The 61,943-nt window shown below is 35.2% G+C and overlaps 3 protein-coding genes across 3 annotated transcripts in view; 2 read left to right on the forward strand and 1 right to left on the reverse strand.

Moving 5' to 3' along the window:
• Positions 1 to 15,566, reverse strand: part of LOC108782438 (virus-induced RNA 1) — a 36,058-nt gene extending 20,492 nt beyond the window's left edge. The window contains exon 1 of the mRNA XM_018550718.1: positions 15,411 to 15,566. Coding sequence (XP_018406220.1) covers positions 15,411 to 15,477 — 67 coding nt within the window. The 5' untranslated portion in view covers positions 15,478 to 15,566. The remainder of the gene's footprint in view (positions 1 to 15,410) is intronic.
• Positions 15,567 to 24,084: 8,518 nt separating this feature from the next.
• Positions 24,085 to 55,924, forward strand: iav (transient receptor potential cation channel subfamily V iav). Its single transcript, XM_018550735.1, has 13 exons — positions 24,085 to 24,909; positions 25,488 to 25,713; positions 32,835 to 32,950; positions 35,461 to 35,697; positions 39,442 to 39,593; positions 48,389 to 48,605; positions 49,402 to 49,563; positions 51,260 to 51,457; positions 51,921 to 52,030; positions 53,218 to 53,567; positions 53,973 to 54,224; positions 54,324 to 54,639; positions 55,548 to 55,924. Exons 1-13 carry the CDS (start codon positions 24,085 to 24,087, stop codon positions 55,720 to 55,722), a joined length of 3,336 nt encoding a protein of 1,111 aa, XP_018406237.1. The 3' UTR covers positions 55,723 to 55,924.
• Positions 55,925 to 59,020: 3,096 nt separating this feature from the next.
• Positions 59,021 to 60,718, forward strand: LOC108782423 (venom allergen 5). Its single transcript, XM_018550701.1, has 3 exons — positions 59,021 to 59,092; positions 60,363 to 60,533; positions 60,626 to 60,718. Exons 1-3 carry the CDS (start codon positions 59,021 to 59,023, stop codon positions 60,716 to 60,718), a joined length of 336 nt encoding a protein of 111 aa, XP_018406203.1.
• The last annotated feature ends 1,225 nt before the right edge of the window (positions 60,719 to 61,943 follow it).

Consider the following 61,943-nt stretch of genomic DNA (forward strand, 5'->3'; position numbering starts at 1 on the left):
ATTAGTTTCACGACCAACACTCAGCAATCTGTGCCGGTTAATTAAGTTTACAATCGGGTATCAAGTTAGCGATTCTTTTTATGCTTTATTGGAAGTAATAAACTGCATTCCGAACAAGAATACAGGGATAGAGATTTGGGATGTGCAGTCGTCGTCAACCGATCGGAATGCTTAATTGGAATGCTTGTCGACTCGATCGATCCACCATGCAGCATTTCGGTATAAGACAATTACAGTAATTGCGACAAAGTATTAATAGTTTCATGGACAATATAATATATGTACATGACACATTATATGGCAAAACACTCTAATTAGCACTTAAACGTGGAAAGCCCGTCCCGAAAACTTCAATTTTCGGCAAAATTTGACAGCAGACACATTAAATGGAAAGCGAACTCTCCCTTTCCCTCTTTTCGTTCACGATGTTCAAAACGCGTCATCTTACTCGTTAAAAGTAAACGTAGTTTACTGAAGACGATCTGTATAGCAGCAATTACCGCAGAAGATAATGAAGCCGTCAATCAAACGGGGTATTAATCCAATTCATCGAAATTGACGTGAATAGATGATGATTTCTATTGTTATTGCGTCCCCTCTCTCTCTCTCTCTCTCTCTCTCTCTCTCTCTCTATCCATCTCTATTTCTATCTCTTTACATCTCGTATCTCTACTATTACAGATATTATTCGTCCAGAAAAGTTTCGTAACAAGCGCTTAATATACGCGATAAAACCACCGTGAAAAATGCTCGCTACCGACGACGACGATGCATCAAATTAACAACTTAACAAGTTCGCATCGAACGATAGTTAGAAATACCTGCGGATTATAAGCGATTACGGAGAACGAGGAGCACAGTAAAATTTTGAACCATTTCGCGCAGATTCCGCGGAAATTGCCTTTGTTTACAGCGTAATATCATATTAATGGAGCGCTTAATTAACTGGGAAGTTCGAGTATTATGCCCGCGTTATTTATAACGAAGATACCGCGACGTTCGCCTATTTTGCGCGAAAACCTCTTCGTTTTCGAATAGTGCAAATTTACCCGGAAGGCAAAATATTTCATTTAATTGTTTAAAGATATATTCTGCATTTCCTTTCCGTTTCCAAGATTATCTCGTTCAAATAGATCTGAAACTGACATCTAAAGGAAAAATTAGAATTTTGTTTCGCGTCGTTATACAATATATACATGCAACTAGATGAAATACTTTCGCCCTTTCGGGTCAAGTAAATTTTGCACTGTTGTTTCCGTTAATCTAGATTTGTTTTACTTCGACGAATACTGTCTTTGCTTCGCTGGTAGCGAAACAGGGTGATTCTTTCGTATTTTACATCGCTTTCGCCCGAAAAACATTTCTCGAACGAGACACAGGTACAGTAGACCGGTCGCTCGATTGTTGGCGGACCAGCCTCATAGTTTATTTTAGTCTGTTTACCGGAAGGGATGTAAAACTGCATGAAAAAAATGCATACCCTGTTGGGCGAGAAATTACAGGTCCGACACCGCTGCTGTCGCGACGTTTTGTAAAATATGCTTCTCTCTTCACTCCATCGTCGCGCGAGACGCGTGTATTTTACCGTGGACTCACCCGCCATCACGTGGATCGGATAAATATTTGTTAAAGATATTACGATCGCACGACGCTACACTTTTTAGAACGGTTGCTTAAGTCGTACGGTAACTCCGGCCGGCGTTTTATTAAAATTCCTTCAACGTTAGCAACGCGAGACTTTTACGTTTATTTAAGTTTCCAAGAAGCTCTTAGGCTTGCTGTAGATGTGTTCTAACGGGAAAAATACTGAGTGAGAAGAAAGAGACGGAAAGAATGATCGTCGACGATGAAACGTGTATACGCATGCATCATGTGAGTGACAAAATGTCACGGGGCGATGCGTAATTTTTTCTCAAATTATTCCGATTACATATCGAAGCTTCATACTCGTTATATATTTTTTACGATAACAACGCGTGCATAATTTGAGTGACTTTTTGTATACGTATTTTATAATGTCTCGTCGAAGTTATTTCTCATTATCTGAACGTCTCAAGCGACTTGATTGCGCTGAAAATGAATCTGCCGATGCGAGAATATTTCCGATGCAAAGAGGTATGCGAAAAAATCGATAGCAAACATGAACCGATAAAAAGCCGAGGGAAAAAAAGATAATACCTCGTAGCGCGCGTGCATGTTGTTAATAAAAAAGAAAACGCTCAAATCTCCGAGGAAACGTCTCATTGCGCCATGCATTGCTCACTGATGTCTTCTAATACATACAACTGCAAGTGCATCGAATTCATTTTCACAAATTTTTTGTAAGAATTTATTTATTCAGTAGAGTGTCTTTTTTTTGTTCTGTCAGAATGTCATGTATACCTACATATGCACTTGTTGTAATTGTATCGAAATTTATATTCATTCTTATTATCATTATATTATTATGTAGCGAAAAGTTAAATAGATTTACTTTTACATAGAGTTTTGTTGAAGTATCTATACAAATTTATATATAACTAGACACAGAGATCTGAAAACAATTTTGTTGGATTATCAAAATAACTATGTAAAACGCTGAAACTGGTTGTTAAAATAAACCTTGCATTACATTGCTCATCGTGTTTGCATTTCCTATAACATAATTATTTTAATGGTCCAATCATTTAAAAATCTGTATCTATACCTACATTTTTAAATATTTCAGCAAATTTCGAGTGTGTATATACATACAGAAAAACTAAACTTATCAAACGATAGAATCCTAGTACAATTCAATTTTTTAACATATGTAAACTATAATTCTCTATATGGAATTATATAATTTTCAATTATCAATTACTTATAAAAAAGAAATTAGATAAAACAGATACAATACGAATTAAGCGTGTGAAAAGGTCACGGTAAAAGAAAATAGTTTAAAAAAGGAACGTTACAAGAGAGCTTGGAATTTAATTTTACTGCAGACGGGGTGAAATGAATTACGTAGCGGAGACCCCATATTATTTTGCAATGATCCGCATCTCTGCAGGGGCGACACGCTGGGCTTTCGCCGGTATCAAAGTTGTAGTTTCAACTGATGGGTTATAGTAGGGATAGACAGGGGCACCTATATACCAATCGAGGTGGATGAAACGGGAAGTGGTGTTGCTAGTTTACAGAGCCCCGACATTATGAAACTTGGAATCGAAATAGCGCGTACCGCACGAGTACATACTTGATGTCAAAGGCGTAATAACTTGGAAGTACTTGCGTCTCGTATAGTGCAGAGGTACGACTCGCTCGATGTACATGGCGCACGCATGTACGCATATACGTATACACGCGCAAGCGAATTCGTGTGTGAATATATATATATATATATATATTCGCTCGTACATCACTCGCGTTCGAAGCAAGGAGTTATTGCACGCTCAGTGGAGGTAAGTGCGTCAGATTGACACGCCGCTGCATATTACGCACTCTGTGTATTACGAGACTACTCCGTAGGTCCGATTTCGTAGAAATTGCGAATCCATTTTAACTCGGTAAGAATTTGAAAAAAGACTTATCGCTTGTATATTGAGTGTCAAGGACACACCGGTCTAAAGACATTGAAATAAACATGACTTAAGCACCTTCAGTATATTATATGTTAAATGCCAACATTGCGTAACATACTGGTCCCCAGGTGTATTAAACATGTTAATGAAGTCTTAAAATTATGACAGGCGTATTACACACGTAATCAGTCGCGCATTGACGCTATTTGTAGTATGTACCAACATATGTTAGTTTTTAATTATCGATTTTTCAGACTAATGTCTAAATTCTAAGCAAAATAGTACGGCTCGTAACATATTCTCATATAAGATTTATAAGAATTTTTAAGTGCTTATATCTTTATACGATATCTTTACATACAGCTTTTTAGTAGCCATAAGATTTACAAGAAGTCGTAGATATTTATTGACAATTGTACATTTTACGGTACATACGTATAAAATTAAAATACTAGTCATAAGTTCTTACAAATTTTACGAGAACAAATTATACGAATCTTATGATTCTGCTTAGAATTGACCTATAAATATATAATTTTCTTATTTTTGAATGTACTAAAAACAAATTCATGTACGATGAAAATAAAATATGAAGTAGCAAATTATATTCTCGGTGCTAAATCGATCTCAAGATACCGACTGTATTGTTTATAATATTGCAGTCAAAAATCGTTGTAAAGTTGATGATTTGCGCATCACGAGAAAATGTTCTCGTGTAATAATTGGGAACCATTCCGCTTTGTTCTGTTGCGGTAAATGTCACATCTCGTGATCTGTCATACCTTTTTTCTTCTACACCGGTGAAGTGCACTTTGACAAATGCACAGTTCAGAAGCTAAAATGCAATTGCATTACAGGAATGCTATTTCTATATGCGATAAGAGACGGTTTAATTATCGCAAATAAAAAATTCCGTTGTATCCAGATCATAGATCTAGATGCGTTAAAACATCAGATTTCATTCGCGAAACAAAATGGAAATTCTCGTGCGCAAACAAATTATACTATACAAGGATAAAAGGCATTCCGACACGGGATGCAGATGGTGTCCTGAATTTCCGCGCTATCCCGTATTATCGAAGACTACCGTGTTAATCCGATTCGCGTTAAGCCGAAAAGTTTTTTTTCGAACGAAAAATATGGGCGATCGTTGTGTTTCGTATACGTTTTCCACGCGATTTTATCGATCATACCACGGTGATTTTCGGAAATGCGATGATCACGCAAAGCGAGGATTACTGACACACGCGCGCGCGCGCGCGCGCGTACATCGCTTCGCGCTTAAATAAAGATCAATACAACGTCTCGACGATAAATTCCTTCACGTTCTAACGGCATTAAATACTTGAGACGCAACACGGATTATACGCCTTGGTTCACTGAATGTTGCGTGAGTAACGATTAGAAGGAGAAACGAGCTCGATGAAACGTGATGCGTTTAGGGATTTTGAGCATGATGTAGAGTAAATGTACCACTTACAAGGAGAGGCTACGCTCTGCTCTTCACCGATTTTGATCAAACTTGCAGCGATGTTAGAGGAGCCTATCAAATGAACACCTGTAAAGCCGTTCGCTCCAATGGGCCTTAGAAGCCGAGTAATGATCATTTAAAAATATACCAAAAATCTGGAAAACGGTCTAATATCTCGGAAAGTATACATTTTTGAGAAAGATGTCTTAAACAAAAGTGATAGGGTTTATTCAGATATATATACTAGTCTTATATAGGTTTGACCTTGGGCGGCACCGTCAAGGTCAAGTCAAAGTCACGGTGCCGCCCAAGGTTAAACCTATAAGACTAGTATATACATCTGAATAAACCCTATCACTTTTGTTTAAGACATCTTTCTCAAAAATGCATACTTTCCGAGATATTAGACCGTTTTCCAGATTTTTGGTATATTTTTAAATGATCATTACTCGGCTTCTAAGGCCCATTGGAGCGAACGGCTTTACAGGTGTTCATTTGATAGGCTCCTCTAACATCGCTGCAAGTTTGATCAAAATCGGTGAAGAGCAGAGCGTAGCCTCTCCTTGTTAGTAGACATGAACCAATTGTTGGACAAAGTGATGAAATATTTCGAATACTAAGCTTGTAATAATATGTACAATTCTAAATAAATGGGTTATTAAAATTTTATAAACAAATTTTAATTTAAATCGTGTACATATTATTAATAGCTTAATATTTAAACTTTTATATCACTTTATTCAATTTGTGAATTGCGTGTCCACTAACTGTCCACTAATTAATACATACATTCACCTTAAAATTACCACATGCACGTTCTAAGGCAAAAGTAGATATCTAAAGATATTAATAGGAATACACACACGCACACATATATATCTTTTCTATAAATTAAATCTGAAACACAGATATTTGTTCTTATATTTAAGCATGCAGAAAGAACGGTTTTGCTAAAATATTAAAAAATTTAGCTAGATATAGATTTGAAAATAATTCTGTCGGGGAGATAATCAAAATAATTAGGTAAAATAATAAAACTGTTAAAATATCAAAGTTTTTGCTCATCATGCTTGAATTTTCTATATATAATACAGAATTATTTCGATGGTCTAACAAATTATTTTTAAATTTGTAGTTATATTTCAGCAAAATGATTCTTTCGTTATCAATAAAAAATAGATATCTATTCGTAGATTTTCGATTTTATTTTACTTAAAAGTTAATAATATCAACCGAAAATAATATTTAAATTATTTAACATATAATTGAACGTAATAATTTTTAAATTATTACATGATTAAATATTAATTATCCATTATTCAGTAATTAATACTTCACAGATACGGCTCTTAATAATGCAACAGATAATATGCGTTATTTCCTATCACTCACAGAATATGTGTACGAGGACAAATGGGAAATATACAACCAAACGATAAATATTTTCTTACTTCAGTTGATATGCGTATCTCTTCCACGCCCGTCAGGAAACAAAGCCTTTATTGTGACTACGTACATACCATATATACGTTTTTCTGAACATCTTTACACAATTAGTTTATTGTGCTAATTAGTCATACCGTTATACCTATGCTGTTTCCATATGCAATAAACTTATTATCATGAGACTGTCGAGGTCACATAACCGGAAATATACTGACAGTCTTCGTTTTTTCGTGTCTGTCAAATGTGTCGTTTTTCGTGTAACTAATGTACGCGCAACATGACTCCAAAGGACATATATCAAAAAAAAGGAAAGGGAAAAAAGTTTTGCGCCATCCCTGTTATCTTGCGTATCCCTACATTGAGCTAGAAACTCCATTAATCTTCTCTTCTAGATGATTTATCTAACAAGTTGTTTTGTTCTTTACGAAATGTTAGTATCGTTCTGCCCACGCTTATTTTACGACTGATAATTACACACGAGTAATTTCGCAATCGTAACTTTATGTATCCTACTTTTAATTCTCACGCCACGCCGCGCCGCGCCGCGCCGCGCCGTAACCTTTGCAATACAGTTTCAAGATATTGCCAAGGCAAAAACCTTCTCCTTTATAATTGTCCATTCCGAAAATCGACAAAAGGAATCCATTTCTTCCATCTGTCGATCGAACACTGTATGTATCCCTCTCCCTTGAAATTATCCGTTCTTTCAGTAGTGGGGTCACGCTTGCCACGCTGAAAATCAATGGTGCATTGACTTTTGCTCCCGACAGATTCGCCGAGACGCGAGATTGGATTTCAATTTGTTTCGGAGGAATATTCGTTATTCTCGTTATTAGACTTTCGGAAAGGCGGCGATTACGGCGGCGGCGCGATATACGACAAAAAGCGAGCGAACGAGATGAGGCGAGGAAAGCGCTAATGATTGGTTTCAAACGAATTTCCACCTGGCAGATCCGATTTCGATGTCTGTGCGCGATATGCACTCACCTATTCATAATTACTCTACCATTCTCCGCCACCACCATCGCCAAGAGTCGCGGCAGTTTATGGCTTCGCGACTCGCGCGGGTAATTGGATTGTCTGCCGCCGACTGACCGAACGACCATCCCATAATTCTTTACGTCAACAAGAATGGCCACGGCACTGCGGCGCTTTCTGTGCTGCACGTTATTGTGTGTCTTCTGCGCTATTTCCCGATAATCGCGTATTTTTCTATTTGTATCTAAGTGTGCCGCTTTATCGGTTCGCGCTGGCAAGACTTACTTAAGCCAACTTCAGAATAACAGGTGATTACTATGTTTTATAATGTCGAAAAGATTTTTGAGAGTAAAATACTAAAAAAAAAATATTTAACATTGACTTTCAATTTATAATATTGATTCATTTATAAGAATTTCCATAAGCTGGAAAATTTATGACGTCAACTATGCAAATGTATTCGCGCATTATAATAATCATTATGACCAGCAGTTGCAAATATGATAACACGGCAAAGCTAAAGCTCGTAAATGTGTAGCCATATGATTACTAAATGCAAAACTCGATTTTATCGTTTCGTGAATATTGACGTGAACTCATCTTTTTCGTAATTGTTTGCCTGGGGCTGCTGTATTTCTTTTTCTTGCTTCTCGCGAGAGCGTTAATATGTAAAGTTTTGTATGGAGAAAAATTCGATTTTATTTAATTGTAAAGTTTTTATGTCTATTAGCTTCGAGTTTGTCGTTATTTCGGTAACTATATAAGAGCATTCTTGACTTTCACTGTATACTGAGAACAAAATGCTGTTGATTCAATTAAAACCTATATCACGGGCTGTCGCTAGCATAAGTAATTAATTCATGTATATTTTTATTGATACAAAGACCTTGATTATTAAAACAATAATTAAAACCTTTGTATCAATAAAAACATACATGAATTAATTACTTATGTTAGTGACAGCCCGTGATACAGATTTTAATTGAATCAACAGCATTTTTTTTCAGTGTAATAGAACGTTAGGTCATAAAAATAGTCTGAATCAAAATAGTTTTGATTACTGAAGTTGAAGAAAAATAGTAAAAATACATGCGAAAAATTGCTCCGAATAACAAATCAAGCGAATGTAAATTTAATGCGTCAGTGTAATGCGTTCCTCTCTTGACTTTTGTCTCTTGTACATTTTAAATGCGTATACAATTATGAATTTAGTACTTAAAAAAAATTCGTAATACTCTACTAAAATAAAATTAAAAAAAAGTTGTTTAAAATCTACGATAGTCGGAGATTTCCAAGATTAGCGGATTTCTCCTACATAAATTTTGTAGACAAAGTGCGTACACACACACAAACACACACATACGACGCCATGTTAAAGAATATTTTCTTCTTTAAAAGCAGATTGTGTTTCCTGTGTGAATGTGCAAGATGATTTGTTCGATTCGAGAATTACGCCCAAATACTGTTTTTATTATCTACCGCTTTATTGCTGCGCGTGTACAACAAATGACGATAAGCAAATTACCTGCCAGTAAAGACTTTTATGCGTGATGTTTAACGGCGTTCCTTTCACACATATGCACGATCGCGACAATATATGTTGCATTAAACGACGCCGTTAAATCAGTATAACAGCCATGGCATAGCAAGTGTTCGTGCTTTTAAGCAAGGTCCAATGTCGATATTATAATACCTAGCACGATGTGAATGACCAATAAATATATGTAAATCAGCCTTGACATGCAAATAATTTAAAACTAAATTAATTCCCCTCGCATTGCGTTCTATTTAACAATATTAAAATTTCCGTGACATCAGTGGCAGTACATAATTCGTTTTGTGGGGGAAAAATTAAAATTTCTTGGTGAACATTTCCATCCCCGCTTTCGTCTCACAAATTACTTAATATAAATCGCAATTATGCTTTAAGGATTACAGAAAGCAATGTATGGTGCGCTCTTATAAATGTTATTACAGCATGTTGCTTACACGAATTATGCAATGCGCGTGGTAAAATGCATTGTCAGGACAAAAGTCGTGTACGAGTTGAAGCTAAGGATGCGCTTTACTTTAATCCTGAAATGTATACTCGTTTCATCTTATGTCGTGTGTCTAGGAGATACCCTATCCTATGATATCCCATAACAAATTGCCTTGAAGAAGACTTTTGTACAAATAAAAAGATTATTTATGTAAAAGCTGATAAAATTTAACTTTATAAAAAAATACTCAACTTTACTATCATTAAAAAATTAAACATATCCGTGTAATGTTTTCTTGAAATAATTAGCAATATATTTAACGTATGTTATTACATTTATTCATAACGTAATTAATCTTGCATATTTATTTTAATATCACGTGGCATACTTTACTTTGATTTTTCTATATAATTTATTACAAAATATAGAAAATAAACATAATATGTTCTGTTATTGACTCTGGTTAAGGTACATTATACAACGATAAAACGAAATAAAAATATTATTGATGACATTTTCATGTGTAGTTTTACTGACCTATATATCGAACTTGTTTGTTTTACAGATATAAACAACATTGGAATACTGCATGTTTGATATGAAATTGTTAAATAAAAATACCTATAAATATTAACTTTATATATCCATTTACGGCTTCTACGCTAGCTTGAATTTACAGCATTTATTTTTATTGTGAGTGAGTGAGTCACAAATTATCGTAACTGTTAGATCATGCATTCACTGGGTAAGTTTTCCTCTGTGCAGCTAATTGCGCCGCAGAATCATTTGTAGTCAAGACATTGACCTCAGACGTCTAGGAGGAACAAAAAAAGATGCGCCGACACAAAAACGTTTGCGGCGCGACGTACTGCTTTTTTTCATTTAAATGGCCGGTAAGGCGGCGGCGGGATGCAGGCTGCATACTTAATGGAGGCATATTCTGCGGTGCTGCTGCCACTCAAGGCAAGCCCAACACTACGTCAACGGAGTCAGGCTGTTCGCGACAGGAAAATAATATGAGTTGATCATAATCCGCGGCAGCACTTCGCCTCCAGATACGGAGGTGCACAACAAACCAAGCTGCAAGGACACTTCACATATGGAGTCACGAGAAGTATAGCGAAATAATGATACTTGGTAGAAATGTCTTTTTCCGTTTCTTTCAAATCTTTCTGATTGTGAACGAAATATAAAATAAAAGTGCATATTTATAACATATATATTGTATGGATATGTCGTTTTTATCATTCCTCAGGTAGAACACAAATCAATGATACTATTGATACTTGAATGCGTCATTATGATTTCATTTATTACTTATATGAGAACTTACAAATAAGACTATTATGACAACCTGTATACTTATATAGTATCATTATGACTCTGTCTTTTATCTGAGGAGTAATAAAAATAATATATCTGTATAATTTAAAATGAACTTATAAATGATAAATAAAGATTGGATGAGATTGTTGTATTATGACAACCTGTATACTTATATAGTATCATTATGTTTTATCTGAGGAGTAATAAAAACAATATATCTGTATAATTTAAAATGAACTTATAAATGATAAATAAGGATTGGATGAGATGTTCTAAGATATCATTAGGATCTATGTTTTACTAGAAATTGATATATAAGAACGATATCTATTATAAAGTGAACTTATAAGTGACTGTCAGGTGAATAAGGTCATGATGACGTCCTTATAATATTATTATGACTTCTGTGTTCTACACATGTAAGTCACACGTGCAGCAACAGTAAATGATGTTTTGATGATATTGTTTAATGTTACAAAAAGTTGTACAAATCAAGAGAAAAGAGAATTTCTTAACACAACAAAAATAAGAGGCAAAAAGTTATTCGATCAAGAGTACATTATTGTTCTCTTTGCCCTGTAATCATTATGCTGCGCTATGATCGTGTACGTCATACATCCGCATTGTATGTGCACTATGAGTGGACAGTATGATATATGCACGTGCACCGACCGGTGCAATTGCACGTGTAAAGCGGGCGGGTGAAAGGGAGGCCGGTGACGGGAGGCTCGTCAAATGCGATGCGGAACATAGGAAGAAGAAATGACATTACCGGATTGTGCAATAGATATGCGACGCTACGTGAATCAACTACCTCGGAGACCGAACGAGGTGTCGGAAGTAATTAGTCACGACTTTTTTTCCCGCAGTAATTGGCGTCGTGCAGACTGAGTGATTTACGCGGCGCATTTTTACGCGAATGCGAATTAATTCGCGTATGTAATAGGATGATGACTCGTGCTATGGTACTGAATAAAAAAAAAAAACTTATTAATAGATACAATCGCGATTGATGTAACGAGATGAAAGGCATATTGGTACATCGGCATTATGAAAGCTTCGACCGTAACTTAAGTAAAATTGATGCGCATTAACTCTCTGATTAAAGCGGCTTCAGACGACATAAGCAATGTACGTCAACATTAGTAAATATTAAATACACACATATACACACATGACATGCATAATTATCCATATGAATGTAGATAATTATTTAGCGAATGTACGAGTACATAAAGTTAACGTACATTGCCCAAGCCGTCTTTTCTGGATACAAGGAAGTATCTAAGATATTCATAGATCGTTTTTATTTGACGACTGGGTTAAATAAGGTTTTAAAATGCTAATACGACTTTGTGATTAACTTATGACATCTCAAAAATGTACTTAATACGATTTTAAAATATGAAAACCAATTATAACCACTGGCTTAAGTCTATGTAATTTTGTGTGATAATGTTATAAAAGTTATAATATTATAAAAACACAAGATAATCAAACGTACAACGTATAATATTATACGCGTCTATCTTATATAATTCTTTTATATATAAATTGAATAGTAAGATAATTGATTAGCAAGCGTAAATATGTTTCTTTTTATACGCATTATGCATGGATGCATGTGTCCTGGCGGGACGGATCGTAAATTCAACTATTATTACGTTTCAGTTTGTGTATAAAATACAATTATTCGCACAAGTAAACCGCAGAGTGGAGCCAAGTACACCGCGCTCGCAATAGTGCTAAACGTCATGTTTGTTGCACGAAAGAGATTTACGATTGTAGATGATTACGCAGGTGATTTCGTCTTGGAGGCGACGCGCGATTACCAAGCAGCAAGATTACCCAGCAGCAATGATTATGTATTCTTAATAGGATGAAGCGCAATCTGCTTATACACCGCCGCGCCGCGCCGTGACAGAACAGACTCTCGCGCTGTTTGATGCTTACAAACTCGCCTATCCGGTCGCGGGACGAACGAAGCGGAGCTTCATCGCGATCGAAACTCACCGAAACTCGATTTTCGCAGCTTGTTGGCAAGTCGTCGTCCCGGGGAAGTCTCAAAAATTACATTATTATCCGGCTGTCACCCGACTGTCAGCGAGCGTAATGAGAGCAGACGTTCTCTCCTGCGGAGACCGCGCGTTGTAACGGCGAAATTCCGCGGCATGAAAACTGGCAGGTGCATCATGTTAAGAGAAACACCAGAGGCGTCATACTCCTCATCCAAGTAATAACAGACACGGCAACGTTCACCCATGACGAAAGAAATTTGATTGTACATCGCGCTGTTTGCGTTGCTACGACTACCGGCCGCTAATGATTCAACAATTACGAAAGTTCTCCTCTGAGGCTGAACTATCATCCGCGCGTATTTCACCTTTTGCAATAATAATGAACAATCTGTAAGCTTCGATTGTTGTTTCACCGCTCAAAGTTATTTAAAACATATACACTGTAATGACGTAATACGCGTGGCGTGTCACGATGCCTCTGGTTAAAATATTCGTATCATTTGGTGCTTCAACGAATATGCACAAAGTTCCGAGACTGTTTTACAAATGTTGCTCTCTGCAATAACGCGGCATGCATTTATGCATGTACAATTATTCGAATGCAAACTCGTTAATCTGTTTTAGACGCGGAGCCGCTCGCGTTGCAAAAATCATAAACGATATTTTTAAACAGATGCGAAAACGAACGTGCGTTCACATTCCTGAATGCACTGCACAAAAGTAACAAAGCCGTGACGAAAGTTTATTAATATTGTAGAAAAATTTTATAAAAATTAAAATACCATAAACAAAAGCAATATTTATTTCAATAATTTAAATATCTGTCGTTTATTTGAAAGATTGTTATATACTCAATATTCGAAAAATTATTATATTCGAAATTGCTAGTATATTTAAAAATCAATATATTTAAATCGATGTTTAAACCATTATAGTAATTGAATTTTCAATTCCAAGCAAAGCAGAATCTTGATAAATTAGCGACGAAATCGTAATTCGCAATTTGCCGGAAGTCAGGTCGACTTATTTTTGTGAAGATTTCCGCATGGTTGAGAACGTTTCAGACACACAAATGTCGGCCCGCGAGAGATAAAGTTACATTAAAATCAAGAGGAATAAATTGGAGTTCGACGGGAATTCGCTCGGACAATTATCTTGGGGACGAAGTAGCTCCAATTAAACGAGCTTCCTGCAGTTCCCGTCTCGCAAAAACGGGTCCGATGCTAATTAGCAAAGTCTATGCTGGAAGTGAATTTCATATCGAGTTGTAATCGAGTAAACAACGGCCTTAAGTAGTTCGAGCGTGCTATCTGCTTCCACGATTTCTTCGTGACCTGACATTCAATCGCGATATTCGCCCGTCGGGGGCACCCGTCTCGCCTTATAACGACGCATAAATGTCGTGAACTGAATGCAAATAATCCCGAAGAATCGCTCAATGCAACGAACGGAACCGCGATAAACGTCGGATATATGGAAAATAAGCGTGAAAATGCAGAGATTGCGTTTTATTACTTATTATTACGCTTACGATCGTAATTACAATCTAAAATGCGTGAAGATTCCAATTCTCTTTATTTATATCTTTATAACCGTCTCTCTCTCTTTTTTTTTTTAAAAGATTCAATAACTTATTCTTGTAAAAACGTTTAAATTAATTTAATATATGAAATTAGAATAGAATTTTCCGTACATGAAATATAAAATTAATTTAATTCTGAAATTGTTTGGCATATAATATACCAGGAGTACACTTATCTTATTTAGTTATTTAAAAAGGACAAGAAGTCAAATATAATAAATGTGTTTGCGCAATCTGAATCTGCAAGCGAACTGAAATATTTGCTTATTTGGTTTACTAACGAAATGCGCCTGGAAATATTCACTATTAATTCGCTATCCGACATTAAATTTAAATTCGTTTTTACCATATCGACTTTTATTGATTTAACATAGCATTTCGGGGCATAGCTGCGCATTTCGTCCATGGAATTGAAAGAGCCGATTATAGCACAATAGAATATTCCATTATCTAACTTCAATAATCCGGTTTATAGTTATAAATAAACTACCTTGAGAGGATTACAAATGGCAGCTCTAATAAACCATACTTAAACTAGACAATTCTAAATTAAGAGAGATTTATGTGTGTGTGACGGTATGTAATTATATTATTACGAGAAAATATGTAATCGAAAAAAAAAAATAACGGATAATTATGTCGATTACTATTCAATTCAAAAGTTAATTGCAATTTTAAAGTTAAGTTATCTTAAATCAGATTTAATTGTAACAAGTGTATTTGCATTGAGTGATTATTAAACGAGAAAATATTTCGCTATAAGGAGAATAATACAGAACGATTTCTTCGCGAGAACTCGTCGAAACGAGAACTTAATTAAGAAATATAATCACGTTCGCCACAATCGACAGAAGGTTAAAAATTGACATCGGAAAATTAACAGGAATTTTATAACGTATTTCGAATACGATAAGCGCTGATGTCAACAGAGTAAATTTACAAATCTCCGAGACGACAGCTCGCCGCACTGTGTAAATACAAACTTTGTATCTGCGATATACAAACAAGAAAAAAAAAAAAAAAAAGAAGAAATTCGCTAATTTAAAAGAATAATATCGCACTCACTTGGGTAACTGCGTGCACAAGCGACAAAGCACGCCGCGATGAGAAGAACTTGGACGAACGTTTTCATCCTGTCGCACACAGGGAACGTCGGCAATTCGTAAAACCGCTAAGAATAGACTGCTACTTCGACGATGTCTCGATCGACACTAACCGGTCCACCCGAACGACGACTGTCACGTACAACTCGCGAAAGGATCAAGGTTACTTGCCGGACCGGACAGTGGAAAACACCGACGCTTCGCCCCGCAGCTTTTGCCCGCGCCGTGATTATATGCGATCCCCCGATCGCGGCTGCGCCAATGAGTGCCGATCGCCTCGTCACGTGGCGCGTGTCACGTGATTGCAGCGCGCGATTTTGAGTCACGTCGCGGCTTTTCTCGGTACCGGCGGGCGGTCTCTGTAATCTACCTCACCACCGGAATATTAAATCTAACGTACGGTGCGCGCAAACAATCGTGTCTTTGATTTTTACAGCGATCTCGATGAGTCAACGAACAATTGCGCATGTACTGATAATTACACGAGTATACCAGACTGAGTGCATAATACATGAGTGTAACACTCTTGTTCCGGGTAAACGCCGCGAACGTTATCGCGCCTGTCGTCAGTTTAGTTCGAAAAATCATTACTCACGAGACTTTCCAAGAAAAAAGAAAAAACGCGAGAAGATAAATGGCGCGAATAACAGTTTCAAGTTTAGGCCGAGACGTTGAGAAATTGTGTAATCTTGATGAAAACGGGTCAGAGAGGAGAGGCGGTGGCTCGAACTGAGAATCCTTATCGTACGCACGTGGTATACACGCGGTAGTGATATATATATATGCGTACGCAACTGTGCGTGATTGTGTGTATGCGTACATCCTCTCTTGCGTGTGTATTATTATGCGGGTTATTATTATTATTATTACAGAAACCGCACGGTGCAACGATGGCGGGCGAACTAGCGCAGCGGAACACGATAATTATCGTGCGTCTCATAACAAGCTTGTGTGTACACGCGGGGCCGCCTTACGCACGCCGCGGTGTACCGGCTTGCCATGCCCTGCGCGCTTTCGCGTAAGAAGTCTGTTACATGAACCGTCGAGAAACTTCGGAACCAGACGAGACTTGCCTGACGAGATGCTTAACCCTGAGACACGCGCACGAGCTACTTTTACAACCGCAAAGACGTGACAAATTACTTCATATAATTGCTGCCGAGTAAAATTCTAATATCACTAGGCTAGACTGTAAATGTTAATTTTCAAGATTAATCTTCGCTTTTGCGAGGAGATCATTTTTAAAAGAGACTATTCCTAATTCTCAAAAATTATTTTAACATATATAAATGTAAAGCGGCAAAAATGTTTGCGAAATTCCGTAAGTCTATTATCCCTAGGTTAATCATTAGTTTGAAAGATTACACTGCAAACTCATGTGTGTAAAAAGTGACGATAATATATGTGTGTAATTAGTTTCCGTGTAAAAAATATACATTATACTGCATACAAAAATGCATATATTTAAACGTTTAATACATATAATTTTTTACACGAAAGACTAATTACACACATATATTGTAGTCACTTCTTACACATTTAGATGGCAGTGTAATCTTTACTTTCGTATGAAGAAACGACTTTTAAAAAAGAGAATACCTATAATTCTTGAAAATTATATTAAGATATGAAATGGCAAGCTAAACTTTTGCGAAAATCTATATTAAACCCGGATACTCAAGAATATATATATTTGCGTTTCAAAGTTAATGTAAAGGTATAAAATATGTTCAGAGTAAAAATTACGTCTTTGCAGTGTGGCGTTCTAGTATTCGCAAAAGCGACCTATAAATTTCGTAGTTACATGTTGATAAAAGCGGTAATTGCGCGGTGAAATTATATGCGATTGGACCTTGTGATTGGTTACGTCAGGGCCATAAGTATTTATATAATCAAGTCGTTTTCTTGAATAGTTAGAATCGTGTAATTCATATATTTTTTTTCATCATCTCGAATAAGGTATAAGCTACGATCACGCACTCTTCGCTTCGTTACTTTTATAAATTTTCCATGCACGCGATTCATACGTGTTCTGCGCAAAAAATGTAGCAAAAATAGACACGAACGATTCATTGTAATAGATAAATGTAGCATTATGCGACGTCCATTTTGTCTCTCTACCACGTATGAATTTAACCTTGCACTTATTATCGCTTTAGGTATTTCCGGCCACCTAATACCATGCGATAGCTGCTACCTAAAAAGATTTAACGCTGAGTTAGCAACGGAAGCTAAAACAATAAATATGTCAAATAAATTTATCAAAATCGCTGCCCTAGATAAATATAAAATTATGTAAAATTTTATATTTAATTAGGTATATAATTTTAATTAAATTAATTAAATTAAAAAAGATCTAGCTTGTTTAAATTCTTAATTCGTCATAACTTTGATTTCTCTGACATTGAATTAGCAATGGAAGCTGAAGTAATAAATATATTAAATGGAGTTGTCGAAATATCGTTGCCTTAAATCAATAAAATTATATAAAATTGTAATATTAATTTTAATTAAATTAATTTAATTATTAGCATATCTTACAGTTCAAAATTTCAATTGGCCATACGTAGAATAATTTCAATTCTTTTTAGAAAAGAGATATTTGAGTAATTAAATCTTAAATATGTTATAATTCAAATGTGCATTAGCGCTAAGTAATAATAATATATCTTTAATCGATTTGAAACAATTGCTCTGTTTTTCTTTGATTCCGATTTCTTGTGAAACGCGACTCTTGATAAGCAGTCTTTATTTCATAATATTTTCTTATCTACTCATCTTAAGAAACAATTTTTTAATCGCAGATTTTTGTACCATGTCATCGGAATAAAATGAGACCTTGCTCATGCTATAACTGCGTCAGCTATTGTTCGCCGCCCGCCGCGCCGGTGCGATTAGTCACAAATGGACGAATGTGCGATGCGTTAATAACAAGTGAGAAAAAGCGGGGGGGAGAGAGAGAGAGAAAGAGAGAGAGAGAGAGAGAGAGAGAGAGAGAGCGCTTGTGGGCCTGCCTGGGTCGAATGCCGTTAAGTCGTGCGTTCAGTGACCGCATCGACACACGGTGGCCTGTAAACAACAGACAGTTTGATTAAAAGTAATTGCGTATGTCCAATGTAGCCAGGATTTGGACGAATTTTCGAATCGGTCGCGTCGCGCGCCGCATCGCGCCGTGTTCATTCACAGGCCGTTGGTAATTTCGTGAAAATGCATTTCACGGGTCGATTGCAATGTGGATCACGCTGTTGTTTTCGGCTTCGTGCCCGCTTCCTGTGAATCTTCCGGCCTGAGCGAACCAGCCGCTATAATTTATGATGCGGAAGAGCCGGTATAATGGCCGCGCGCAAGCCGAAGGCGACTGCTCTCGTCGTCGTGGACTCTTGCCACTGTAAAGCGCGCGAGCAATCGGCTAAATGTATTTAACGGCGCGTCGCAAGACACAGCGTGCATAATTTAAATTTCGCATTCAGTTTCCTATATCGAGCGAATTCTCAAATACCGAATTCTATGGAAAATTTTGCATATCGCGTTAACATTTGTCAGCGTTTCAATTATAAAGAAGATGTCATGTACATACAACATGACAGTAACAAGTCTGATACGATAATGATTTCCTAATTATCCAAAAAGTTGACGTAGAAACATTTATTATTGCATTTAATCACCTTACTGTAGTACGATTATCGTATTTTCTTCAATAATTTAACGACAAATATCGTTAATGCTGCACGGAGATATCGCTATTGTACTTTATTCGCTACACTGTTGTGTGTGGTTTCATTAAAATATAGCCTTCAGCAATTTTCATAAAGAAGACAAGATATATGCTGATATTAGCTATGCTTGTGTCATGATAAAATTTTATCTTTTTATTTAGTTTTTAAATCACTTTGACTTGTTAGTTTTTAATTGTAATCCGTATCTTTATTATGTAAACATTTTTATTAATTACACGCTTTTCGTTGTCGATATTATACAAATATAGCAAGAATCGCCGCAGGTAGTTAAAAAAAGATGTTTGCGCTTGCTGCTGGCAGTATATCGTATGAAGATCTCGAGCTGTGAATATATCAGCGTGTTTTTATTTCGCTTTGAGAGACTGCATCTTGATTTTGAAATGTAAATGAGAATATCTCTCTGCGCGTCGTCGATCTATCTTTACATAATGTAAATTATTATCGCAGAAATAGCTAAAAGAGACATTTGCGAATTTCCAATAAGTAGCGACACGTAACTTATTGCAATAAATATACATAATTATTTGTCTGGAGCGACAGGTGCGCTTCGACTTTGAGAGATAAGAGCGCATTGTATTTGTAAAAATTACTACACGCTGAACAAAAATATGGCGAGAATCTGCATAGTCTATAAATTCACTAATGTCTTTACTTCAATTCTAAATTATCGTCCACTTGCGTTTAAAGCAATCAAGTGCTTTGCAAATTGCTGCAAGCACATTTTTGCAAAATGACACTAGTTTTGAAAAGGTAATGAGAATTTTTCTGTCGTAATCTGCTATACATCCGTAATTTGACAAACGCATTAGCTCGTTAAGCGCAAGGGCGATTAAACTTTAGTAATTCCCTTTTGAAAAGCTCGAGACCAAGTCGATTAAGGGTAACTAGTATCGTATACAAAAGTTTCTGTATAAAATACAGAAAGTAATGTGACAATGGATCATCATTAAGAAATATGAGATTGCAAAAAGTATATGTATATAATAATGTTAAAGTGTTTGTAAGAAAATTAAAAATAAAATTACTCATCGCTCGAATGAAATATATATATTCTTTCGATAGCACACACATGTATGCATTAAAATCATATTTGATGTTAATAATAATAATACTCATATTATCTCTCGTAATATTTACTCTTTTAACGTCGTATTAGGTTTTCCGGTGGTGGGAGAAGGCACCGATGAATGAATCAGTGACAAATAAGCGACCCTTGTCAAGACTGGTACCGCGGTGAGATCGACGTGCGACGCAGATGTTGAGTCATCCATGCTAGAAATATCGTAATTGCCTCGTCCGTACACGTATATAGTTGCATTTCCCTCCGTCGTATATGTACGTATAGATAGTGAGGATGACGCGCGTTCGGTGGATTATATTTCTCGTCAACGGTTTTTGCGTTCTTCATTTGTTTTTCCTTCCTCAAGCTAGCAAAAAGTTTCCTGCTGAATTTTCAAATTTATACATGATACTTACGTGTCGCGTCGAATAAACTAATTCTTTTTTTAAATCTGACTAGAAAGAGAAATTCGATATTCAATCAAAGGATCTTAATACATCAATATTTTTGCGTGTGATTTTATGTACATATCTCTCTCTGAAATTATTTGCAGATTTAAGGTTTTCATTTGACATCAGCTAGATTATTAATGACTCGTTATTGTATTGTCGATGAAGAAGGATGTAGTGTTCTCTATATACCATTGGAATCATAGATTGGGAACTATGATTTCTTTATCAAATGAAAAATTAAAAATTTATACATCTTCTTGACACACCATTCTATAGGACGTAAATTTAATAGATGACACACATTATGAAGACCATATTGACATGACAATAGGAGTTGTAGTATTTAAAGATTGTAGTGTTTAAAGACGACATCCGTAGTTTATAATTAATATTTCATTAAAAAGAATCATATTAATGATCAAAATAATTTGTATTGAAATATTTTTATATAATTTATATAATAAAATTACATATTAGCGAATATCAACTAGCTAGGCTATAACAGCTCTGATTTTTATATATTTTGAATTGTATTCAACTTACAATTAGCCTATAACATATTATTATATATAGATTATTAATACTTTTATTCAAAATGCTTATTCGCAAAAATTAATAAATTGCTTATCAATTTAATAAGTGATATTACTATCTTCTCATGAGTGCGTATTAAAACCGAAAAAGATTTTGACGCGCGACCTGCAGAATCAAATATGTACATAAATTTACACTGCAGAAATATTTAGCATTAAGATCTATTTTGAGCGAATATATAGGATTTCTCTTATTTAATTAGATTTACATATATATATTCTCATATTAGTTTAGATTTCGCACCACATTCTTTTAAATTTATTTTTAAAAATAATGCGATCAAATATACGCGGCTCGCGAATAAATAACGCAGTCGTGGCCGTAACTTCGCGTCAATTCGACATTTGACGATAATCCTCTCGTTCATATTTGTATACATATATATAGATATTGAATATATTACGGAGTCTCTCGCGTTTGTCAAACCCGCGTGACAGTTTGCGGGAATACATTTTATTGTATATATTACGGCGTCAGATATACCAGCAAACGTTATCTCTTTCCCTAGATTCTACCGCGCCTGTGTAAATTTGGAAGTTTATCACGTTGGGCAAACTCACGGTATTGTTGCGGTCGCTCCGCAACGAACAGAAAAAAAAAGTGAGTTTGCATATCGAATTGCATAAACAATGTATTAATTGAAAGGGCCGGTGAATGAAAGCGCATGGTTTAACAATATTTTCAAAAATATTTTAATCCACGGAAACAGTTACGCACATTTCGCCGATATAATGGGGGGAAAAAATCTTTTTTAGGCCATCAAATATATGGAATAAAAACGACAGCAAAGAATAATTAATACATACAATATTTATCTAAAAACAAAATAATGATAATAAATAGAACCGAAAATACGATCAGAAAAGCGGTTATATTTGCGACGTTCTGTAAAATATTTTTTATTGTTGGTAGCATTAAATAAGGTTTCCGATTGCCAACTAGTTCAACTTTTGCGATTAATTGTACTGTTTCGTACTGATAAATATACATTAATGCGTCAGCAACGCTGATTAAGTCATTAATAAATATGTTAATATAATGAATACATTAACTTTACTTTCGAGATTAACTAAACTTTCGCAAGAATTTCGCAACTCCATTCAAACACTTGCCTTGGATTCTGCAATTGCGAAATAAACGTTAAACGTCTGCGCTCGCAAAATGTCTACTTAAGTACTTACTTCTGCATATGAATGAGACGTTCGTATGGCGGATTATAATACATATCATCTGTAGTTCCGCATCCATTCATCGTTACACCACACACGTCGATTCGATCCATCCGGCGACGCTCGTCGGCGGAACGTCGAATTGAAAATATGTGTGTCCTTTTTTTTCACAGTTATCCGGAGGATGACGAGGCATCAATTTACAATAGCGTGACCGTGCTGTATAATACATTGGCTATACCATTCACCAAACGAGGACAACGACAACGACGATTTGTCCGCGACGATGAAATACACGTCGTATAGAGAAAGTCATGCCTCGTTAAGCGGAATCTTTTAATTTCTCGTGAGAGAATAAAAGAGAATTTGTCCTTAAAAAATAAACTAACAGCTTTTCACGCTCGAGTCAATAGCGCGCTCGCGTTTGTATCGTTTAAGCTTGAGATACCGTAATCTCTCTCGATAGCTTAGTATTTTGTACGGCATCGACGTGATACTAATTCTAGACGCACGCAACGCAATAATATACGTATTATTGCAGTGTTCCAATTCGATGAGAATGGAATGTTCGCTGCGTTTCGGTTAAATACGAATGCACTTCAAACAGAGATACACGTCGCGCGTAATTCTGTTTTATTCGGACTTGGGGGGATGGGAAATTGATTTCAACATTCCCGTCGTAAATATGGATGTAATGAAGCGCGAAACCAGGTCCCGCTGCATACGAAACAATGAAAAAATGCAATTAATATTTTTACGCCGATTAAATTAATAAAAACAGGCTATAACATACCGCCGCGAGATTGTTAATATCGTTCATTTATCTAATTATACTCCATTTCACAGGAGTGAATCTAGCTTTTGTCATAGGCCATAATTATATATAATAGTATTTTTCATGTATTATTTGTACTCTACATTTTTTCCTCGTATATCCTGATTTTCACGCGATAGCGCATTCGTCCTTGCAGTCGGTCTTGAGAAACATTTGCGCATGTATGCAGCCGTTGGAAAGTGTGCTAAGGTCGGGCGATCGACATACGGGTTATACCAGTAAGTCATGGTCTTCGCCACATTGCCGAATTGCGCGATCGAATCGGCCGAAATTGTGCTTTAAAATTAGCTTGTTAAATGACGCGTTCTAAATCATCGACTTCCAGCGGCTTTGATATTGTAAATAAATAAAAGTTTTCGTAAAAACGCTCCGAATTTTCGCGGCAGAGCGTGGTGTGGTGCGGCGGTGGTGACCCTGTCGTGTTTGTCTGCACCAGGTACCGCGTATGGATCGACTGGTTGCTATAGCGCAAATACCAGCACTCTCGCTCTCTCTCTCTACCTGTGCCACCCTCTTGTCGGGGGGTAAGAGAATCTCGAGTGTTATATCAATGGAGTCGGTCGCGAGTAGCCGTACGGCGGAGTGGTTTTTCGCTTTATCTCGACGGAAATGGGGCGCTGCTCGACCTTGAGAACGTCTGAAGACACCCGAGAAGAATTCCGTTCGGGTGACGTCGGCTGATGAACAATTGAAAGAGATCAAGCTTGAACGTGGTGCGATAGTGGCTGCGACAGTGTGGAGCTTTCGGTATTTTTTTTCCCAACCCCGACAGCGAAGGGATATGTCTGAATGGGTGGTGTTTGCTCGTGCCGCGTTGGTCGCAACAGCCAGGTCAACGCCGGTTCGATCCTCGACCGCGTGATCAGCCAAGCAAGCAACGAGGACCAGTGTTTATTGTATCGATTGGCGAACTACAAGAAGGGCGGCGAACTAATCGAGGCTTACAATCAGGGCGGTCAGCCGGAGGTGGAGAAGTTGATCCGCGAGCAATTCGGTATCCTGATGTATATGGATGGTAAAGGTCAGACAATCAATCGTGCCGAGTATCTACGTTGGAAATTTCGCGACCTCGAGGAAGTCGTGTTGCCGATCGAGGCCTCGCTGTCGCGTTTTGATCCACTAGCGCAGTGGAATGATCACGAGGCCTGCTGGCAGATGCAATACAGAGGCTCGCTGGGTGAGACCTTGTTGCACGTTCTTATCATATGTGACACGCGGATGCATACTAGGGTGGCGCGCATACTGCTCAAGTGTTTCCCGCGACTAGCTATTGACGTCGTTGAGGGCGAAGAGTATCTCGGTGCGAGTGCCCTTCATCTGGCGATTGCATATAGCAACAACGAGCTCGTGCAGGATCTCGTCGAGGCGGGCGCGATTATTTCGCAGCGGGCCACCGGTAGCTTCTTCCTACCGCGAGATCAGCAAAGGATGCATCCCGCCAGAAATACCGATTACGAGGGTCTCGCGTATCTGGGAGAATATCCCCTCGCCTGGGCCGCCTGCTGCACTAACGAGAGCGTCTACAACCTGCTACTTGATTCCGGCGCGGATCCTGACGAGCAGGATTCTTTCGGAAATATGATTTTGCACATGGTCGTAGTTTGTGATAAATTGGTGCGTATTGACGTAAACCTAGACGTAAAGAGACTAGACTTTAGAAATCTGCAATGATTTATCGATAACTATTTCTTGCTTTTTAAATTTTGTTTTTTTCTGTGTAACATCTCAGTTAACACTAAAAAGTACCATAAACAGTCATTACTAACCGTTTCTATTTTTTTTTAGATTTTTTGATAAAGGGAAATAGGATACTAAAAACATTTTGACTGAATATTCAATATATTGTGTTCTTTGTACTGATAAAATATTTGGTACTTTTTTTTCATCATTTTTTCCATTTTCATATTAATATATTAACTTGGTTTGTTTAGTAAATAAGAAATCTTGATACTCTTCTAATATTAAACAAATGTTATTGTAAATGTGCAATATTTTTTTAAATAGATTTCATCACTGTCATTTTTGCAATTATTTTAATACTTTTTTTGAAGATTTTTTTCTAATTTTACTTATGTCACATTGACACATTTTTTTATTTCGTCCCGAGATAGTAAAATACGGATATTGACATTTCTGCCAACATGGTCCACCGTTCCAAAACGACTCGCGTAGAGAACTGTTATTTGACGTAGGACATGTTCGGCTACGCATTGCGACATCCGAAGCTTCCTGCTCGCAATGGAATCGTGAATGCCGCGGGCCTGACCCCGTTGACACTCGCCTGCCAGCTGGGGCGTGCCGAGGTCTTCCGTGAGATGTTGGAGCTGTCCGCGCGGGAGTTTTGGCGTTACAGTAATATCACTTGCTCAGCGTACCCTCTCAATGCTCTCGACACGCTGTTGCCCGATGGCAGAACAAGTACGTCGTAAAGCTAATCGAATTACGCCAATCCGGCTCTATGAGAATCGTTATCCTCGGTCCACCGAATCGTGCGTCAAGTAGGCCCTTACTTTGTCGCATGTTCCTGAGTTAATTGCGACGAGTCAAGGCTGAAATGTTCCTAAATAATAGTAGCACCGTAGTGACACTGCAGCGCAAAGGAGAGATTCTCATTAATTTATTTTACATTATATAGTCTCTCTCTTTCTCTCACTCTCTTCCTCTATTTTTGTTTTATGTTAGGATTTAAATCTTCTGCTATTGTTTTTTTTCTATTATTTGTCTGTATTTATTTTTATTATTTCTTCGTTGTCTTTATTTTGTAAATTTGATTCTTAATATTTTTTATATCATGTATTGTTAATCGTTTTTTATCGTTTTCAGCGCTTGAGAGAATGCAATTTTTAAGTGTGTAATAAATAATAATATTTATCTGCCTTTTTATCATTAAAAATTAAGATTGTGCATTTTCAAATTATACGTGAGTAATAATCAAATCTTTCCTATATACGTGTATAGTATACAAATAGTATTCTACAAGAAATATTTGAAATCTCTGGATTTACACAATTTTTCTTCAATTTCTAGTTCCAAGAAATATTTATACAATACTTTTAGTGGTGTATTATTTAGAAATTTATCTTGCTTTTGATTTCTGCTGTTTATTCATCCCTTTTTTTAACATTTTTTATTCATTGTATTTTTAAAAGGAGATTTTGCTCTCATGTATAAAATAAAGTGCTTTAATTTCACTTTACTCTTTACGCTACTCTATTTTTCTCTCTTACCTCTTTTTTTAAATTTAAATATTATAACATACCACGGGAATAGAGTTTATTCTTGGGAGCGTCTTTGAAATATTTGGTGAATTATTCCGCGTTGAGTTTTTTCGTACTGCATCATATGCGCAACTTATGTAAAATTGTTCTCACGGTTTTCAACGGCTTACCCCCGTGTAAAGTGTCCCAACAAGAAGAAGGTGGCAATAGAACAAAAATTGCGACACGAGTGTCGACGACAGGAGAAGAAAAAGGAGAGAAGAGCGAGAGAGAGAAAAAAAGGACTAATATAGCGAGAACAAGAAGGGACTATCTTTCCCCGTAAAATTGGATACAAGGACAAAATCGAGGACAAAATCGGGTTGCGAAGTTCCTGAGAAAAAAAAAAAAAGAAATTTCACAAAGTTTTCCTACATCGAACGTAGAGCACAGGCGGATAGTAAACCATACTGCCAACAACTTCGCCCAACATGCGAATAACACGCCACTCTCTGGTAAAAACTAGCTGATATTGGCTCGTTATCATCGCCATTCTTACCATCGTTATCGATATTATTTCCCTACCTTTGACGGTAATTTAGAATCGAAGTCGATTTCTCGTTTAATTGGTATTCGATGAGATAAATGAAACGTTCCGAGAAGCGCGATGCAAACTGCAGCGATGTAATTTGAAGTCAATGATTTATACATGGTACATTTAATTTTATGTATACAGCGAGTTTTACTAAAAGATTTCTGCATTATTAATGTATATTTCCGTTGTGAGTGTCGGATACAAGTTTATTTTATTTATCAAAGTAGATAATTAGTCAGACAATCAATGACAATACGATCTGAAGACAATTCGAGAGAAAGATCTCGTACGAAACTTTAGTATTAAAGTAAACTTTTCCACAGAATGCGACCCTAAAGTTTACAAGTAGATCTCAAATTAATTCGATTTGACGAAGTAACTGATCTTTGGAATGTTATAAAGAATTGTCAATAAATATCTGTTTGGATTCGAATATGATGAACCAACTGCAGTGATATCCCCATAAGAGTGTCCAGGGAGACGATGAGAATTCAATTTTACTTTCGCATTTGTCACGTCACCAAAATTTCCCAACAAAGAACCGTAGAGGGAGCAGGGAGAGGGGTAAAGTTTCGCATTCTGCCATTCGCATTTTAAGAGAACCGTCAGTCGAACTTGCGTGAAATTGTATCGAAGTTTGGGACTAGGAAGCGTTGCCGAGAAATAGATGCGTTCGTCGTTACCTGCTTCCAGGTTTTCCCTGGATTGTTCGCGAGTAGGAGTACCGCGAAGCGCGACGCGGATGCCTGGGAGCGTGGTGGGTCGTAGGAGATGCAATTACGGGCATTTAACGAAGTTTCGAGATTAGCCGCGGACCCGACGCGGTGCGGCGCGGTGCGGCGCGGTGCGGCGCGGTGCGGCGCGGCGCGACGCGGCGGCGGAGCTTGCGTTTCATTTAGTTTCGGAATCCATTATCCCTTCGATCCTTCCTAGCCACCGCCTATCTATCCCCTCGCAGCCTGGGCGTCTCCACTAGGGCACGAGGCGTCTATACCGATTTCGCAAAGGGTGGCGGTGTCGCGTCGGTGGGGGCGCCCGGATGGAGGAAAGTAATCGCGGTGGTGAGAGGACAGTGCTATATCGAGGCGAACCGAACTTTCGGTACGTCTCTCCTACGGGCACGCTTAATTACTTCGAACCAAGGTTAGAGTGAAAGGGCAAAGGAAAGAGAAAAAGAGCAAGCGTGCGAGAGAGAGAGAGAGAGAGAGGCAGTCGAAGGATGAGGGTTGGACGATGATGGCGGTTGGCCAAAAGAGCCTCGGTGACAGCGGTCAAAGGTTGAGCTTTCAGCGGAAAAGCCATTTCCCTCGTCTCAACCCTGCCGACGTTTTTTCCCTCGTTTTAATCCGAGGGCTACGCAACGCGGTCGCGGAAAATGTTAGTTTCCGTAACTTCCGGTATCATCGCCGCACTAGAAACTGTAACTTTGAGATAACTCGCGCGCAATCAACGCCGTCATTTTTCGCGACGCTATACTATTCGTGAGTTAATTAAGAACAATTCTGTTAGGAGCACATAGATACGTAAAAGTGTAAATGTGGCGTGTGTGAATGCGACTAGAAAAGTTCCAAAATACAGAAATTAAGGAATATTACAATTTTTATTATGAACACTTTATGCCAGACGTTCTTCTTTGTGAAGAGAGATGGAGAGAGAGTAAGGCATTTTTATGCGTTGTATTTATATATTCTTGAGCGCAAAAGGATTAGCCTCTGCGAGAAATCGCATCGTGACGATGAAAGTATCGAACACGTGTGATCACTACGATGCTCCACTGAACCGCTTACGGTATTCTTGACCGGGAACAGATTCCTGACGACGCGCGATCGTTAAGACGCTTACCATCTTTCACGTTGCACAAGCTCTTATTTCAGACTTTTCCTTCACACGTAAGCGACGTTACATAAGAAGACTACGGCAGCTTTCGAGTTTTAAACAACCCGCGTCATCCATGTCCAATGTGTGTATGTGCGAGGAGAAAAATATAAATATATATTTGAGATTGTGTGTACCAAAATTTTCCGCATTCTAGTTTACTAAAAATTGTTTTAAAAATTTGAAGTTTGATATAAAGTTGTAATTCCATGAAAAATATTGTAAAGTTATATATAAATGGAAAATATAAAAATGACTAAAATAAAGAGAGAGAATTTTAAATAAATAAAATAAAAATATAGAAAAAAGAATCTTCTCCAATTTAAAATTATTTTCCTTATTAGAATTCAAAAGACGTGTTTGTGTTTAATGAGTGTAGTTTTAAAATTGTTAATAAAGCTTAACATTAAGTGGTGTTAATTATTTTAGTTAAAATTATAGTCCACATATTTAGTAAATTAATGTATCACAGATATCCATAATAATACTTAAGATCGTTAACATGATATAGTTTATTACGGATTAAATTGGGACTCACCTATATTTATCCGGTTATTACATAATGCTTTGTGGGTATTGGTATTAATCTATACTTTGAATTGGTATATTATAAAGTGTAAAGATTACTTCGGATATAATTAAGTACATCTTTTATAATTAAATTGAGAATTAAACAATATTTTTCTTACATTATATTTTAAATATTTTTATAAACAAATAAAGAGAAAAGACATAAACATGCTTTATTGCAAATACGAAAGTAAAATCTGTAATAATGCATTTCAGTATACTATAGTTTGATCGTGACCGGGTAAAGATTATCCCTTCTTTTATCAAATTAGCTAAAATTGACTTTACGCTCATTTTACAGAGATTTCTATAGAAATTCGTGATTTATATCAATTAATCGTTGTGTTATGTTATAAAAACTGTTAATAAAATTTTTTTATATTTTTTAATATTATGTAAATAATAATATGTAATATAAGTTTGTAATAATTTTCTTTAAAAAAATTACAGCATTATTTGTTATTTGGTAACGCAACGCATTATAAAAAAAGCAAAAAAATGTGTTAACAACACGATTCTCTTCTCTCTTTATGATGGATTTGTTGAAATTTATATTCGTAAATAATATGATACCATAAAACTCACATAAGTGTACCATAAAATCCGCAATTGCAACTACAATAGCAGTTACAATGCATTAGGTGTTTTATTTACGATAAAGTTTAAAAAAATTTTTATAAATTTAAACTTCAGTTTAAAAAAAAATTATTATCTATTTACGACAATCAATTAATTTTTAATTTATTTCTGTTAAAATATTTATCTAAAATCTGAAAAAACGTGAAGGTTTTAGTTTCAATTAACACTTTTGAAGTTTAATTCGTAACACATGTAGTTTTAGTATTAAAACATCAAATATAAATGAAATTTTTTTATCGCTAAAAAAATCTTCGTAAACTTGATGTCATCCAGTAAACTTTCAAGTGATTTTAATTATCAGTTAAATTTTTATATAACTTTTTTCTTTTCTATGACTTACGCTTGCAATACCAAAATTTATCGACTTTTGAAAAAATAAAAAAACAATTGTTTTGATGTCTATTTCGAGAGTTGTATAGAATTGCATATCGCAGAGACTTTATCGCAATGACAATAACAGAGTCTTAGAAAATAAGATGGTATAGATGGGGTAAATCCTACAAAGACGAGTTAAACAAAAGACTATTTTGTACGGGATAAAATCAATACTGGTAATAAATTTATTCTTTAAATTACTTTTCATAATTAATTACTTTACTCTATCTTAAGCTGGATTCATACACAAGTTATACAAGCTTAAAACTTTGTATTATTAAAGATTTAATTTTCTTAAATAACTTATAAATTATTTCCAATTTGAATATTTTACATTTATTTATTATTTAGGAAAGAATTACGTTCGTGTCTACATTAGAATTACCAGATGGCCGGGATTTCTGGGAAAGTCTCGGAATTCAGCTGATCCAGTATCCAGTAATTGACGTTTTCTATCCCGGAAGAGTCATAATGTTAACGAAATCCTCACAAAATTCATTTCAAGCTACTTCTCGCGATCACAACCGTTGACATTTAAAGATTTATACGAAATTACCATGGTATATGATTCAATTACGAACGCGTCTACTGCACTATGTTGTAATTTATTTCGACATCACTGACTGGTGTGAGTTCGCTTGAAAGTTTTTAATAATCAGAAAAAAAATAACACTCTTAAGAAATCTATACATTCTACAATTTTCGACTCGCCTTTATCTTAAAAAAAGTTTTTTCGATTCAAAACATTTAAAAAATGATCAGTGTACCATGATTTATGTAGGGATACTAGAACTGATACAAGAGATTTAGCTTAAATAATTTATAATAATCCATTATTTAATCGTCTCGGACATATCCTAGAAATGTTGGTATTGAATCTGACAACTCAAGTCCAGGATTTAATTTAGTATTTAATATTTGAAATCATATACATAGATTTATAAATTATGCCGTCATCACATTTCTAAGTGTATTTCGGGAGTATCTGTTCTCATTAATTTCACAACTTATCCTCCTATCAAAATAATTATCGATCGTGAAAAATGAGGCGCCCAAAGTGATACTTGTTATTTAAACTCGGTTCAATGTCCGGTCGAGGTTAGTAGTGGCCGAGAGTATGCTAGGAGGAAGCTTGGGGAAAACTATCGTGGCTCTGTGTTCCAAAGTCAGATATAATTACGTGATGCGGTAACGGACACGCGTTAGTAACTTCGCTGTGGATACCAACCGGTTTGGAGTTGAGAGGTCAGCGGTCGTCATGCAAGATTGAGAACCGGATGATCGAGAATATTGACATCAACATCAGATCCGTTTTATCGCTCGACTTATCTGACATCCGAATTATCCCCGTTAAATTATAAACGTGTAATCGTTTGAGAATCTCAATCAGTGTAACGTTGTTATGACATATGTACGAGCAGTGCGAGTCACGATACTCCTGATTTTAGAATTTTACCTTAACATCTGTTAAAACCTTTTTCTTTTCATATTCCGAAAATTTTATTTAAGAATAAAGTCAATATTAATAAATATAGAAATAAACTAAAGTAATAACTAAAATATAAATAGCACCCACTTTAGACGTTTCCTATCCGAGAAACGATGTTTTTCGGGTCAAGCTACTGTACACCTTCGCTCGTGTCGAGCGGTAATTAAGGACTCCCGAGGATACAATCCTCCAAGTTCCAATTACTTTAGCACTCGCGCCAAAGCTGGGCAAAGTGCGACGACAGATGCATGCGATCAATACACAACCGAGTCTCTCAGTAACGTTGCACATGAACGTTGCACTTAATATTGCACGACGCGATTTGGCAGGACGAAAGGTGTACTATATTGATCGCGCTAAAATGTTTAAAAGTCAGTAATCGTGAGTGAAATATTTAAAGGACCGATAGAATGGTCCGAATGTTGTCCAGTTTGTCGTACTGATGTATAGCGGATACATAAATTGGCATTTTTCGGGTTACGCCGCGTACCATTCTCTAGCGATTGTGAACATTTTCAAATAAAACCTTAATGGCGCGGTGGATTTATCTTTTAACCGTACGGCGACGACACATGGCGGCGACGGAAAATTTCCGTCTCTGCGGAGCGGAAATCTTTCGTGCCGGATGTTCCTCTGTCGGAAGGGGAGAAAATGCCGAAAAGTCCTGCTCGCACACCTGCACCTGTATACATCACACTGTATGCACGCTCACTAATGCAAAACCCATAATTATCGCGGCACAAACCCTAAAGCGATGTTCCATTAACCGCAAATGGCTCTCTCCGAATTTCTATTTCAGACTGGAACTCTGCGCTATTTATCATTCTGAACGGTACGAAGGAGGAGCACTTGGACATGCTGGACGGTGGTATTATTCAGCGATTACTTGAGGAAAAATGGAAGACCTTCGCGCGAGTAAGTGCGTCCACGTGATGGCATTCCCGCTCGTTTCTCGCTGAATTATAAGACGTTACTATATTTTGAAGTTTTTCATCGTCTATTCGGCTTTATGCTTGCTCCGACTTTGCTCAGACGACTCGAGATCCTCTTTGTAACAATAGAATCACAAGGCATACCACACTGACCTCATCTTATATTAATTCATCTTTTACTGGTATTTCGAATATACTAAATTTTTCCATATTCCGCTTTCAAATAAAATACAACATGTAAAAAATAGCCCCCTCTTGAAGATAGCTTGAATAACTAAAATATTTGACAATGAAAATATTTCGATGAAAAGTACATCGAAGTAAAAAAATTTTATAAATAATATTAGATGCAAAAAAAGCAATGCTTGATATATATTATGATATACAGGATTTTCTTTATTCTTTCATAAAACAATGGCCGCTTCATTCATTGTCAGAGCTTGTAACTTTAAATTGTGTATTCGTATAACTGATTCTTACGTCGAACAAAGAGAGATTTCTTTTCTTTTTATATTCTGTGCATAACTCAAAGTATCAAGAGGAAAGTTGATTCTTTTAGTTCTTCAATTTTATATTTTTGCGTTTTTTTTTGTACTTTGTATATTTTTGTGTAATATAATAGTAGTGCTTTGTATTAAGAAATGTATTAAAACTTCCAGTGTTAAATATGTATATACGGTAGAATGGTTTCCCTAATGCAATTTTCAAATGACGTCTTTTTATTAGATAACACTTAAACAACATTTAAATAATGTAGAAACAAAAATCGTTTATCGAGTTTATATATTTGATGTTCGGAAATTGTTCTCTTCGCTAAAGGTTTGTCACTTTCTTTAACTCCTTAATCGAATCTATTAGACCACATCTAAAGACAAATCAATCTTAATCTCATCGGCGAATCTATTTTCTACGTCTATCTCCTACAGTCGAAAATATTTCTATTTATTAAGAGTCAATTTTAGTTTTCTGTCGTCAGACCATATTTTTGGGAAATCTTTACGAGCACTTTAAAGAAGATCGGCTTACATCGCAAAAGCAGCTCACGTTGCGATGCTTTTTCACTTATATATTTTATGTAGTTGACAACAGATGAGCCACCTGGACAATTGCCGATAAATAACATGTTACTTCGCAAAGCTGCTTAGGTCACTTATGAAAGAGACAGGGTAATACCGTGAAACGTATTTTTTATCAGAGTATAGAAGTTTCTGAAACTTGTAAATTGTTAAAATCGTTATTTTAGATAGTTCCATGAACGACACTCGGGGAAAAAATTAAACGATTAAAGCGATTTAAACGCGATTGGGAAACGTGAATTTTTGAAGAGAAATGACACATGGTTTCATTCAAAATTGATAAAATGGAGATGAAATTTTCACGCGGCTTATTCGCATGCAGATGTGAGTGCAGACGCGCGTCTGTAGTACGAGGTATTGTCGCGTTGTTTAACAGCGATTTCTCTCTTCCTCTTTCTCTGTCGAGAGTAACTTGAAACGATTAACACTCGGGTCGATCGGTCGAGTGACGTCGATGAGGCTTCCGGCGATGGCGATATAATTGCGCCGGTTATTTCAAGTCAGTCTGTCGCGGGTCCATGGTGGCTCAGTGATTTCGAAACGATGGCTATCGAAGTTATACGGGCGAGCTGATTGCAATTACGATCGCACCACAAACGAGCTTTCGTACGTACGCCGATGGCTTCAGCAGACGGGCGCGTATCGTGCATATTATAACTGCACCGCGTCCATAACGTGTCCCATTTATGGCACTAATCACGGCCACACTCGAACCGCACGTAAATGCAATATGCAGTATTATTGTGTCCGTTTGGCTATGATTTTCCTATTATCGGATCGTACCAGAGTCAATCTCGGAGCGGCTCGTTAAAATGTTTTCATCCGTTAAACGAAACGCGTGCGATTATCACTTTACAAACAAGTGGTGCGATAACGCGAACTAAAAGATAAAACAAAAGACGTTAAACGTTGCATCTGGTTACTCGAATTATGCGCGATAATACGAGCGTGGCGCGATAACGCATACGACAATAATGTTGTAGCGCGAATTAATATGTCATTCGCAAATTATAAAGTTTTATTGGAATTGACGTCATTTTATGGAAAAAAAAAGAAAAAAAAAACAGGCGCGTGACATTAGATGCAAAACAGAAAAATTATTTTCGTCGTATTTGACGTAATGAAATAACCTTGGAGGCTTCTCGATCGCGACTATAAATTACGCTTTCAGTACTGAGAAAACGGAATCTGAGAAAATAGATACAATGGATAAACGATTCGAAATATGCGAGAGAAATCAATCTTTTCAAATGCTCGACTGATATCCGAGCCTCCCTGAGTTCGACCCCGGGACCAGCGATATTTTCGCGAGTTCGCCCCTATATTACCGCTCGTAAAACTTTGCTCTTATATTCCGGCCAATCGATGCGGAAAGTTCCGTGGGTGCATACGCCGACATCTATTCTCCACTGAAAAGTTGCAGTTCCTGAAGCGATTGATTATCTTGGTGTTTCACCTGGCCTCGCTGTCCTTAGCCGTGTACTTCAGGCCCGCGGACATGGAGGCCGTGCTGGTGCAGTGGCCCGAGGAGATAACGGACGTCGTCCGCACCACGGCGGAGTGCATCACCGTGCTGGGCGTGCTGAATTACATCCTGGTGCAGCTGGGAGGCGAGATGATCAACGTCGGTCCGCTATCATTCCTGAAGCAACTGGTAGGCTCGGACATTTTTCCCATCGCGGTGACTTCACCGTCAGGAAAGTTTTTACCGTTTGAAATCGCGTGTTCTCGATTTATACGATTCAGAGTTTATTTACGATTAATTCGAAAACCCAGTTAAATCACACATGAAGATATGAATAGATCTACTGATACCCCTAATTTAATAAAGAATCTTATACTAAATGTATATGGAAAATTGGATTCTGACTGAAATAAGTTTAATTTTCATCAAAGATGTAGACACAATTAAGGTTCAATAACGATTGTTTTTGAAATATGATTTATATTATAAAAATTATGAAATATTCATGCACAGAACGCCTTTGTGTTAAGCCATAATTCAAAAACTATCCATTATTGAGCCTTTTGTTAACCACATTATAAGCTACACTTTAAAAAATATCAATGTTGATTTAACATCATATGTGATTTAATTGTGTTGGTGTTAATATTAACACCAACACAGTGAGAATTATATATATAGACCCTGTATGTTAAATCCACCGATATTTTTAAGAGTGTACATTATCTGTGAAAATTAATCCAGATTTAATTTTCTAATTAGTACGGAGTTCTTTAACTTTCGCATTGTTAAACAGAGATATAATTAAACTAAAGGTACATAAGGGTTGGAATTTAAGACTTAAAGTGTCGAACGAAACACATTGGGATTTTATATAGAGAAAAATGGAGTAATTTCAAAGAAATACAGAGATGTGTAATTTTCTTTCAAGCCATTTTGCATATAGTTGAATAAAATTCGAAATGCAATTATAACAAAGTATAAACGTACAAAATTAAATTAATTATAAAAGAATTTTGTAAACTAATGGATTCCTTTTCTAAATATTATAATTAAATTAATTTTTTTAAATAATGAAGTTAATAATTCTTTTTTTGAGTAAATAAAATGTTTCGGTTTTCCATCATTTTCGTCGTTTCTCCCAATCATGAAATATTCCGTTGTTTCGTGCTGATTCGCAAATGCCGATACTCAACGGCGCAATTTCAGTGCGGTAATGCCGGTTAAGTGTAGCCAGTTGCGCAAATCCTGAGGCTGGTGAACTGTAACGAATCACGGATCTATGGATGCGCTAAGGTATCCTACGGTTGCCGAAGGAAGCTGTACGTTCGTGGTATTAATCTTTCATGCATTAATGAGTTCGTAGAATAAGAGAGATAGATCGATAATTATTGAAGCATTACGTATAACGGTATAACGACAGCGCAGTAGTAGTTAGATAACGGGTTCTTTCTATTTTTTTTCTTTGTGTTAACTGTGTAATCACGATATATTGTAGATAACTGAAGACGATACATTATTTGTTATATAACTGTATCAAATTATATAGATAAAAAAAGCTCTTTTTTGTGCATTAAATTTATAATAAATTGAATTTATAACAAAAATTAGTGTTAATATAATTATATATTCTTTAATATTTTTCATTCAACAATATTATTCGAATGTTTTGAAATTAATATTATTTTTTTCGCTGTATCGTATAAATCTCAGGACAGACATTGTCGGTAATGATGGATTGCGTTAAAAGCATTTTTGGTAGAGATGATATTTCGACATATGTCCTCGATAGTAAAGATGGATTTTTTCCACCAGCAAATTAAAAACTACGTATAGCTTCCAATTAAATTTTTTTAAATCAATTTTACTTTATTTTCTATTTTAAGAGAAATCATAGCTAATACAATTTATTTCATAATATACATCATGTGCAATATAACGTATTATTATTTATTATTATAATTAATTAATTTATATTAATACAATTATATCATGTACTTTCCGGTTCAAGAATTCTCACAAATATCAAAAATGTATAAACATTGGCACATTAACATGTCTATCGGTTATCTATTCATATCTATCAATTAGGAGAGAATATATATGCATATACATATATATATATATATATATATCGTGTTGGTTATTGCTTGTACAGGATCAATATAGCACACATTCGCCGCTCTGAATCTATACAATCAAACATAAGCTATAACATTGCATTATATATTATTGCAAGTACATGTATCCGCTTCGATTTGCGGGTAATTAATACTAGGACGATTCAAAAACGTTAATACGCACCTACACAAGCTGCGACATCGCACAACATTCAATCTGTAATTTGTCCAATCAATGTGTATATGTATAAATAATCAAAAATATTTTATCTGTGTAAATATATGGGGCATTCCACGTCAAGTGGGCTACCCATTTTGCGAAGTTGCATGGATTTCGTTCATATTGCGTGAACTTGAACATTTTGATGAATAAAGACTCTATGCCAAAATAATATACCTGTAGGCCAACTGGTTACCGAACTGTAGAACCGTCAATTTTTGGGCTTTCTCGTCGCAGCGCTCTTTTCGCTTGTCGTTAGTGGGCATGAAAGGCAATTTTGAAAATAAAGTGCAGACGTATTCTTATAGAAAATTAAACGCTCTTTCACGTAAGAATATTCTTTTTTTGATCAGACCGGTTTACGATAATGTTTTTCAGTTTTGAACTTTTCAAAATGGCGGCGCGCCTAAAAGCCCGCTCTCAATTTTCTTTTAATATAGCTCAAAATGTAGCTCCAGGTCTCTACTTTGTTACTCTAAAAGGACTTAATGGCACACGCATTCGTTTGGGAGTAAGAGCTAGGAAAGTGAGGAAAATGAGTGGTGCGGCAGGGGGACGGAGCGACATTGCCACACTTTCCTAGCTCTTACTCCTAAACGAATGCGTGTGCCATTAAGTCCTTTTAGAGTAACAAAGTAGAGACCTGGAGCTACATATTGAGCTATATTAAAAGAAAATTGAGAGCGGTCTTTTAGGCGCGCCGCCATTTTGAAAAGTTCAAAACTGAAAAACATCATCGTAAACCGGTCTGATCAAAAAAAGAGTATTCTTACGTGAAAGAGCGTTTAATTTTCTATAAGAATACGTCTGCACTTTATTTTCAAAATTGCCTTTCATGCCCACTAACGACAAGCGAAAAGAGCGCTGCGACGAGAAAGCCCAAAAATTGGGTGGTCCACTTGGCATGGAATGCCCCATATATAAATGTAATGTTCAGCTCATCATGTATATATAACGCCAGGACTATTACTTAACATCGAATCTTTTTGAAAAGAAATTTTGTCTTTCTTCATACAATTTGATATAATACGTATTTTATATTTTTTTTAGAAGAGATTTATTTATTTTAAATATGTGTATAAAATAAATAAATCTTCCAAATTTTTGAAAATTTTAATACTACACTGAAAGAAAAGATTAACTGCTGCGGTAATTTAGATGGTAAAATATGGTATAACACTTTTAAATGGCTGCACAGAAGCCAATTTTTGGTTGCAGTCGCTATTACGGCTAGTTAAATACAATAAAAAGTTAGTTGCTATAACCAAAAATTGGTTATAAAATTGGTTACTATAATCAATTAAAAATGTTATGCCGTGTTCAGCTAATCTTTAACATAAAATTCAAAAATTAATGTTTTAAAGATTGTCTTAAAGACGATAGTTGATGAAACAGTCGTATGGAATATTTTGTCTATCTATTCCTAGTATGCATCGTGCAAATATCCTGTGCGTCGTCACCGTGATAACGCATTCGTTACACGGAGATATCGAAATTGCACGAAAATATCGATTCTCCTGCGGACGTTCCTGAAACGTTGCAAGAGTGCATGAGGCCGCACTAACGTTCCGTCTGCGCGCATTTGCATTTCAGAGCCACGAACCGGCCAAGTTGATATTCGTGATCAGCAATCTGCTCATTCTTGCGTGCATTCCATGTCGTATCGCTGGCGATCGGCACGCGGAAGATGCGATACTGGTGTTCGCCGTGCCGGGCTCGTGGTTTCTTCTTATGTTTTTCGCCGGGTAAGTAATATACAAGAGACACGGGACGGAGGGGTGCGGGAAAGGCAGCTGCGAAATTAAAGTGGGTGCAATTTACTGGCGCGACGCGACCAGGGTCGCACTCGTTACATTGCTGCCACCCATTTGTTTCACGCATCATTTTAGCGCCACCGCTACGGACAATCGCCGCGTGCAAACTGGCGACGTGTTTACAGCCACCTGTGCGTATGTACACCGCAAGCTATTTGTCGGACTGAGTATATCGAATGGATCTCTCTTGTAGCAAATCGTTCCTTTGGGTACAATTTAATGTTTTTCTTTCTTTTTTCTCGCTGTATCTCAGAATTATGTACGCAAACGTGCAGAAAATAATTATGATTGGCTATTTTTACGTAATCGTAAAAAAGGATGCGATCTAAATATGGTAGATTGACGAGGAAAGAAAAGATATCGCAGTATCAAGGGCAAAGCTGAAAAAAGCGTACTTCTATTTTTATGAAAAAAAGGATGCATTCTCCATTATTAGTTTTAATAAAATTGCAATATAAAGATGTTTAATATTACCCATACAGTACACAGATCATATATATTTCAGTAATACTGAAGCAACATATTGCAACGTTTCAATAATGTTACAGTAATATTGCAGTAATATTCTGTGCTGTATATTAAAAAAAAGAATCTGGTAATAACTATCAAATGTCGAGTGAAATAATTTCAATCAAATGTTTGATTAACGTAACTAAAAGTAATTTTATCTTTTTAAATATTTAATAATTATTACTAAACGATTGATATTATTATTGTTTAGCAATGTATTAAGAAAGTAAAATTATTTTTGGTAATATTAACCGAATATTCGATTTAAGTTATTTTATTTTAATCAACATTCAGTAACTATTACTTATAAGCTCCTTTTTCAGTGTAACATATTAATACATGATAATCCAATTTCTGAAAGTTACTTATGAGTTTGAGGAAGAATCTTGCGATGATTACCTTTCTATATATTATCTTTTAAACCTTTCTATTTAGTTATTTTCAGAATTCATTTAGTTATTAGTTATTTTCTTATATGTATTATCTTTTAAATTTTATCATTAATTTTTTAAAATTGATACATTATATCATTTTTATTTTATTTTTCTTTGACTCTTATATGTCCTATATATGTGTATTTTTGTATTTTGAATATTAAAAGTCTTATACTATTTCGTTTATATATTTTTTATCTATTAAACCTCTTTATAATTATTTTCATTTACATGTATAATACGTTTATAATTTAATTTCTTAAAGCACATGCATTTTCTTTTTGATATCGTAATAAACTAACAAGTCACCATGACTCATAATATAAAATTATTTTTATTCTACTGGCAAAATTTCCAATTTTTACGAAGAACTTCTACAAGTTCTGCGAATCTGTTTCCTACATCGGTTACTCGCGACACGCTTCTAGCAAACGTTTTCTTGCTTAACGACACTTTGACGAATGTCGACGCCTCTTGTCGGATGTACTTCCGCGAAGAATGGGACAAATGGTTTATCGAAAGGCGAGAACGTGCATTCGCATTGTGCTTATACGTTCCTAATACGTGATATCAAACCTACGTGACCGACATTGGGAATAGAACAGTTGAATTGCAGCTGCTCCTTACAGAAAATTCAGTTTGTTCTACAGTAGTCCGATTGTACACGTAAACATCACTAAAACACTATATTTCGACAGGTGCATGATGTCAAATAGTTACTAATTGCTTCTACTTCTCTACAAATCAGATATACTCTTACTGATCGTTGCAGTGATATTATTTTCTGATATTATTAAATCTTTTTAGGGAAGTGATTAAAAATGTATTTCTATTTCCATATCTTGTTTCTTAAATAGAATTCTATTTCCAAATATTACAATTATTACATAGAAAGGACAGTTTTGCTGAAATATTTAAAATTTAGCTGGATACAAACCTGAAAATAATTACGTTGAATCATTAAAATAATTATTAAATAATAAGTAGATCATTCTCAAATCGGTTGCTAAAATGTCAAAACTTTTTGCAGCATTGCATCGCGCTTAAGATTTTTACGTAATTATTTCGATGATCCAACAAAACTATTTTCAAATCTAGTTAAATATGTAGAAACTTTAACAAAATCATTATTTCCGTGTCTCTCATGTCTCCGCGTATTGTTTCAATCACAATCGGTGATTTTATATACAGAAATATATCCTATCGTAGAAATACATATATCATAATACGAAAAAATTCTATCAGATATCGTCTTCGAGGTGAAACGCATGAAATATCAACAAGGAGAAGAGAACAGTATGTTGGCTTTTGTGCCCTCTTCCTGTGGCCTTCAGCTGCGCCTAAGGTGCCTGAGAGCTAGCTGTAAGTTATACAGTGGCGTTCCTGGAACTTGTACAGGCGCAAAGAGTGTATATTGAATTTAAACAGACGTAAAACGGCGGCTCGTAAATGGTACATCGTAAAGCACTTAGGCCGTAACTTTAGAGGTGGGTTGTAGCGGGCTCCCGTTAAATTTTGTGCGAAATTAATCTCAGGCGTGACTGTGGCTTATTGCTAAGGCGAACGACAGCCGTGATGGAGGACAAGAAACACCGAGTGGCATCGAGAGTGCGCGCGGGAACCTTTGAGGAATTACTGCACGTATACGTACTTAAACGAAGTGATGTCGGGAGTCTAAAGAGGATCCTGATGGACAGTAATTACGCGTGGGGAATATCGTGGCTTCTACGTCGTGCCGCGCTCTAAATAAATAAAATATATTGGAGCCCACTTTATGGGGACTCGGTAACATAGTTAGTCCTTCATTAAAGTTCTGGACTTCAAAGGATATATTGAATTACAGCGTCAATAATGAGATTATAATTTTTTTTCTAGTGATATTACTCATCATTCAATTTATCCCCTTTTTTGGCTTAATACGTTTTAATGCTTTGTCAGCGTCAAAAGCTACATTAAACCTATGTCAGTATATTAAGCATACATTTCTTTGATAACAATGATATATTTACACAGATATAGTTGATTTTATAATTTATTTAATTTACATTAGTCTGGTAAAATAAATAAATATAAATTAAACGGAATAATAAATTTATCATCTCTTATATCTTCTTAAAAAATTGCAGGGATTATTTTTTAACGTAGTAGTCCTATAATTAAAATACAATTTTCATGGAACATTCCGTACACGCAAAGCTAGTAGTTGAAATTAGTTATTTTCAAGTTTTTTTTTCTCATAATCAGATATTGATTATAGCAATAAGAAAAAAAAAGGTTGTTTATAATTCATTATTATGATAAATCAATACGACGGCTCAGCTGACGTTAATCTGGTATAATTAGCGAAGGAGTTGCATGAGGCTGCGAAGAAAAAGAAAAAAATATGACATTTCCCCTCTCGAACTTCACTGAAAGTAGCAAGGAAGCTCACGTAGCGGAAACTTGTTTGGCGAGCGGAAGTCGGCGTTCCTATTGATTTTCCCGGGACAACGTATATGCGATACCCAGGACAACGATGTTATATCCCTCATCCAAGTTGCATCGCTTATACTGTGCTAGCTATACCGTGCAAGTTATATCGGAGAATATCCACGGTGTCTTTTCTATCGCGGCTGTACCCTTCCTTGAACTTACTCTGAGAAAAAGGCCGAAGATTTATGGGCGCTGGTAACCCTTGACAAGATAAGGTCACCCATCGATTAGCGGAAGAGGGTAGGACCGACCGGCGACGACGTCGTCGGAGTTAATGGAGGCTGGATCGATGCTCTCTCTTCCGCCGTTATTCGTCGATCATTCGCCATTCGTTCATCCGTCCGTCGTCGGTTCGTTCACAGAGCCACGCGAGTCTCTTCAATCTTAATCCCAGCCGAATGACGAATCTGAAAAATTTGTCGGTCTGTCGACGGGCGCGGATGTAGCGTCGGGATTAAAAAGCTTTTGTTTTCCGTATAGCCGGCACGGCGGCGGCGACGGCAGCAGCAATGCATCGATTTTAATCGCTCGTCTTTCGATCCTTCGATTTCAGCTCGTGTTCCTATTGTGCTCGCATATGATACGGCGGATGCCCAGTCTCGAATTACAAATCGTTTTGATTTCATCAATGCATATACCGTTATAGTTGTAATCGTATAACGCAAACGCGCGATCCTCAAAGCGTATAAAAAATTGTCAGGCGAAAAGGAATGAAGAATCCATCAGTACAATATTGAATAAAAAATAATTTATGTATAATTCCATTTAAAATTCCATTTATTATAGTTCCGATAATAATTCCATTTATATTGTCTTTTAATTGACTAAAATTAAATTTTGTTAACATATTATATTCTTCTGTGTACAGTTACGAAATAAAGGAAATTTACTTATGGTAGACAATATGAAGAAATTGAAGTAAATCTTTGTCAGTGAATTGTTTTAATAGCGATGAAGTATAATACGTTAATACTTTATTCGAAGTCTGCTTTATATTAGTAGTCGCGATTCTAACTTTGCGATAACGAAAGAGTCGTAACTTACTTACGCTGGAGTATTACAAAGTTAATTTAATCAGTAATACGCTAACTTAAAATGAAATTTTCTCTCGCTTTGAGTACAGGGATATCAATAAAAAGACCTTTAAACATTTTAAACATATCCCTATATACTGCGTAATAAATTTTCTCTTTTTCAATTTTAACTTATCAATTTCACAATTTATTATTGAAATTCGTTTATGTACGTTCATGTCTTATACGACATAAATAATTTTAATTATTCATTAATAATATTTTTTAATAGTATGTAAGACCTGAAAATTATAAATTAATATATTATTTGCTGTAATCACTTAAATCATTCACACTCTCGTATTCTTTATTTTGAAAAATGATATTTAAAAGGATAAATTGTATTATATCGATCATTTTAGATTAATCAATAATGTATTTAAATTTCTCTGGTAGGTAGAGTTATTAGCATTTAATTGTTTTCCTCGTTATAAATTTGTGAGCTGCGTGTAAGAAGAGTAGTTTACATATGCACACCGGATTGCTGCACAAGCACTTTTCGTGCCTGACCTATTCGTGTTATCGCGGCTACTGGAAACGCGATAACTGAACTCCGATATCAAGTGTTCAAAGCTATGCACTTTTTAACTTGTTAACCGAACATTTCGTTATCCAAAGCTTTCTCTGTACGTGCGAATTAATACCGGTAAATGCAAATAATATCTGGACCATTTCACGGAAGCAAAATATAAAACTGCATGTACTCCAAATCAGCTATTATTTCTACATATACTCAACGATCTGAACAGTCACGAGAGCGAGCGCGATGATAATCGTAAACAACACTTTTACATTAATCGGTATTAAGCTTAATTACGTACACCACAAAGAAAATACACGTGTATCAATTTGTTTACGGGATGATATTTTAATCTAGTTGTAGCGATTGCCGTGCGCGAGCGAAGACACATCATTTTGGTGGATTAGAGGGATGTAATTATCATGTGTGTTCCACATGTATCACGCCGACAAATGTTTTACGATGGATTTTGTATGCATAATATTATATTAAGCGTATTTGAGTCATATGAGTAAAATCGATGTCGAATGACGTTAATAGACCGATTTACCTCGAACTTTGATGCGCGAATACCACTGAATGAAACACGACGACAGCTCATTCACGTAACAGCAATAATGATAATTTTGTTGATACCGCTAATATGTGGAACATTGTGTAATTAAAGTCAAAACAAACTGCACGGTACACAAGTCAAATCCAATAAACTTCGGAAATTTTGTCTTCGATATTTGATCATTTTCGTAATTTGTATTTTTCTATTTTTCACACACTGAGAGAAATATTTGATACGTATAACCATTTATTTTGTTAATATTTAACTAACAAAAACTTTCTTATTTTTCCATTTAAAAATTGTGTTGTTCTAATCAAAATTTGTTAAACTAACCAAATTTTTATTGGAATAACACAATTTTTAAATGAAAAAATAAGAAAGTTTTTGTTAGTTCTATATTAAGAAAATAAATGATTATACGTATCAACACCGTAAAAAGCGCAGTGTGTAAAATAAATTTATGTTTAAAACATCTTTGCAAAACAAACATTTAATTGCTTAATAACAAAAGATACTTCAATTTTAAACGTTTTAGAGCCGGTTGTTTCATCTTCGAATAAACTATGTGGTAATTTATCTATTGGATAAATAAAAGAGTACAAGAATAAGAGCATAAAGAGAGTAAAAGAACAGTGAGTTGAAGCTTACCGAAAGGTAGAACAATTCAGTGTTTTAAATCCAAACACATAGTGTTTTGTTTATTGAAAACGTTTAAAGCTAAAACATCTTTAAGGCTCGTTTTCACAATACCTGTATGGATGGTTACCTAAAGATTAAGCCCGGATCTACAATAGAGTTTTAAGCCTTAAGTCATAAGGAATGGATGAATCATAATCGATTATTCTCCTCGAATTCGACTGTAATTGGTTAATTTCTTATGGCTTAAGGCTTAAAACACCTATTGTAAATCCGGGGTAAAGGTATTCATCGCAATGTGGCGTTCATTCATAAATTTCTTGGTAATCTTTAATCTTTAGATGTGATTATATATTGTAAAAACGAGTCTAAGTGTTTTAAAAACAAAGACAAGAATAAAATATTTTAATATCTTAAAATTAAACACTTCTTTTATGAGTAAAAACATTGGTAATTATGCATATTAACGGACACCGCGCCAATGACCTTGACCTTGACACATGTTGTCAAGGTCATGATTCTGAGTAACTTTGCCTTAACAACTAAGTGGCGGTCTCTTATAGTTTCTGAGATATTAAGCGTTATAAAGTGTTTTAAGGCAATGAATTTGTAAAGTAATGTATACCTATGTGGATGCAATGAGTTCCGCCCCTCCTGCGGGGGAGCTCCACTACTGTTAAAAATAACCTAATCCAACCCATTTTTTGGTGTGAGGAGATCCTCGCTATGCGTAGAAGTCGTGCGCTCAAAGAAGCAGAGGGGCGAAAAAGAGGAAAAGGGCGCACAACTTCCACACGTAGCGAGGGTCACCTCACACCAAGAAATGGATTGGGTTAGATTATTTTTAAGGGTAGTGGAGCTACTCCCCCGCAAGAGACGCAAACACACTTCATCCACGCATACACTACTTTATTGGGTGTACAAATGAGTTTTAAAGCGTTTTTTGTGTAATGTATAATTTAAATTTAGAATTAAAACATTTTCGCACTCTTTTGATATGTGGTAGTGCTTAATGTGTACTATTAAAAAAAACAATTAACTTCACACAACTGAAAACTTAACTTCAAAATTAAATGGTTTTAAAATGGCGAGCGACAAGCAATTTATATTCGACACTGCATTCGATACGAATTTTATCAAGGAAAAAGCGCTGCTGAAGCATATGAATCAATTTGTTCTGTTCTTGGGGACAATGTTGCAAAAGTACGTGTGAGTTTTGATTTAGGCAATTTAAAGAGAATGATTTTGATATTAGCGATAGAGAACGTAATGGTGCTCCTCAAAAGGTACAGACAATCAATTGCAAGATTTATTCGATCAAAACTCATATTAAACACAAAAATAACTTGCACAGCAACTTGGAGTAACTCAACAAGATATTTCAATTCGTTTACGGCAGATGGAAAGGTCCTGAAGGAAGGAAAGTGGGTGCCGCATGCATTAAGTGAAAAAAAAAACGAAAATGATTGTCTTGAGAAGTGTTTGAATCTGTACAATAAACAGCATATAGAAAATCTTTCTTGTGGAAAATCGTGACTGATGGTAAAAAGTGGATTTTTTACGATAATCCTAAAAAGAGAAAACATTATGTGGATCCAGGACAACTCACTCAACGCCAAAACGCAACATCCACAGCAGTAAAGTTATGTTAAGCATCTGGTGGGACATGAAGGGTGTGCTATATTATGAGCTGCTCCACCCGAATGAAACGGTTAACAGTGATCGCTACAGTCAACAATTGATCCGTTTAAATCAAGAAAATGAACGTTGTCCATTTGTTGACAAAGGAAAACGTCCCGTGAAATTGCTTCATGACAACGCTAGGTCTTATGTTGGTAAACCTGCAAAAGAAACGTTGCTAGTGCTTGGTTGGGAAATTCTACTGCACTCGGCTGTAGCCAAGACATAGTCCCTTCAGACTATCATTTATTCCGGTCAATAAAAAACGCCTTGTCCGGTGTACACTTTTGAGCATTTGAAGAAGTGCGAAAATGGGTGGATATCGCATGGAAAGACGAAACCTTCTTCGTTTTGTAATTCACAAGCTGCCCGAAAGATGGCTAAGATCATAGATAATGATGGGGATTATTTTGGTAATTAAGTGTTTTCGTTTCTAAATAAATAAATATTAAATTTCATTAAAGACGCTTTAAGACTTATTTGTACACCTATAATGCAAACAAATTTAATGGTTGCAATAATACATTTATGTAATATCTAAAAATAGGGTTGCTAAAATAAAATAGTAGCTATACGAATATTATTATACATATTAATTTTTTTAGTGTTGGTGGATACAGTTCATCCATAATTGTAAAAAAACGCATCGATACGTTCGGAAAATGAATATTTACGTTTAAATAAGAAGTTGTTAAGGCAAAGTTACTCAGAATCATGACCTTGACGACATGCCAAGGTCATCGGCGCGTATGCATAATTACCACATATTTCTCTTAATGCATATAAATTTTTACGAAATACTTTTCACGATACTCTCATTCATTACATTAATTTCTCTCTTACAGAGCGATTCGATTGACTGGTCCGTTTGTCACAATGGTATACAGCATGATAACAGGCGATATGCTGACCTTCGGTATTATCTACACGGTCATGCTTTTTGGATTCTCGCAATCGTTTTACTTTCTTTATAAGGGATTCCCCGGAGTGAAATCATCTCTCTATCATTCCTATCCTTCGACCTGGATGGCACTGTTTCAGATAACCCTCGGCGATTATAACGTAAGCTCATCATAGATTACCGCTTTATTGGCACACGTCGTGGTAATTTCTATTGCAGACCCTTATCTTACACACGCATGCACGTAAGTGTAAAATAATCCTCTTACACACATTCTTTCTTTTTTTATTTATAATATCTAAATCCTACCCTATAATTTGCTCTATTTACATTTACAAAAATAATCGTTGAACGTTGAACGAATCCATTTGTTTATCCTATCCGTTTATTTGCATTTGTATTTCTATTTTAAACATTTTAGAGCATTGATAAACATTAGTTTAATTACTGCATGTCAAAGTAAAAAATTAAACGTCGCACGCGCGTTTTACATCATTCCAAACATTGTTCCGGCGGTGCGTCAGGACACGCGGCTATGAATCTTGAATTTCAATCACGGACAATTCCGTGTCGCACAAAATAACACTACAATATGGTTTCCTGACGAAATTAAAGATTTAGCACGACGGTCGCGCGCGCATCTGCATGAACGCGCGGCGGGTGCATAAAATACCGCCTGTCCAGTAAAAATCATTGCTCGGTTTCGCAGTTCGTATAACGATTAACTCGTTGCACTGAATTAATAGGAAAGGGAGGGAGAATAGCGACCATAGTACGATGGAAAATACGAGTTTCCGTTCGAAAATTCTACGTGCTTCCGCCGTCGCGCGGCGGGCACGCAACATCGGGCATTGGTCGCCTATTTATTAGCACCCACGCGTAATTGTCGCGACAATTTACCGGTGACGATGTATCCGCGTAGCATTTATCCAATTGCTTTTATTGCTTGTATTACAGTACGCGGATTTGAGTAACACGACCTATCCTGACTTGAGCAAGACTGTCTTCGCGATTTTCATGGTGCTTGTGCCCATACTGCTGCTGAACATGTTAATTGCCATGATGGGTAATACATATGCACATGTTATTGAGCAAAGCGAAAAGGAATTCGTCAAGCAGGTATTAAAATAATTCATGATCTTTTTTAATTTAGTATTCACTTTTAAAACACATCACTTTCAAATTATTTTGTTGAGCGCTAAAAAATGGTAAAATAAACTTCTAATATTTCCATAAATTATTTATACTTATTACTATATATTAAAAATCAATCCTTGATATGAAATTATCAAAGTATGATATATAGAAATTGTCAAAATTTTTAATAGAAAACGAAAATACCCAACAAGAATATTCGAACTAGTGTACCCGATAAATACACATTAAATATTCGAATAAATGAATGTAAGTAAATATCTATTCAAATACATTCCTTTTTTATTCATCAAGAAACGAATAAGTACTTTTTTATTCTATTTGATTGAATATTTTTTAAATATGATTACGAATATTTTTGTTTCCGTATTCACTTCTATACTCTGTATTGTTTGTACTTGTTTAGCTTGCAAACCTGCAAGAGAAAATCTATAAAAACAATGAAAGCGACAGAGTGATCCTCCATTAGTGATGCCAGCTGGCAGATTAATGACATGACACGATATATAGCTAAATAAATTGAAGATAAAAGTAATACGTTCTCAAATAAAAACTGTATGTTATCTCAAACCTTCAATTGAGACTTATGTAAAATTATATGTCATATCAATTAGTTATTAGATACTTATAAATAAAAAAATATTGCTTTCAAAAACATTTTTCAAAATTTCTAAGGTGTTTCTCTCTCATCAAATCTGAATATTACAACGACAAAAAAATAAATAAAATGTATTAATTTTTACTTAAAATTATCAAAGTTCCGGTTATAGTTAAAGGATAATAATTGCTTATCGGAGCTTTCTTTATCAGTTTATATTTTGCTTGAATATTTTGAATAAATATATGCATACTCATTAAATAATCAGTTTTTTGTGAATAAATATTTTTGAAAACTCAAAATTTTGAATAAATATACAATTTGTAGCCCAGTTACAAATTTTTGTATTCATCGGACACACTAATTCGAAATATTGTTAATTGTCCTATACAAAGATTTAATAAGTAAACATGAAATTATTATATTAGCTACGATAGCATAGATCATACAAAACAATTTTGCTAAAGTATCTAAAAGTTTAGGTCTAATTTTAGACTTATATATAGGTTTAAGTATTGATATACCATCAAAATACTTATGTAGAAAACTCAAGCATGATCAATAATGCTGTAAAATATTTTGACATTTTAATAATCGATATGAGTGTGCTATATAATTATTTTGATTATCCAAAATTATTTTCGGAAATCTGTATTTATAGCTACATTTTAAACATTTCAGCAAAAGCATTCTTTTCATGTAAACGAAAGAATAATTCTGCTGAAATATCTGAAAATTTAGATAGATACAGGTTAAATCTGAAAATAATTTTGTTGAACTATTAAAATAATTACGTAGCAATCTCAAGCATGATAGATGATACTGTAAAAAATTTTGATATTTCAGTAACCAGTAATAGTGACCTACATAATTATTTTAATGGTTCAACAAAATTATTTTCAGATTTGTATCTGGTTCAATTTTTATTTAATACATATATAGATATTTTATATTGATATTTTAACAAAACGTTCTTTCCGTGCTCAAATAAATATCACAAAACTGTTCTTGAGTTTATTATTTGCTCAATTAAATGCTTTTTATTACTTTTTTTTTATTAAGTGGGCAAAGATTGTGGTGTCTTTGGAACGAGCCGTGTCCCAGAAAGACGCTCATAATTACCTACAGGAATACAGCATCAAGCTGGGACCAGGTGATGATCCGAATAATCCCGCGTCGGAACAAAGGGGCGTACTGGTTATTAAAAGTAAATCGAAAACCAGAGCAAAGCAGCGTAAGGGCGCTGTGACTAATTGGAAGGTGATTTATTTACTTATATTTATTCTTTTTTCACGCGTATGCATGCACCGCCGGCGATGTATATCTAAAGATTTATTTCACACCAGTGCATCAAGCGTCACAATTTATTTATCGACGTCCCATTCGACTGATATGAGTTCAGGTATCGACTCTCGTAAAATGCACGCAGCAAATTTTGCTACCATGTAGTAAATTTCGTTAGAATAGTACAACTACGCGCAATATTTATTCCAAGATGCATTAAAAATGAATGGTATTAAAAGTTCGATAACTCACGTTTTCGCGGATCAACGAAATAGACAGGAAATATTTATAATTTCAATATTTATTAAAAGAATTAAATATTGCTTTATTGTTATTGCTAAAACCGTTTCTCAAGTTTTCAATTCCAACTATAAAAGAAACGTAATAACACGAATAACATCGTTATAATTTTATCACTTCGCCTCATGTACTTTTGCAGCGAGTCGGAAAAGTCACGATACACGAATTGAGAAAACGAGGTATGACTGGTGAAGAACTCCGTCGTATAATGTGGGGTCGCGCGTCCTTCTCTACCCCAGTGCGAGTCAGGTAATAATACTATCATCGCATCTCATCATACCATATTATTTCTCTAGAATTATATCCTTTTGGTATAATTTCAAAATACTCATGTTGTCTTATAATTTCTCGGTTTCATATCTAATTTACTATCATATTACAGATTATGACATACACACTTATTAAACATTGCGTTGCTATCATAAAATAAAAATTTATGATATATTTTCTGTTTTATTCTAATTTTGTGCTGCAATCTATATATATATATTTTATTTTTATTTTGATTATAATTATTACAAATATATTACAATTCGTTTAGGTATATTACTTTGTTATTATATTAAAAATTGATTAATTATGTGTTTCTTTTCATTGTATAATATTTTATTTAATTATTTTTTACATGCATATATACATTAAACAAAAAAACGTGCAAGTCTGTTACAATTACTCGCTGACATAGTGTCTGGACTGTTTCACGCGTTTGTAACTTGCAACGCATAGATTTACAATCGTCCTTGTGGGAGTGACTCACTGTCAGAGAGACAGTATACGGACGATACTTTTTATCACCTCGTAATTCCGTCGAGTCTGCCAGCTACAATCCGGACATAGTTAACATCGCAGACATCTATTGTAGAAACATCAGAGACCTTCACGGTTTGGCTATACTTCACGTAACGAACGCGTAACAGCAACGTGAACGTGACCGTATCTCAAGTCTATTAAATATTTATGAGACCCGACGCGATCCGTTACATAATATCTATGTAGCAGGATGTAAGATAAATAAGTCACACATGTTTAATATAAAAAAATCAGATATTTCAAAGAAATAGCGATTTAATACCTTAACAATAACTGATGATTTAATTTCAAACCATTTTTAATGTATTAATTTTATTTATTAATTCAATTTAATTTATTAATATCAACACATCATATATTATCTTTTTACCAATGGATGACATATTTTATGGATAGTATATTTTAAAATCCTATTATACATATAAATTTATTATAACGCCGATCTATAATTTTTTATTAGCGAGTCTACATGTTAATTATGTAATCACTTGTTTTAAGAGTTAGAGAACTAAGTATTATTTATTATATAATTATTCCAATAATAATTCTCTCTCGAACATTTTTTATGTTACATCAATCTGTCTATGGAATATTGTGGCTACGCGTTAATTTCGCGTGCATTACAGTCCCAATGCCGGTCAACCGCAAGTGTCGGCAGTTACTGCAGGTTTTGGTGATGCGTTAACCGCAGCTTTGGACGTAATGGCCTTTGCACATGACTTTGACTTATCCACTGTGACGGAGGGCATACCTACCAATATCGATGTGAAACAGATCAAGACAGCGCAGTCGAAAACAGCTCTCAACGACCAGCAGACGAAAATAACTCAAAATAATCCAGAAGTGGTGATAAATGTGCAACCGCATAATGAGCCCAATAAAGAGCAAACTAAACTGTCAGGTCTCACAAATTTAATCGACAAGTCTATTGACCCTGGAAAGGATGTGGAGGCAATGAATTTGAAAAATACGAATCGTAAGTATATAGATGCAAATTCTTAATAATTGATGACAATGCTTAACAAAAAAAATTTTTTTCATCCAGTAACTCTAATCAGAAAAGACGTTTCTTATAATTTTTGAAGCTCTGGATTGAGATCTGTGAATGAAAATGTCTTATCATGTCCAGTTTCTTTTTTTAGAAAAATACGGATTTTATTTACAGATTTGAATTCAGCGCGTCACAAAGTATAAAAAATACTTAATCAAATGCTTTCAACATTTTTTTCTGTCGAGTAGTGTAATTAATAATTCGTTTCAATTAATAATATTTAATAATAGCAAGAGCAAATTATAATAAATATGTTGAGAGCGTTTTTTTCTTGTAAATAATGAAACCAATTTTAAATAAAAATATTAAAAACAATAATAATAAATATAGAAACAAAAGCGCTCGAAGAAACCGTTGAAGATCCGTTTTTGGAACTCGCTATCGCTTCCGAGACTACAACAGATTACAAAACTCTACTGCAAATGGCGAAGTCCGCTTTAGCCACAAGTGAAGCTTCAATGAAAACCACAATCGACCCGCAAATTCTAGCACACTTCGCCATGGTCGCGCCGCCGACCATTGAGAAATCTACTATCGTTAAGAAACAATATTTTATAGAGTCCAGCGATAATGATCTCGGCGGTAAGTACAAAATATACAGTTATATATTATTAATAAAAATTGCATAAATCTTGTATTATTATTATTAAATAGAGAAATTTATGTCAATCGTTTTTGCAGGCAATAATAATTTACTCGGCACCGAAGCTCGCCTTCGAAGGATAAAATCCGCAAATGACAGATTCATCGCTACATCGAAACGGTTACACCGTGACGACGATGGCGACAGTTCCTCATCTACAACGTCCGTCGAGCAAAGTCTGCGATATCGACCACTACTGAATAATCCGGAAGAGAGACCGATGAATCGTATCAGGACTGAAGGACAAAAGACCACCGTGGAAACAATTAAGTCGGAGGTCAAGCAGAACGGCAGCATTCCTACCAAATCACCCGATAAAGTCCAAAAACGTCGACCAAAAACGGCCAAGAATAGGTAAAAAACAATATACATGATATACATATATTATATATAGTTAATAATGAGTTGCAACATTTTCCGATAATTTCGCGATAAATTATATATTTAGAAAATAATGATATTAAACACCGAGATATTTTTTCTCGGAGAGAAAATTATACAAGTTTTATATTATGTATATTATGGTTTTCTAAATTTAAAATAAAACAAAACTCGATCTTTTCACAAAAGATAAATGATTGTATAAAAATTCACGAGTTCAAAAGTATTTCTAGACATACATAATTTTTTCATATCTCGAAAAGAAAGATATAAATTTGTTACAGGATCAATCATCAATATCCATTTTTTTTGTTCGTGCAAATATAGCTTATATAAATATAGAAGTCGATGTTTATTGAACAGAATAACTAACCGTAATAACTGACAGTAGAATCTGGAATTTTCAAATGCATAAAATGGCCAACATGACGGCGCGCGTGCGTTAATTGACGCGACTTAAATGACACATTAATTAAATTCCATCTAATAATTATCCCACATCGTTAGTTACGCAGCGTTCCACACCGATTGTACTATAGATTCTTCGCTGATCGATTTTTCTTTAATAAAGGTATCATATTTATAACTTCAGCATAAAAAATATACGACAAAAGCATTGTTAAAGTGAATTCGATTTGAAACTGAGATTTAATTTGAAGCTCGCAGCTACAAATACGACAATGTTAAAAATTGTAAAGATGCAATAATTATTGATTTCTGATATTATCGCAAAAGAAAAATCGTGCCTAGAGTATCATTCTAAATTAAAAAAAAAAAAAATAGTACAAAAAGAATTTGATGGCAGTCTGCGTAGAACGGTATCGGCATTCGATTGACTGCTCCCCTAATCGGTCGGTGCTTTTTATGATGCATGTGCGCAGGATATCGCCTAAAGAAATTGAGGAACCGACAAGGAGAAGGGAATCGATTGAGCGGAATAAGGCGGCTTCACCACCAACGTCGTCCTCAGATCCGCTCGAGCCATGGAGCACGCGTGGCATTACCGACATGAACACAATATTGGCATGGCGGGAAAACGCACCGGACAGTCCTTAATATGACTTTATGACATTTTGCGCTGCACCGATCACGACGTCGATGACGACGTCAATGTCAACGTTGTAGGGTCGCACACGTGGACGATCTCGTATAAAGAAATCTTACGCCCGAACGAAACCGTTTATTTCGGATATCCTGGGTAAATCAAGTTTCAAAAAGTCTGGACACGCGCAGCAAGTATTATATGCGCTTTATTTAATTCCACAACACGTTGAGTTGATCTCTAACATATTTAAAAATTGTACATAGATGTTCTCTTTAGGAATAACCAGAAGCTGAATGTACGATCGTTATATAAATTATTACACGAGCACGATAAATGGAGGATACAATTAATTGACAATATCTTTTTACATACGTAAATGGTTGGCTTATTCATCCGTTTTTCCGGGGTGAACTTTGAAACACAGATTAGTGTCGCATAAATTAGTTTTTTGACGGTACCAAGTGGCGTTTAATATAAAAAAAAAGAGCTTGGACGCTTTCACGAGGAGTATATGTATAAGCTCGAGCTAAACAGTTTGTAAAGATATACGATCGATTCAAAGCGATTTGCATATATAGCGATATTGTGTGTATAGGTACTGTTAATATAGGTATTACTCAATCTTACTCGCGAGGCGCATATCTCATTATGGAAAACATGCCGCCAAGTAACAGGCTTCCGTATGATAATTATTAAAGTAAACACATACCGGGGACCAAATGATGTTAATTCACCGTTACGTAATTTCCAGAGGGGTTGCATGATGAGAAATTTTCTCATACATGTATGTATATCTATTAAAATGAACCACTGAGGAATTTCTCAAAGATACAAAACGGTTATGTAGCACAAGCAACATACCTTCGTGTGCTTGTAGAAGATACTTTCAACTTTAAAGGAGATTCCAGATTTTTACTCTTACAAGATTTGCCAATTACGCAATTTGCAGCTAAAGTATTTAGTAAGTTTAACAACTTGGCATGCTGCAATATCGTGTGAGAATAGTAATCCCTTCACTGGCAGTATATATTAATTGATTTCTTACTTTTATTTTTGCGTAGTTGAGTGTTTTATTTGAAAGATTTGACTAATATCAAAAATATATTTCACGTATCGGAGACGATATCTCCAGATACTTGTTTAAATTTCTATCTGCATATCTATAGGTGGAATGTTATTTGTATATAAAATACAATATGTGTGTGTACAATAAATTATTTTTAAGTCAGTATGTTATTGCCTTTAAATTCCTTAAATTAATTTTATTTTCTTTTGTGTTTTATTATTTATGTACCACTTTCAGTTTTAGTCAAAATATTTGACAGACCATTACTCGAAAATGTAAATTGCGTTACTGACAAAACAATCAACCCTTGCAAAATTGAGTTGCCGCATATGCATACTATTTTACGTTAAAACGTTAAGCAAATTTACAATGTCGTTAAACACGTCATGTAGTCCGAACTTGCAAAATTTGTGTCTTTTTGCTCTCCACGTAATATACAAGAATATTATACTTTATATGTATTTTTTTTTATTATTCGATAATTGTTACATATTTTATGTAACTTACTCAATTCACTGTATAAAAGAAAATAAAACGCGCAAGAATATACGTCGAGTGACGGGGATTAATTTTCGAAATTTTTAGTTACCCGCAATTGTAATTCACTACGTCTATACGATATACCAGTTTTGTCTGCAATCTGCATCTATTGTTGCGACAAAAGTAGTTGGAAAAATGCTCAGCAGTCTCGGGAACAAACGGAACTTGAGAAGTTCTTACCTCCCACGCGTATTGAAACAATAATGATATGAGAGGCAGTTCTATCTACGATACCAAAATGAAAACACGTGCCGCACGGCATGGGAGAAGGAACGAACTTGCCAAACGGGCACGTTTACACGCTACAACATCTCTCGTGGGGGAACGATCGAACAAACAAATTTCGAATATATCTCTATACGCCAGAAATTCACCGTTATTACTATCGAGAGCTTTATAAATCGCACTTAGAGGGAAATATTGCATTACAAAATTGTTCCACAAACAACACCTTGTAAACGGATGAGAGAATCTCATTTATAGGTATATATTTTATCGCTTTTATCCTTGCCATCCTCGCTTTCGTTTCGATAGACTTAACGTTTCATTTTGTCCGCGTTTTTATCCTTAATAAATGCTTGATATTTTGGCATATTATATAATATAATTATAACATAATTATCATAAATTATGTACGTAGCGTATATAAAAATATTATACAATTATTATATATTATACTACTAGAAGTCCAATGTTTCTTATTTATGAAAAAATCCAAGCGAATAAATTACTATGAAAATAAATAAAGTAATGAAAAATCAAATATTTCATCAATACAGAATTCATAATTACTGAAAAGTTAAAAAATTTCAAAAGCTTATATTTATATACAAAGAAATATAACATTAATCTAAAAAATAAAAACGATCGATAATGACCGCTCGGTACTTAAAGTATTAAATGTATTACGTATACCAATATTGTTATTTTTGGTAAAATATTTTATCAATAAATACATTTATTGTAATAAGGTTTGGATCTCGATATGCTGACCGAGTATTTACATCGCGTCGGTCAGATCCGCCCGAATTAAACGAAGTGAAATATAGACCCCGCGGTATTCCGCAACAGAGCGGAAAGAAGGAAAAGAGGATATAAATTTGGAAATAAATTTGGATATAAAGCAATGTGCCATGCGGGCAAATAAAAATATCGGTCTGCCGAGTGCCGGGCATTCCGCCCACCAAGATAATTTATCAGCGGCCCGTCCCGTCAACGATTTCCTTTTCTTTATCTGCAGCGGCGAATTCTTGAACGTAATAAATGCAGAATTGAAATACTTCTCGCGTTGCTTTGTTTAGATCTCGTTTTTCATCTGTGTATGGATCTTGGTATGGATCAAGCGCAAGACCGACCAGCAGCGCGGTGAATCGGTTCGCATAGCAACGATATGAATTTCCGTTCCGCGTTGCGCGATAAATTTTCTTACCAATCCGGCATCTCAGAACTGTCAAAGTCGCTAAATTGATTCGCGCGATCTGAAGTTAGACAGTTTGCGAAGGCAGAAAAAAGAAAAAAAACCTGACGTCGCGATTAAGGGCGCTGGGCGGATAGCAACTGAAGTAAGCACGTAATTGTAGCTGACGCATACGACTAATCTCACGAATGGATTGACAACGATGAGGTTTAACCGGAGGACAGCTCGTATCTTTTGCCTCTTATCTTTTCTCACGCATTACCGTGACAGCGAAGCGAGAGGAAGGATGACAACAACCGATCGAGAGAATAGAAATTATTGTCGCATTTGCCCCGATCACACAATGTGCTTATTTCCTGTAAATATTTATTAAAATTGTTTGACTAGATAATATTCATGTGTATATGTAAACTGTATGTGAAGAGAATAGCAACTTTGTAGTACGATATTCAATCATGATGAAATATGCTGACACACGTCCGAGATTTTCGAAACCCAATATGTCTAACCTAATTTTTTATTATTCGCTATTTTACATAATTGCGAAATTGAATGCTGTCTGTTTGCAAAAAATATACATGGGAAGAACAATTTTGCTGAAATATTTAAAAATTTAGCTAGACACAGATCTGGAACATAATTTTATTGAAAAGTCAAGTATAATGAGTGATGTTCTGCAAAATAATTATACAGAAAATATTATAAAATTTAACTAGATCTGAAAATAATGTAGAAAAGTTAAGCGTAATGAGTGACGCAAAAAATTTTGATATTCCAGCAATAAGCTTAAGCGCTTTATAAAATTATTCTCATAGTCTGATTATGACAATATTATTTTCAGATGTGTATTTAAAAATATTTTAGACATTAAGTCGGAATTCTAAAGTTGTTTATATTTTATTGATTCAATATAACCTATTTATGTGTGTCATTTACACATTACATCAATATTACATGCATATTTAATTGATCCGTTTTTTTTATCAATATGTTATTTTAACTTCAATTTCGGTTCAACAAACTCTTCACTTTTTCCAAGCTCTAAGAATTAAAGAGAACCGAGATTAAAGTTAATCTACATTAGTAGAAATGGGCATAAGCCAAATTCTAATAAGAACTCAACATTGTTTGTTCATCTAATCCCTAGTCCAAACTAAGATTGTTTTATGTATAAAGCACAAAACTTGTATATAAAGCAAATATTGTCACGAGTCGACGCCGGAGAAACTGATAATAACTATAATTTTCCACCTTTTCTGACATAAAATCCACCCGTTTGTACTACATTATCGTTTATATTTTAATTTGGAAAAAGATTTTTAAACAAAAACATAAAATCAGTATGCTCGTATATATTAAAAGCGATAAAAAAAGTAAAAGATAGGCTTAGAAACGGAGCTAATTAAGATGTGTATTTAATAATAATCTTTAATTTTTTAAGGACTTTTAAATCTGTATATATATATAAAAGCAGTTATATGTAGTACATTATATAGAAAAATACTCGTTTGAAAAATAATTGGTAAAACAGACGACTTTAGGGTCCCCTTAAATTTTTAGATATTTCAGCAAAACCGTTCTTTCCGTGAATGCATCTTCAGTTTACAATTTGCTATTCATCCCTATAGTCTGACTGCGAGAGCGTGGATTGCATCGATATGGTGAACAACGACCTCGATGAGGAGGATATCGAGACCGTGCTCGACAGTCATAATCGTTATCGTGCTGTCATTGCGAACGGCAAGGAGAATCGCGGAAATCCCGGGCCGCAGCCCGCCGCAAGGACCATGATGGAATTGGTAGAAAAATCGACGGAACACGCGCGACGCGATATTTAATCATTTATCCCGGGGATGGTGGACAGCGTCTGAAGTGTCATTTGTTTCGACAGATCTGGGACGACGAACTTGCCGTTATAGCTCGTCGATGGGCGCTGCAGTGCAAGCTCTTCGAGAAGGATCAGTGCCGAGACGTTGGCAAGTAACTCCGACGGATATATCTCATTTTTCATCCCTCCCTCGCGCCGCGCCGTTATTTTTCAATAGCCAATAACCCATGCAGACGCGAAATTGTTCTATCGATATAACCGCCGCAATGCGTGTGTATGCAGTGTTGTGTATGTTAGACCGCGTAGCCTCGATTCTCTAATTCTCTAATCGACAGTTTGTAGATTTTGGTTTAGAGTTTATTCGGAGTAGATCTCGATAATTTCAGTGCGGCAGAAAAATACGCGAAAATAATTTTTGTATTCATAAGAACAAAAATATGACGATTAGCGGAAATATTTTTGAAACGACTTATGAAACTCTTCAAAGTTATAATATCTGTAAAATAAAAAAACGAGAAAATTTTATTCAAGGTTTTAGTAAGATGAAAAACTGTGAGTAATCTTGTATGTTTTAGGGATCATTAATTTGAAGCCAAACGCTATGCAAGATCAAAGTGCATTTATAGACATTTGATAGGATTTGTAAAGATATCACATACAACATTCTATAATATAAAAAATATATTGACAATTCCAATGGCACTTTTAATAGTTCTACAGTTTCTCATAAAAATAAAACAAAGTTCAGCTTTCTTTATATTAAAAAATCAATATTAAAAATATGGCATGCAAACATCGCGAATTTAACATGGTACTTTCCCTCTAAAATACAAAAAACGATACTTCTATTTTGGATTTTAGTACGCGTTAGTATTATTCGAGTTTTATCAACACATGTTATTTGAAAAGAAAATTCGAATAATTACCAATTTTAATATTTTAAATATAGAAGTTAGCATGACATTTGAAAAAAAAAGTATCGTGTTGATAACTTATCGCAATTCTAATGATATTTCTCGTTAATTTTTGCTGAATTCTATGCCTTTTGTACAATCGCATTTTTATTTTTAAATAGAATTCCGATGGTTATACAATATATATATATATATTTTTTTTAATATATTAAATAATATAACTTTAATATTTTCAATTTTGATTTTTTAACATAATAAATGCAAATTATTTTTTAAATTTTTATAAGGAATTGTAGAACTACATGAAAAGTGATATTGTAACTGTCATTGTTTTTTTATATTAATAGAACGTGACTAACTTCACAGACTCTACCCGATGCCTATTTTTACCAATGTAAATTAACTTTAATCTTGGTTCAATTTACGTTTCATCCTTTTCTAATTTTTATAATTAGAAAAAATAAAAT

Source organism: Cyphomyrmex costatus, unplaced genomic scaffold (genome assembly GCF_001594065.2).
Source record: "Cyphomyrmex costatus isolate MS0001 unplaced genomic scaffold, Ccosl1.0 scaffold127, whole genome shotgun sequence".
Classification (NCBI taxonomy): domain Eukaryota; kingdom Metazoa; phylum Arthropoda; class Insecta; order Hymenoptera; family Formicidae; genus Cyphomyrmex; species Cyphomyrmex costatus.

Bases quoted from the DNA above. Each gene is read 5' to 3' on its own strand.
- iav (XM_018550735.1), top strand. From the start codon at position 24,085: ATGGGTGGTGTTTGCTCGTGCCGCGTTGGTCGCAACAGCCAGGTCAAC. The intron at 48,606-49,401 runs GTAAGCTCATCA...CTTGTATTACAG, and splicing joins TAACCCTCGGCGATTATAAC to TACGCGGATTTGAGTAACAC. The intron at 51,458-51,920 runs GTGATTTATTTA...GTACTTTTGCAG, and splicing joins GCGCTGTGACTAATTGGAAG to CGAGTCGGAAAAGTCACGAT.
- LOC108782423 (XM_018550701.1), top strand. From the start codon at position 59,021: ATGACAACAACCGATCGAGAGAATAGAAATTATTGTCGCATTTGCCCC. The intron at 59,093-60,362 runs GTAAATATTTAT...TCATCCCTATAG, and splicing joins ACACAATGTGCTTATTTCCT to TCTGACTGCGAGAGCGTGGA. The intron at 60,534-60,625 runs GTAGAAAAATCG...TTGTTTCGACAG, and splicing joins CAAGGACCATGATGGAATTG to ATCTGGGACGACGAACTTGC.